The following is a 60,005-nucleotide window of genomic DNA, read 5'->3' as shown; positions in this document are numbered from 1 at the left end:
AGGTTCATGTGTTACATTCTTCTGTCCCTCCCTGCTCCACCACCTGAGCAGCTAGCCAGTGATAGGCCCAGAGCAGGTGGTACATCAACATTTACTGATTGTTGACCTGGGCAGTAGGCTTCAGAGACGCCTGGTGGAGAGAAGACTGGATTCCAAGCCAGGACACCCAGCCTTGCCTCCCAGCTCCACCCTCCCAAGAGTTGTGGGTATGAGCAAATCACCGAACCTCTTTGCATCTTCACTTCCTCTTCTATATAACGGGGTTACTGCCACTTGGCCTTCCCATCTTAAGGGTTATTACAAGGGAAAGGAATGTTGAAAACTCAAAGCACTTTGCAAGTGTGAGCCATTGTTATTATTTGTCAGAGTTGACAGTCCCTGACAGATGGAGTATTAATCATAATGTGGTTCCTTCTCTACTGTCCAGCTGTTGACAGCTGGCACTGAGTCTGACACAGTGGGATCAGGAGCCTCCGCCTTGTGGAGTTCTCTGCTCTTCATCCATCATGGAATCTACCCAACCATCTGCTTCATCTCCATGTGCTCAACTCATTTTCATTCATTCCCAGAAGGCATGGGAATGATGGATTACAGGAGACAGCCCAGGTTGTCTGACACTGGTCCAGGGTTGTAGGCAGTAAAGGTGATGATCCCCCTCCCCATCCTGTGCACAGGCCAGAGACCCAAAAGCAGGGCTTGCCCGCACCTTCTTCTATTGTCAAACTCAATGGCCCAGGGTACCCGAAATGGGTCACCTAGTGAGGGGCTCCAAGGGGATTGCTCTTGGAGCTGAGATGATATAAATTTTGTTTGGGAGTTGGATGATGAAGTAATTTTAGTGTGAGGAATTTGTAACTGGTAGCCAAGCAAGTCCATTCAAGTGAATCATAAGAAACTTCTCTAAACAGGGTGGGAATTTGAGCCAAAACTCAGAAGAGGAGATTTTATGGGATAAATGTAAAACACACAGCAATGTTGGGAAAACTCATTTGCCCACATACAAGATATAGGATACTAGGATTTTCAGGGGCACATGAAAAACAAAACAACCTAAAATTGTAGATGACTTTGAGGTTGATGTAAGTCAGCAAGAGTTGGGAGAAACGGCTACTTCAAAACGTAGGCTACATTGCCTGGCTGACGTAGCTCAGTGGTTGAGCATTGATCTATGAGCCAGGAGGTCACGGTTCAATTCCTGATCAGGGTAGATGCCTGGGCTTCGGACTCAATCCCCAGTGTGGGGCATGTAGGAGGCAGCCAATCAATGGTTCTTTCTCATCATTGATGTTTCTATCTCTCTCTCCCTCTACCTTCCTCTCTGAAATCAATTTAAAAAATTTTTTTAAAGATTAAGTTACAGCTTAGAGTGTTCCATGGGAATGACTAGGGTGGTGAAGGGTCCAGAAACTAACAGGAAAGAGGGGTGATTAGCCCAGAGCAGAGATCACTCAAGGGGACATGATTTCTGTAGATACATCAAGGGCTGTCATGGGGAGCAGTGTTAGGTTATTTTTTAACTCTCTGAGAGCGGGCAACTTCCATTCAATTAATAGAAGCTCTTATTCCCAGTTGAGCTGTCGGGATCCGAGTGTCCTGGCTGATGGCTCGATGTTCCCCACATTCATTGTTTAATCAGATCCTGGAAAATGTGTGCTGGGCAGAGGTATGCAGAGGTGTCTCCTGCATCAGGTGACTGGTTGGACACAATGACTTCTGATATCTCCTCCAAGTCTAAGAGCGCCTTTACATCAGAAATTTCTCCATCTTGATAAAAAAAAAAAATAGCTTACCACTGATTGCACTGCCTAGAATGTTTTGGCTGGGGGGAAAGAAAGAACATTCCATGCATGCTTTTAATATTAAGAATGAAGAACTGAAAACATTATATTCAATAAATAAGTAATAGCAATAATAAAGCTATTTCGGCTACATACAATGCCAGGAAGAGAGAAAAGAAGAAATAAGGGGGAAAGGTGGAGAGAAATTGAGAAAGAATTATGGAGATAAAATAGAAGACAATAAATGAAAAAAGAGAGGGAGAGGAAAAGAGGAGGGAGAGAAGAGGAAGAGGAAGGGAAAGAATGAAGGAATCAGAGAATATGAAGTGATATAATATTTTTCTTTTTCTTCCTGAAGCATTGGATACATATCATGGCTAGTGTAGACTGTAGATTTTCTCTTTAAATTTAGATTTTACGTTTCTCAAAGATATGCATATATTTTAATAATCTTTAAAAAGAATCATATAGTTCTACAAAGCTTGTTATGAAAGCAACAACTTCCTAATCTCTCGTACCCATATCCTAAGTCCCATAGACACTCATTTTCAATATTTTAACAGTTACTTTTTATATTTATGTCCACATTTCTAAGTAATATGGTTATGTTGCTACTTCTTGATTTTTTTTCTTTTGTTTTATGCATTAGCCATTCCAACTATGGAGAAAAGAATTAACTTTATCTCCCACTTCATACACATTCCTCCCCAAATCCTCCTCCTACAGCTATATCATGCTTTTGCTTTGATCATTTTTCAGTTTGATTTATCATGACTATATAAATACTCTTCACAGCCAAGCATTCAGTATGTTTTCTTCTACAACATTTTGTTTTCCCTGGAGTTATTACTGGTCTTGTTTTTGTTGTTGTTGTTGTTTGTGTGGTTTTTTTCTTTATCGCTAATTCTTTTCCAATATTCCCACCCCCGGCACCATTTGCATCCATCCCCTCTTGATATAGTCAAATACAACACATATTTTATCAATTTCTATTTCTGTAGACATCTCCCCCAGATTTTCTGATTTGCTTCATACTGGGTCAGTTGCTCTCTACATCTATTTCACGCAAATGATGTGGAGATTTTTCTTCTTCACCGTAATCCTGTCTTGGGCAGGAGCCTCTGCTTTCTGACTATCCTGCCTTTCTCTTTCTCAGCTCACTTCCCTGTTTGGATGAAGCACGTTGATGGTGGAACGCATTCAGAAAGACCTTACAAGTCTCGAAATGTCTTTACTTTTACCTTCATCCTTAACTGATCGTTTGAGATGTTTCCCCTCCAAACTTTGAAGGCATTCTACCAGTGCCCCCTAGTTTCAATGTGATGAGGTCCCAAACCATTCTTATTTCTGACCTTTATATGGGACTGTCTTCTTGTCTTCTCTAGAAGTGTTTGAGTTTTTTTCTGTACCCACTGTTTCAAATTTTACAAAGATGAGTGTTGGTGTGAGTCAGTTTTTACGCATGATCCTAGGCCAGCGGTTCTCAACCTGTGGGTCGCCAACCTGTGGGTCGCGACCCCTTTGGGGGTCGAACGACCCTTTCATGGGGTTCTCCTAAGACCATCGGAAAACACATTTATAATTACATATTGTTTTTGTGATTAATCACTATGCTTTAATTATGTTCAATTTGTAACAATGAAAATACATCCTGCATAGCAGATATTTACATTACGATTCATAACAGTAGCAAAATTACAGTTATGAAGTAGCAACGAAAATAATTTTATGGTTGGGGGTCACCACAACATGAGAAACTGTATTAAAGGGTGGCGGCATTAGGAAGGTTGAGAACCACTGTTTTAGGCACTCAGAAGAATCTTCAATCTGGAATCTCAGGTTCTACAATTCTGGGAAACTTCCTTACATTATTTCCTTCTCTTTCTCCCCTCTCTTTTCTTTTCTCCAAACTCTTGTTATTCAGATGTTGGACTTCCCAGACAAATTCTCTAACTTTTCTAGCTTTTCTTTCCCAGCTTCTATCTTCTCAATTTTTTTTGTCCTACTTTTGGAGACATTTCCTTGAATTTATCTTTCATACACTATTCTTAATTTTTAAAAAATGTCTGCTACTTTTTTTTAATTTCCAGGACTTTCTTATTCTGTGAAAAAATTTTCAGGATAGCACTTTCTTGTCTCATGGATGCAATATCTTCACATACCTTCCTAAAGTTACTAATAATATTTTTTAAAATATATTTTTATTGATTTCAGAGAAGAAGGGAGAGGGAGAGAGAGAGAGAAACATCAATGATGAGAGAGAATCATTGATCGGCTGCCTTCTGCACAACCCCAACTGGGGATTGAACCTGCAACCCGGGTATGGGCCCTTGACCAGAATTGAACCTGGGACCCTTCAGTCTGCAGGCTGATACTCTAGCCACTGAGCCAAACTGGCTAGGGCTACTAACAATATATTAAAGATATTTTCTTCTCCCTGTAATTGTGTCTTTTTCCTCTAAGTTTCTGATAGTCTGTTTGTTTTGGTCTTTGTTTTTTACGGTAGAGAATTGTCTCTATAGTCTTGGTTATCTCTTCATGTTTAAGAGTGGAGGACTTGCCCTAACCAGTTTGGCTCAGTGGATAGAGTGTCACCCTGCTGACTCAAGGGTCCCAGGTTCGAGTCTGGTCAAGGGCATGTACCTCGGTTGCGGGCACATCCCCAGTAGGGAGTGTGCAGGAGGCAGCTGATCGATGTTTCTCTTTCATCAATGTTTCTAATTCTCTATCCTTCTCCCTTCCTCTCTGTAAAAAAATCAATAAAATATATTTTTAAAAAAGAGTGGAGGACTAAAAAGCAATCTCAAAGCTCTGGGACATGGATGAGTCGTCAGCTCAGCTTCACTGGGTGGGGTTATCTGGATGGGTTGTTTTATTAGGGAACTCTGATGTTTGTCTCTAAGATTTTTTTTCTCATTGTTGTATCATCTTCAGCCTTCTGTGTGGAGAGTCGAAGACAGACTGCCAGTGTTCTGGGAGCTGAAGGGGGAAAGGGTGTCGGAAAGCGCTGTAGGTTGTCTCCTTCTCTGGACTGAGTACGTTCAGCCACGTCCCCAGCACACACTGACTCTCTGCCATAAACATGCCACCGTGCACCACACTGTGCAGACCGTGTCCACTGGGAATTTCGCACATGTAAGAAACAGGCTCATGAATCTCATTGTCTTTCTCTGGAAACTCTCCGAGGCCCTTGGATGAGTAGAGGGAAGCTGCTGAGGGCCCAGACTGAAGGCAAATGGCCAGATCGCAGCCGGAGGTAGAGACTGAGCCAGGAAAACTACTCATGAGCAACACCAGCCGTTCCGTCTTGGAGTCTCCAGGTCCCCATGTGTCACGTCAAAGATGAAGCCAGCGTGCCAGTAGGTACCATATCTATGTGGGCATAGTCACGTCCCTTGCTGCCCACTGCCACAGCAGATGGACAGGGAAAGCTCTTCCCCCTCATCTCCCTCCACCCCCTCCTCGGGGCCTGAAGTCCCAGCAGGTGCATCTTGGACCAGAGACTCTTCAAGATTCTGATGCTCTCTAGAGGAATAGACGTAGATAGAAAGGTGTGCCTGGTACCCCCAGGGCTGCTCCATTGTACAAATCCAGACTGTGGGTTTGATCGAAGGGTCCCTCCTTTAGAAGCCGTCACTCCAGGGAGCAAGGTCTGTTTTCTTGCCTTCTCCTTCGAGGGGTCCCCTCTCCAGCCTCCTCCCCTGAGATTGGGCACACACTGAGCCTGTTCCACAGCCCCACTGGTCTTCAGGCCGGGTGGCATATCTCCAGAGGCCACAGGCACTTTGCCGAGGGGTGAAAGCCCAAGCATCCAGGTGCCGACATGCCAAGCCCACACCCTCGGCCTCTCTGAGGCCTGGCAGCTTCCCGGGCTCCTCTGGTGTTGACATTCCAGGATTCAGTTTAGCACATTCAAGCATGCAGTCTCGTATGACTAGCACAGCTTGGCCCACATTCAAACCCCGCGCAGTCACTCCCAAGCGTTCCCTTCCAGGCACCAGGCCCTCTTGTGCCTCATCTTTTCTGATGGAAGGAGGAAGGGTACTTCTGTGGGAGTTGGGGACCTGCCATTGGTGGGCTGTTGGAATGAGATTGATCCCTCAAGCATACAGCAATTCTCTTAAAATTGCCAATGAGCTCTACATGGGAAGGAACTTTTGCAGGAATTCAACGTAGATAGAGGAATAGACGTAGATAGAAAGGTGTGCCTGGTACCCCCAGGGCTGCTCCATTGTACAAATCCAGGGGGTGCCATTCGCATGGTATTTGCTGGGAGTTGCACCCTGGAAGCTGCATTGCCCTGACACTGGCTGGTTCCTTCCTATGTTGTCATCGAGCCTCTGTGTCATTTGGGACACAGTGCTCTACCCCTCCGACAAACTTCAGGTTAGTCTCGTAGAATGTGAGAGCTGGAAGGGACCTTTGAGTACAGTGACAGCATTATTAACCTCATTTTGGAGATGAGAAGGCTGTGGCCTGAAGAGCTGAAGTCACGGGGCAGGCATCCCAGGCCGAAGGGGCAGGACCTGTAGCCAGAGTCTTGATTTATCTTTACCTCTGCTCCCCAGAGAAGGGTCCACGGATGCAAGGGCAGCATCTCCAGGCCCGACCCCAGCCCTGCTGAATCAGAACCTGCCTTTCAGCGAGACTTCCTGGTGACTGCCACATGCACACGAAACTTCCCAGCACTGGCCTTCGCCACATCCAAAAAGAAACAATGGAGGCCTCTAAAGGTGCCCTTGTTTTCAGAATAACCGAGACTCCCTCCACTCCAAAGGAAAAGGTTTGATGATGCTAGAAGGGCGGGAGGGGCAGTGCGGAGACATGTGCATTTTCAGAATCTAGTCACTGGAGAAGCTCGCCTCTCCAGGTAGATGGACTTGGGGGAGACATCTATTATCAAAATAATAAGCACCGAATAGTCTAGTAAAAGAGTCTCAGGTGTAAAGAAACACATGCCCAAACACAACCCTTCATTGTCATCAATTACTGCTCCCCACAGTTGGAGTGCCCATCTGGGCGTGAGCAGGAATGTTGAACTTGCCCTCGATTCTTTCTCTGACACAGGTAGATCCGTAGTTCCCACAATTCTACCAGGTTTTCTTCTCTTTTAAATATACGTTTATTGATTTCAGAGAGGAAAGGAGAGAGGGAGATAGAAACATCAATGATGAGAGAGAATCATTGACTGGCTGCCTCCTGCACGCCCCACACTGGGATCAAACCTGCAACCCAGGCATGTGCCCTGACCAGGAATCGAATCATGACCTCCTGTTTCATAAGTTGATGCTCAACCGCTGAACCATGCCGGTGAGGTCTACCAGGTTTTCAAAAACTTCTTTCTCCTACAGCTTTTGATTTGAGAGAGGTGGGGGAAGGAGAGAGGGAGAGAGAATATGAGAATCCATTGCCTTGGACTTTGTCTCCCAGGCAGTAGTCATCAGCTTTCCTCCGACCAGCTATCCACAGCTTTTTTTGTCTTCTAGCTCAGGGCAAAAGCTGCCTTGTCCTCCACATGATGCCAAAAGACAAACATCCTGGTCACATAATTGGCCCCCTTTCCACCAGCGATATCCCATATGTTTCTTCCAAGGAGGAAATAACTGAAAGGACTTTTCTATAAACTATGCAGCAAGATTTGAAAATATTTGGAGCGGTTTTTATCTTGGAGGGTATCTAGAACACGGTCTTATCCAGATTTCATGGATCATCATCAATTTTCTCTTTGTCCCTAATCAGATTAAACTGTGCGGTTGGGAAGAGGGGCGGGAGGCAATTGGATTATGACATAACTTAGACTGAAGACAAACTGGTGCAAATTCATACTGTTCTGGGTAACTCCTCTGGAGTGGGGAGAAACGTGAAAGCAACGCCGAACCGCAGGTCAGCGGGTTGCACCGACTGCGCGTGGGATGATGCTTCCAGAGAAAGTGAGCGGTCTCTTCTCAGTCGTCCCTGTGACGTGGAGATGCTGGTGTCGCTGTATTTTGATAATGACGCCTCATTTATCCGGCGGCGGCAGGGAATGCAGTGCTTCGCAGACTACACATTCCCTTTTGTCATTAACGCACTCAAGTGTGTGTGTTTTTAATCTTTATTGTTAGAAGTATTACATATGTCCGCTTTCTCCCCCCATTGACCTCTTCTAGCCCATCTCTACCCTTGGCCTTCACCACCCTATTCTCTGTGTCCATGGGTTATGCATATATGCATACGAGTTCTTTGGTTAATTTCTTCCCACCCAACTACCCAACTCCCCCTTCCCTCTGAGACACACAGGTTTTTATTTTTGCAAGTTGGGCGGTGTGCCAGCTAAAATGATCATTTCTCTGCTTTCTTAAGTAGAGCGAATTGGCTAAAATGTAATCATTTTAATGGATTAGAGCCACCATTTATGGCGATTGTCAGTAACTGTGGAGGGATTCACCTGAACCCAGTCTCTGATGGAGTTCCCTGCCTAACTCTAGCCAGTCCTCACTTCCCTGGAAGATGGCTCTGTTGTGAGTAGAAGCCGTGTTGGAGTCCATGGGAACACTGCACGAGGCTCTTGCTCACGGACGTTAACCTCCTGCAAAGCCTCCCGTGTGCCCCTTGATCTGCGCTGGGCGTTCGAGCATCTCCTTCCCTTCTGGCATCAGTCCGCCCTGCTCTCCTGAATCCATGTTAGTGTCAGCCTGTGCCTCTCACCAGGGCTCAGACTCTACCCCAGCTCCTTCCCCATTTGTTCTGCTCTGCAGCACTGGGGCTGCCCTCCCCACAGACAGCTCTGGGTTACATTCTCCAGGCAGTTTAGGAACAGCCCCCCTGCCAGCGCCAGCTCTTAGGAACCTTCTCTGCTTTGGCTGGAGTTAGCACCACGGCTCCTGATAGTAACAGGGTAATTTCATTTGAGCAAAACAAAGACTTGGAGGAGAGAGCCATAAACCCAACAGGATGGTCGTCCTCAGCCCTCATTTGGCCTCAGGGTTATGTAGAAGTGCGTTGCTTACTTTCCAACTATTTGGAGATTTTCCAGATTTCTTTCTGTTATTGATTTCTAATTTAATTTCATGGTGGTCAGAGAATAGACGCTGTACGATTTCAGCACTCGTACGATGATGAAGACTTGTTTTGTGGCTCAGGATATGGTCTGCCTCGGTAAATGTTCCAAGTACACTAGAGATGGATTTGTACGCTGATGCTCTGCTGAGCGTTCTATCAATATTAGTTTATAAAGTTGGTTGGCATGGTGTTCCAGTCTTCTATGCCCTTTCTGAGTTCCTCTACTTGTCCTATCAATTATCGAGAAGGGGTGTTGAAGTTTCCAAGTATAAATATGGAATTGGCTATTTCTCCTTTCGGTTCTATCAGCTTTTGCTTTGTGAATTTTGTGAAACTTTTTTTTATTAGTAGCATAACTAGGATTGTTGTGTCCTCTTGATGAATGAACTGCTCTATCCATGCAATGACTCTCTTTATCTCTGGAAATATTCCTTGCTCTGAACTTTGTCTGATATTAATACAGCAACTCTGGCTTTCTTTAGGTTCGAGTTGACAAGTATATGTTTTCCATGCTTTCACTTTAAATCTACTGTGACTTTATATTTAAGGCAAATTTCTTTACAAACTCATAGATACAGATAACAAAGTTATGGTCACCAGATGGGAGGAGGTCTAGCGGGGAGGGACGAAAAAGGGAAAGGATAAAAAAAATAAAAATTGGCTGTTACAAAAAAAACAGTCATAGAGATGTAAAGGACAAGCATTTGTATGATTGCGTTGTGAGTTCCACTTGACATTTCTTTCCCCACAACATTATTTTCACTGGAAATAACTATTGGCAGGCAAACTATGGTCAATCACACTGGGTTATCTGGTGGATATTTTCTCAATAGTTAACACAATGATCTGTACCTTCAGAAAAAAACAATTGACAGTATTTGTTGCCAATCATAAGATAAGATTCCGGGGGGGCGGGGGGGGGGCATGGAATTTTGTAGAACTTGTATCCTCTATCATGAAGTTGGCAGATTCCCAAAACTTCAAGACCTTCCTGATGACATTGGTAGAGATTTTAACAAATGTGGGTTTTTTTTTGTTATTACAAAGATAACTTGTCAACATTTTGGAAGACCTGCTTGACTCAATGAGAAATATTTTCAAAATGACCAATGCCTGATGCCACCAAATCAGGTAAAAGATACACTGAAAGTATGAGATAGAAGCATATTTTAATATGACAGAGTATTTAAAAAACTCACCAATCATGGACATGGACAGCACTGTAGGGGTGGAAGGGGATGGGTGAGGTGGTAGAGGGCATAGAGTCATGGTCACGGAAAAAATTAAATTAAAATTTAAAAATAGTTCACCAATATGGTTTCAGAATCCACATGACAACTAACCTTTAAGAAACAACCGCCTGTCAAAATGGTCATATTAAAGACTACCCAGTAACTATCTGAAAAGGCTATGAAAATACTCTTCTGTATTCCCACTCTATATCAGTATGAGACTGTATTTTCTTTATATACAGCAACCGAAAAGATATATTGTGGCCAACTGAATGCAGAAAGAGACAAGAGAGTCCAGCTGTCTTCCATTAAGTCAGAGAATAAAGAGATTGGCAAACGTGTCAAATAATGGCACTCTTCTCAATAATTTTATTTTGAAAGTTTTTTTTCCCCATAAAACATGTTATTTATATGAACATAGAATAGGCTTATTATTGTAACTTTCAAATAGATCAGTAAATAATTATTTACAACTTTGATCACTTTTAATTTTGACTATAGTTGCAATAGGTAAAACTCACATAAATTATAATAATTTTTAAGAGCATAGGAGCCTGAGATCAAAATGTTTGAGAAGCCCCGACTCTAATGAACACTCCTGGGAGGTGACAAAGCCGGGTCTCTTGTCGGGCTGACTCTCAAACCCATGTTGCTTCCACGGCACAGTGTTACTTCCTTACCAAAAGTCTCATCAGTATTAAAATGGCCAATAAAATGGAGTCCCCAACACTTTATTTTGCAATGGTTTCACACATAATATTTACATTTTTTCAGTGTCCAGATATTTTTTTCTTGGGTGAAACACAAGTTTCTTGTCCCTAAAGCTTTAGAACCCCACGAAGGCGTCAAGATGACTCTTTGGCTCTGGAATCAAAATGGAATGAGGTTGCTCAGTCATCCGCTTCTGCCACCAGTAACCATCCGTTGAGTGTTATAGTGTATTTAAAGCCCAAACAGTCGGGAGATGGCTTTTTATTAGATTTTACAAAACAGAAGTAATTCTCATTATTTGGCTCCAGGGTTGTTTCTCGTCCACTTGGTGCCAAGAATTAAATTTATGTTCTGGGGGGGCCAGCTTTGCTGGGGGACATTCTCAGGAGGAAGTCTTGCATGCCTCTCCGGAGCACTGCGTTCTCGGCAACCTCCCGCAGGCTCCTGTGCAGCTTTTCCATCTCCTTGTACTCACTTTTGACGTCTGCGGAGGAGCAGAAAGCACACAGCGGGAGTTAGCGTCCTTTTCAGAAACGTCCCCGGCAAACAGATCCCGTGAGAATCATATTATGACCTGAGTCACTGGTCCCAGAATGTAAGGGTCTGGGTTAAAGCTTGAAGATCAGATCGTCCAATAGGTTTGTTTTTTACAGATAACCTGACCAAACCCAGCATTTCTGCTCCTACTGTCAGGCTCATCTCAGCATAGAGGCCGCCGTCAAATAAAGATCCTACCCGGAAAACAGGCCTGGGCTGGCCCTGGGTCTAGGGCAGTGGTGGCGAACCTATGACACGCGTGTCAGAGGTGACACGCAAACTCATTTTTTTAGGTTGATTTTTCTCTGTTAAATGGCATTTAAATATATAAAATAAATATCAAAAATATAAATCTTTGTTTTACTATGGTTGCAAAGATCAAAAAATGTCTATATGTGACACGGCACCAGAGTTAAGTTAGGGCTTTTCAAAATGCTGACACGCCGAGCTAAAAAGGTCCGCCATCACTGGTCTAGGTCCTCACAAGAGCTTAGCGGCAGGAGGTAACCTGCCCACCACATACTAAACTCCCCGAAGCCCTGCCAGGCACTCCTCTCCCCCCGGCCTCGCCTGCAGCGGTCCCCATGCTAAGTGGATTGGCTCTCCTGTACTGTGAACTTGTCTAGGCTGTGGTGCCCGTGTCTGTGGTCAAGCATTATCTGGGTGTTTCTGTGAGTGCGTTTTTGGATGAAATGTGCTTTGAAACTGGTAGGCCTTGAGGAAAGCAGATTGCCTGCCTCATCTGATCACGGGAAGGCCCGACTGGAACAAAAGGCCGGCCTCTCTGAGCCAGAGGGTATCCCCTGCTTTATTGCTCTCCACGGCACTGTCACCTGTCCCCAGGCCTCCTATCTTGTTTATAGTTTGGCTTATCGCCTGCCTTCTCCTCCCCGCCCCCCTCCTCTCCCCCTCTGCCCCCGGGCTGTAAGCTCTGTCAGCAGAGATTTTTGTCTGTACTGCTCACGGCTACATTCTCGACACTAGGACACTGCCCCGCACCGCACCGCGGTGGAGATGGTAGTTGCTGTGGAGTGAAGCACACTGCCCAGTCTAACCAACCAGGCAGCATTCCGAGCAGGGCGTTCAGAGCTCTTCCGCAGCTGCCACAGCGCTCCCTGCATGGGGTATATTTGCTGCTGATGGTCAAGGAAAGGACATGGTCTTAAATTATGGCAGGAGCAATTTATGTCAAACTCGAGGAACATTTCAGTGTGTGAGGCCTGGGCAGCTGAAGAACTTTGGTGAGTAGGAGTTCTTTAAAGAAGACACAGTTGGCCCCAGCTGGGTGGCTGAGTTGGTTGGAGCATCGTCCTGTACACCAAAAGGTTGTGGGTTCGGCTCCTGGCCAGGGCCTATGCCTAGGTTGCAGGTTCGATCCCTGGTCGGGGTGTGTACAGGAGGCAACTGATCGATGTTTCTCACATCATTTTCTCTCTCTTTTTCTTCTCTCTCTCTCTCTCTCTCTCTCTCTCATCAATAAGAAAAACATATCCTTGGGTAAGGATTTTTTTAAAAGGCACAGTTGGATGACTGTAACCTTAGAACAGGTTTTTGTGAAGGCCTGGACAGAGGGTCATGAGAGAGTTCAGTAAACTACATGGTGAGGGTGCGGTGTCTCCTTCCTAAGAGAGCGTTCGGAGCGAGCAGGACAGATGTTTAGCAGTAGCGGTTGTGGCTTTTACTTTGGAAATAGCTCTGGCCACTCTCCCCCTGACACGCTCAGTGACACAGTAACAGCACCTGATGTCTTGTCTTTCCAGCAGGCACCCGTGCACATGGTTTCAAGTGTGAAAGGCACAACGTAGACAGATGGCAAAGTCAATCTCCCACCCTCCCTGCCCCCCAGTTCCTTTCCTTAGAGGTAACCAGTGTGCCCAGTTTCTTGTGTATCCCGTGGAGACTTCTATGCATGTACACATGTGTTAACTTTTTCTCTCTCACAAATGGCAACACACTACACACATTTTTCTTACTTTGCTTTTCCACGTTACAATATATTTTGGAGATCGTTTCATGCTGCTAATATATATCAGGCTACTTAATTCTTATAACAATTGCACAGCACTCCGCTGGTTGTGTACCAGGTGACCATAACCCAGCGGTTCTCAACCTGTGGGTCGCGACCCCTTTGGGGGTTGAACGACCCTTTCACAGGGGTCGCCTAAGACCATCAGAAAACACATATATAATTACATATTGTTTTTGTGATTAATCACTATGCTTTAATTATGTTCAATTTGTAACAATGAAATTGGGGGTCACCACAACATGAGGAAGTGTATTAAAGGGTCGCGGCATTAGGAAGGTTGAGAACCACTGCCATAACCAGTGCTCTGCTGATAGAGACTTCCCATGTTTGATATCATAAGTTATGGATTTGAATGTGCCACTTTCCAGCTATGGATCCTTGGGCACATTGTCTCATCTGAGTCTCTGTTTCTGCATCTGCAAAATGGAGCAATAACATCTGTCTCTGAGGGCTAATGTGAGGATTCGATGAGATGTTGAGCACAAAGCCCCAGGACCGTGCTTGGTCTCAGTGGGGTTCCAGCAAAGGGTGGGGCAGTCATAGTTGTCTTCATCATCTCTTTCCCGTCCCCTGGAATTTCTTCCTAAATTTATTTAAATCCAGGAAAGAGCCACCACACATGCAGGGAGGAGGGGGGGTGTCTGCAAGATCATCACCCTTTATGCAAAGATTTTATGTATTTACCTGCAAGCTCCTTGTAGAGACCATCCCCCTGGGATGAAGCAAGGGTCAGCATGGTGGCGATACTGCCCTTCACCTTCTCCGTGATTCCATGCTGCACAAAACAGGATGGTTCTTCTGTTAGGATGGCACAGCCCACGGGAAAGGGAATCTTAGGAAAGGGGCCCCACCCAACTCCCCAATCCGAGTGTGCAGACTGGGGCTGCCCAAGTCAAAGTCAGGTCCAAGGCGGGCCACCTCAGAGCGCACAGAATGGCTCGGGAGTCATCAGGGCAACATCTCTGTGGGGTCCCAGTCCCTCTGTCATCTAAAACCATGTTCTCTCTTCCAACCAGCTCTTGCCTCCCTTTGAAAAATACCTGATTCTCTCCTCTAGTCTGACAAAGCCTAGTTTTGAACCTGGATCTTCTGATTCCAAGTCTTATGCTTTTCTCTTCAACATACCGGGCCTAAAACCCCAAGCTCCAGCCTCTGCTCCAGCTCTGAGCCTTAGCTAGTAACTTGGGTGTCAGCTCCCTTGTCCGTAAGGTCAGGGAATGGGGACGCTCTGTAGTCTTGGCCTATTTCAACTTCCTACACTTAACCTCATTTAAGACACTTTTTTAAAAAAAATGTATTTTATTGATTTTTTACAGAGAGGAAGGGAGAGGGATAGAGAGTTAGAAACATCGATGAGAGAGAACCATCGATCAGCTGCCTCCTGCACACTCCCTTCTGGGTATGTGCCCGCAACCCAGGTACATGCCCTTGACCAGAATTGAACCTGGGACCCTTGAGTTCGCAGGCTGATGCTCTATCCATGAGCCAAACCGGTTAGGGCTAAGATACATTTTTATATGGTCAATGTACTAATTTTTTTTTTTAGTGGAATTGTTTTCTTGGGCACCTGAAGGGCCGATTTCTATACACCCAATGAGGACCGGATGTTGTAGAGTCTGACCAATTTCTGCATACGCTTGCAGACTGTGATACTATGTTAAATGACAGAAAGTAAATTGCTACTGGTAAACCAGAAACCCCTTAGCCTCTTCCAAGAGAAAGTTCGTGTTTTGCAGTGTGGGTAAGTGTACTTTCCAGAACTGCAGTGGGGTGGGGCCAGAAGCAGGTTGGAGATGTTCTAGGAAGTCGGTTGGTCCAGAGATGGACCCAAAGAGCAAGTAGCCAGGCTTCTCAGGAGGTGAGGAGAGGGCCAGCGAAGCCTGGAGTGTGTAAAGGCAGGAGACTGTGGAAACGCACATGGCCAGGGGCCAACAGTGGCTTGGATTGAAACAAAGATTTTATATGACTTGCGGAGGGGGTGGCAGGCTGAGATCTAGAACTGAGACAAGACGGTCCAAGTGGGCTTGACAGCAGCACTTAGGTTTGAGGAAACTGCTAGGAACTGACTTCCAAGATAGACAGAAGCAAACCTAAATCTATGCTGGGCACTGTTAAGTGGCTGATTGACACTTATTTATTGATGTTTTATGTAGATAAGACACTTCCCTCATTACAAAAAAAAATCTGTGTTGAGATTAAGCTATTGTTGGAGATGCCGGAGTCTGGTTCCCTGCTCCCAAATCCTACTTCTGAAACTTCCTAGCTATGTGGCCCGTGTTACACCTCCCTGCCTCAGTTTTCTTATCCACAAAATGGGAACAATAACAGTGCAGTCATCCCTCAGTGTCACAGGGGATTGGTTCCAGGACCCCATCACAGACACCAAAATCTGAGGGTGCTCGAGTCCCTCCTATGAAATGGTGTAGTGTTTGCATGTAGGCGACAGCAGGGCACATCCGCACATCACTCATTCACCCGGATTGGGTGTAATGCTTGGTGAATTCAAGTTTTGCTTTTTGGAACTTTTTTCCGACTATTTTCAATCCGTGTGGAACGTGACACCTGCGGATATGGAGGCCCGACTGTACCCACCTCACAGACTTACTGGGGATGAAGCGAGCTAATGCATAGGAAAGACTTCGGATCCCATCTAGATACTGCAGTTCTCCTGATCACTTACTAAAGGGGAAAGATGCAGGAGAAGGCTGGAGGGGCCGCATTTCCGAAGTCACAGCTCCAGAGAGGAGACTGACTCCATCACACGCTGGCAGTGAAGGGAGAATGCCCAGCGCCAGCTGGCCTCCTCTCCTGGCACCGTGGGCTTTGGTTGGACCCACTTTGCGGAAGACGTCTGACTCTACTTCGGCCCAAATGACCACCACTTCTCCCACCTCCTGTGCTGGCTTCCTCCCCACCCGCCCCCCACTCGCCATGCTCCCCACCCCCCCTGCTTCCAGAGCCTCGAGACTGGAATGCAGGCGCTGTGGGTTGGAATAAATACCTTCAGCTGCTGGAACTGGTGCTGCATCCTTTCTTGAGCCCTTTCAAACATGCCCTCAGCCACCTGCCGGTCCACCCCTCTTCTGATGACATCTTTCATCCTCTCACACGCTTTTTTGCCAGTGATCTGGGCTGCCTCTGGCAAAAATGATAGTCACAGTTACACCACAGCAAGGGCTTGTGCAGAAACCATTAGCATCAACAATAAAGACAAGCAAAGAAACCATATATATATATACAGGTACATAGACACACACACACACACACACACACACACACACACACATATAGATGCAACACATATATTTATGTAGGTAGTACCATTTTCTACACAGTGGAAATAGTTTAATAGAAAAATTAACACTCTCAATATTTAGATAGCTATCGTTCAGAAAATCGAATGAGTGAATTAAGCAGAAGCTGACAAAATTCCAACCCCTGGCCTCCCCAAGAAAATAAGGGGCCACCAAAATGAGAAGAAGATATCAAGTAAGTTTACAAATACTTAAAAAAAATAAGAATGAGAACTGGGTGGTGGATTTTATATTTTAACTGGAGGCCCAGTGCACGAAATTTATGCACTGGTGTCCTTCAGCCCAGCCTGTGTCCTCTCGCAGTCCGGGAGCCCTCGGGGGATGTCTGATGGCTTAGTGCTGTCTCAGAGGTGGGAGAGGCTCCTGCCACCACCGCTGTGCTTGCCAGCCTGTGAGCCTGGCTTCTGGCTGAGCAAGGCTCCCCCTGTGGGAGCACACTGCATTGAGCGTTGCCCCCTGGTGGTCAGTGCACCTCATAGTGACCGGTCGTTCTGCCATTCGGTCGATTTGCATATTAGCCTTTTATTATATAGGATTAGCTGCGACGTAGCACAGAGAGGAGAAGCCAAGGTGTGTAGGCAAAGGAAGGACAGAGGGAACTGGCAACAGATAAATATGGTTCAAGAACTACTTCTCCCCACACCTTGCAATTGTTTGAATTGTTTGGTCTTAGTTTGTAGACCAGTGATTCCCAAAGTGGGCGCTACCGCCCCCTGGTGGGCGCTGCAGCGATCCAGGGGCGCGGTGATGGCCACAGGTGCATTTGTTTTAACTTTTTTTGTATTACCTTTCTATTCTGAGTTCAATAAATAGTTTCATAATTTCAAACTTCAATGTTTCTAATTTACACCTTTCTTTACTATATTTTACGAAAAAGGTAGAAACATTAATACATATATCTTTCTGTTTAATTGCTATTAAAATTAAAAAAAAATTAATTTCCAGGGGGCGCTGAGTAATATTTTTTCTGGAAAGGGGGTGGTAGGCCAAATAAGTTTGGGAACCACTGTTGTAGACCAAGGGTGTTAGGGGGACGTAGGAATTAGGGGACTTTGAGGGGAGCTGAAGAAAAGGATGCTGTGCAGACAGAGGGAGGGAGCAGAACTGCCGCCCTCCGGAGCCCCACCTTCGTAGCAGGGCTTCAGGTCGTTCTGAACAGAGCTGGTGAGCGACTCATAGATCCTCCTCTTCTTCCGGAGGATGTGGCCCTCCAGGCCGCCCAGGATGGTGCTTATCTGAGAACCCAGATGAACAAAAGGCCATTTGTGACAATTCCTCCAACAGAAATAGGTCAGGCATTCCTGCCCATAGTCACCATGTCCCTCTGCCTTGTGGTACAGGGGCTCCCCACAGGTGGATGGTGTCCTCCCCACAGCTAGCCTGCGAGCCTCTCACAGGCAGAAACTGTGTCTTCAGCATCTTTTCATCCCAAAGTGCTTCCCACGGTGCCTGGCACCTACAGATGTCCCGTTAAATATTTGCTGAGTTGGGCTCTGGCACATGTGAGATGCTGAAACCGGACCTTTTGTGGGGGGACAGTGGGGGAGGAACAGGCTCTTTCTGTAGCGTTGCAATGGGATTTGGGCTGGGATGTGCTATGGACTGAATACGGTGTGCATGGCACCTCCTGCCACTGAGCTCTTGTGCCCCCTCTTCAATTCATATGTTGAAATCCTACCCGCCAATGTGATGGCAGTAGGTGGTGGCCCTTTGGGAGGAAATGAGGTCATGAGGAGGGGGCTCTCCTGGTTGGGGTTGCTCCCCTATAGAGGAGGCCCTAGAGCGCCCCCTCGCCCCTCTGCCATGTGGGGGTACGGAGAGAAGACAGCCGTCTCTGCACCAGGAAGCAAGTCCAACCAGATACCAAGTCTGCTTGCGCCTAGACCTGGACTTCCAGCGCCCAGAGCCGTGAGAAACGCATCTCTGTTGTTTGCAAGCCACCCAGTTTATAGTGTTTTGCGAGAGCAGTCCAGATGGACTCAGGCAGCCTTGGAGAATATGGGCCACAGGCAAAAGCCTTGAGTGCTCAAAACTAGAAAACGATCTTGCAAAAATATGATACTTTACGCTTCACTGCTTTGGATGATACTTCAAAATATTGGCAAAAATGATAGGAAGGTTACTGAAAGCATCACAACTGGATTCCAATGTTTGTACATCTAAGGGGCCTTTGAAGATTCTCCCTGGAAACGGATCTACTGTACAACCTCGGCGTTTGCCCTCGGCTGCAGTGGGAGGAAGCTGGCCTGGCGTCCTCCACCTTCACGGCTGAGTCAGGACCGCTGCTCTCCCCCCACCCATCTCTGTTGTGTAGTTCACAGCTCCTATATGAGTTCCCCGGACCCCGGACACTGCAGGGGAACAAGTCCGGAGAGACAGGCAGCGTCCCAGAACCTGTTGGGAAGAAACCCACCACCCAACCTCATTCCCCTCTTCACAATCTACGGATCTTACCTCCTGGATCAGGAAACTTTTTTTGTAGCTATCATGTTTCCAGCCATTTCTTATCCCAATTTCCGTCATTTTCTCCTGGAGAGAGTGCTTAAACGCATCTATGTGAGGCATCAAAGCTGAACCGGTGGGCGTCCCAGTCCTACAGAAGAAAGCAACGTAATTATGTCAGAGGCGTCAGTGACTATTGTGAGGCTAAAACAAAGAGGAAACCAGCTGGTATCCTTTTATTCATTTTAAGAGAAGGAGGACAAGAAAGGACTTGTATAACATTCCTATCACATGTTGCGCCTTGTGCTGCACCAGGCCCTTGACAACAAAACCTGAGAAATCAGTGCAATGATGCCCATTTTACAGATAAGAAAACTGAGGTTCAGGGGAGATTGCTAATGGGGTCAAGGCCACACAGCTAGTAAGTGGCGGAGCCAGGCTTTGGACACTGATCTGTTTAATCTCAACACTCAGGCTTTGCATTGCCCAGCTGTTTCCACTCGAAAGGATGGGACTTGAACTATACCTGAGGAGACAGGTAAGATTTAGGAAAATGAAAAGAAGGAGGGCTTATTCACCATATGCACAAGATAGTGAAGGAAGCTTCGGCACATCCCAGGAATAAGAAGCAGCAGATGTAGAAGAGAGGGCTCCTAGCTCTTAACTTATGAGCTAGGCGAATCTCGGCTTGTTCACCAGTAAAAAGACAGAAACCACCCAGCCAGTGTTGCTCAGTGATTAAGAGTCGACCTATGAACCAGGAGGTCACGGTTCAATTGCTGGTCAGGGCACATGCCTGGGTTGCAGGCTCAGTCCCCAGTGTGGGGCGAGCAGGAGGTAGCCAATCAATGATTCCCTCTCATCAATGTTGCTCTCTCTCCTTCCCGAACCCTTCCTCTCTCTGAAATCGATAAAAATATATTAAAGAGAAAAAGACAGAGGGTTATTGGGAGGATGAGATGATATAACACACCCAAAATACTTAGCATGGTCCCTGGTACATTTCTGTTGCTCCCTCTAAGCTGGCTAAAGCAGAGGACCAATACTGGGCCACAGCTTGGGGAGAGATCAGAAAGACCAGTTGGAGGCAGGCGGAATGTCTTGAATGCCATTCTAAGGAATTTGGTGGGATGGGGTGGGGTGGATATACGAGAAATAGTATGGCCCCAAAAGAGTTCAAAGGAAGGTGGGGGTGGTGAAGTGGGGCACTGAGTAAGAATCAAGCGAAGGTGGAATGGTGCGAGCAGGTGGTGAACCTGGTGAAATGCTAGAGGCAAAGGAGGGAGGCTGGGGACAGGTTGGAAGTTTAGGAAATGATGTTTCTGTGGATGGAGAGAAGGATTGGCGGTCAAGGAAGAATGGAAGGAGGGGACTCGCGGAGGCACATCCGCCTCCCACGCCACATTGGGGAGCATGCAGGATGGGAGCAAACGGCGTCCTCCGTGAGTCACTTCTCTTTTTTGCGTTCAGGGAAATTTATGGAGGCCGTGTGTTTGCTTAACTCCACGCTCTCCAACCAAAATACCCTATCCTGGGCTTGGATCCATAAGAAAGTTTATTCCCTGCTGCATGTGTGAGATATTTGAAAAAATCGTGGGAATCATAACATTAGTCTGAAGGCAACATCTCCATCTGCGCTCCAGGTCACCATGGGAAATTTTTTAAGTAAAGCAAACCAGGCAGGCTTTTGTGTTTGGCCAAAGAGTACACTTTCCTCCTCGAGTTGCAAGCGACTCTTTACACTTCCAAATCCGAAGTACAAATTCTTAAAGACGAGACTCTGGCCCCACATTCTTCAGATGTTTGTTCACAAAGGAATACGAGGAAAAGATCTTTTACCTAAAAATGCCTCCAAAAACAGGATCAATCTGGTCATACATGGGCTGAGTGATGGCTTCATTCAGATCTATTCTTGCCAGAGTCCTGGAGGCATAGATGCCGTTTTTCAGGCAAACCGCCTTCAGAGTTTGGTGAAAACCTTGGTTTCCTCTACTCCTCTAGGTAAACAAACAACAGGTTAGTAGTGTTAGTAGGCATTAACCAGACAAACACAGGATCGGGATTGCATTGCCTTTGGCCAAAGGCTATTACCAAGAATCACAGTAGCAGCAACAGAATCTTTTAACTCATGACTAAGCTAGACAGAGAGGGTAGCAGTCGTGTCTTACGTCAGTGGGGTGCCCTGTCCTGGGTTTGCAAAGCGCCCTGTAGTCACTTTGCTCACAGCTCTTCTCATACAGGGTTGCATTTGTCTGTTTATTCATTAGGCTCCTCTACTGGACCATCAGCCCGTTGAGATCAGGCTCAGTGTGTCTCATCCAATACCCTGATGTCCTTGCCATCTGGCAAGGGCATAAGGAGTGCTTGGTAAATATTTGTTAAATGAGCAGTTATTAAATGAAAATGTGCTACGACCCTACTGGGAGTATCTGTTTCAGATTTTTGCAAGTATAGTCCAAGTTTTTTTATACTTTTTGTTAAATATTTAATGAAATGCAATTTGATTTATGTTTCGTTGCAATATTTTTTCCCAGAGAAATAAGTTCACAAATCAGAGGGGAAAATATCATGAAGCTAGAGTTATAAGAGACATTGATAAATTTTAGCCAGATGGTGATCCTTAATAAAGAGAATAAAAACACATTTACACTGCCCTGGGCGGGTAGCTCAGCTGGTTGGAGGGTCATCCCATATACCAAAAGGTTGTGGGTTTGATTCCTGGTCAGGGCACATACCTCGGTTTTGGGTTCAATCCCCAGTCAGGGCATGCATGGGAGCAACCGATCCCTGTTTCTTTCTCACATTGATGTTTCTCTCTCTCTCTCTCTCTCTCTCACTATCTCTCTCTATCTCTATCTCTCTCTATCTCTCTCTTCCTCTCTTTCTAAAAATCAATAAAAGCCTATCTTGGATGAGGATCTTAGATAATAATACATTTGCACTAACCAAAATTTCAGTAGTGGGCTTTGGGATCATTATTCAATGATATATGTTTTAAGGGAATATCTTTCAAGTAAATGGCTGTGTAGCATGATACAACTGGCATCATTCTAACCATCTATCTGTCTATGTATCTATCTATCTATCTTATTAGTCTTCCCTTTTCACTTATACTATAATATGAGCATTTCCTTAATTCATTGTACATACTTAGAAAAAAATCATTTTAATAACCACATAATACATCCTATGGACATATCATAGTTCATTTTACTATTCTCTTGTTATTAGACATTTGGGTTATTATACTATGTTACATAATGACATGATGTTAACATATAAATGTTTGCCCAAACTTCTGATCACAAAGGCAAGTTCTATCAAATAGGAACACCTAGGGTATGTTGATAGTCACAGAGAAAGAAGCTGATGAGAGAGGGGACAATTCATGGGAGGAGGACCTGGTGACGCCTGACGATGGCGAACACGCTCCTTCCTTCCACAAGCAAATGGTCTCTTACCTACCTCCTGCTGTGAAACCAATGACCCCAAACTTGGTGGCTTAAAACAACAATAAACATCTCTCCTCTCTCACAGATTCTGTGGGTTGGGAATTCGGATTGGTGTTGGCTGGCTGGTGTTTCACAGTTCGCTTGGTGGCCAGGCTGTGCGGCCAAGGTTAAAATGCAGATAAGTGCCACCAGAGAAGAGACCAGTGCAGGATTCAAGGTCACGGAGGTCAGATAACATGCACACCAGGCTCAAGTGGTGCAGTGTTTACCTACAGCAAGAGGAGGGGACGTGTGCACAAGATCCAGCCAGCCTCTGGCAGTGCCTGGGTCCCCCAAGGCCAGCGGATCCACTCCCCAGCCGATGCAGGTGCTATAGTTGCACGCAGCCCACTTTGTGCTGCAGCAGAAGATCCCACCCCCTCCCACGGTTCAGAAATACAGAAAACGGGGGCTTGCCCAAGGGCCTCTGATGCCTGTCCTACGCAGAACAAAGGAGTACACACTGAACACGAAATGGAAAGATATCCCCACACAAGCAGAGAAGCCCAGCACAGGCTGGGAGGGTCTTTATCTCCTGGTAGGAAGCGTTCCAGGCCCAAGGCCCATTCTTATGTGGCCAAGTGAGTGTCCAAAGGCTGCATGTACTAGTGGGCCTTTCCCAACGCCGGCCAGACTGTCTCAGGGCTTCTCTGTGAGGTTCCGTCAGGTGTCGGCTGGGATTATGGTCACCTGTTTGGGGCTAGAGAATCTGCTTCCACGGACGCTCACTACAGGGTGGGGAAGGTGGTGCTGGCTGTGGGTGGGGACCTCGGCCCCTTTCCACATGGGCCTCTCCACACAGCTGCTTGGCTTCAGCACAGGGAGGCTGGCTCCTCTCCGAGCGAGTGATCCAAGACACCAGCGTGGAAGCCTCAGCGGCCCTTGATGACGGAGCCTCAGAAGTCACACACTGTCCCTTCGGCAGCACCCTGCTGCCCACAGAGGCGAGCTCTGTCTGAGTCAGTGAGGGGGAGACTCCCCAGGGCATGAATACCGGGGCGAGGTTCCCGAGGGCCATCTCGGAGGCTGCCTATCACAGTCACCAATGAGCACTCTCCATGGTCAAATCCATTGCCTTTTTATCACCCTGATTTCCCTCAGGAGCATCTAACACTCTCCTAACAACCGACGTGTGATCTTTCCTGCTTAATTTTCTTATTAGAAAATAAGAACTTGCGGTTTACATTACAAATAAGTACAAAAAAATAAGAAAATAAGCATTACACGATTTCCCCTTCTCCTACTACTTCTCAGACTCATCGTTCTCTGCCCCCTCTCCTGGCTCCGTTTTATTCTGCTCCCTAAGTGTGGCCTTTGTTTGAGGTTATATCTTATTACTGTCCTTCTCCCTATTCTTCAATACCTTTCACTCCTATAGGTCTGAGTATCAATTTTCTGCAGGTGACTACCGAGTCCTGACCTCGGGGATCAGGCAGACGTCACCACACACCACAGGTTTTCCCCGGAAAGGGTCACTCACCACCAGACATGCCCCGAGGATCCGTCGGTAGGAAGTCCTGGCATTTCTGACCCCTTCTTGCAGAGGCCGGGCAATGTGGGCAAAGCACTGGTCGATGGCCTTCTCCAGCAGCTGTATTTTCTCTTCCACAAATCTCCGCAGGCCACTCAGGTGCAAGTGTTCGTTCTAGGGACAGGGTCATAAGGAGCATGAGGCCACCCCCACCCTCAAAGGCACTTTCTCCTCAAACGTTGCTTCCTTTAAGCATGATTTAGCCTGAGCAAATCACCCACAGTTGACTGCTCCTTATCATCCAGTGAATGAACATCCTTAAGCTTTGAGGGACTGGAGAATAGAACATCTATATGCCTCCTGCAACTTACTTTAGGTGTACAATCCATCAGGCTATGTGGGGGAGCAACTATCCAAATAAAAACCCAATTGTTGCCCTAACCAGTTTGGCTCAGTGGATAGAGCGTCGGCCTGTGGACTGAAAGGTCCCAGGTTCGATTCCAGTCAAGGGCATGTACCTTGGTTGTGGGCACATCCCCAGTAGGGGGTGTGCAGGAGGCAGCTGGTTGATGTTTCTCTCTCATCAATGTTTCTAACTATCCCTCTCCCTTCCTCTCTGTAAAAAAAATCAATAAAATATATTTAAAAAAATTAAAATCCAATTGTTACTAAAACAAACTTTTCCAATGACATCTGAATCAACACACATTGAATGAGCTTTGACTTTGCACAAAGCAGTTTTGGAGGCTGGTGTTTCTCAAACTTTAATGTGCAAACAAATCCCCAGGAGAATTTGTTCAAGTCTGAGGGCCTGGGCTTCTCTATTTCTAAAACCCCCAGGGGAGGCGGATCTTCTGGGCCCTGGACCACACTTTGAATAACAAAGCTACAGGACCCAAAATAAGGCTCCGTCCCTTCTTCAAAGGAGAATACAGTGTAGTCAGGGAGGAAAATATCTATTCAAGTAATAAAAGGGAGGACCACCAGGGATAGCCTTGGACTTTAGGTTCAAACTGGGAACCGTAGTGTCTGTTCCCTGTGTGAGAACCTTGGGGGATGTGCAGCAGGCAGAAGCCACACTCTACTTGGCACTTAAGGCCCTTCAGAGCCAAACATGCCATTACTTTTGTGACCTCATGCCTTTGCACATGCTGTTCCCACCTTCTCATCCTTCCGGACAAAGCTCAACAGTCACTTCCCATGCGATGCCTTCCCTGACTCCCCCAGGCAGAGCTGGGGCTCCCTTCCCCACGTTCCCTGCATTTCGGACATTCCTGCGCCACAGCATCCCTCCTGCTGTGCAATGTCTCTCATCCCACGTCTCCTCCCCTGGACTAGGAACTTGCTGAAGGGAGAGACTACGTTATTCACGTTTGTTTATTCCAAGGCGAGGCACAGAGAGCGCAGTCCAGAAACATTTATGGAGTGAATGAGTAGCACGGAGAACTATGGATAATGTAGGTTTATCGATTCTATCCCAAACTTGATGGAAGACATAGCTCTGGAATTGATGTGTGACCTTAACAGAAAACTTAGCTTCTCTGCATCTCGATGGCACCGTCTTTGAAATAAGTAGATGGGGCTGAATGATCCTGAAAACGGTCTCAAACTCCCGCACCCTGTGAGTCTCAGAGTTGATGAGCCTTAGGGTTTAAGGACACTATTTAGATTTAGGCATGCCTTGGGGATTTTTGTGGTTTCACTGGTAAGAATTCTATAAGCCATACTTTTATTTTTTTTCTCTGGTGTCCTCTCGATTCTTTTGAATTTGTGGCTGGTGATCAAAATGAAATAAGAGCGAAGTCATGAAAAGAAAATCTATGGGCAGGATTCTCAGAAAGTCTCACTGTCACCAAATCCATGTTGGGGGAAAAAATGATAAGAAAGGAAAGGGCTGAAGATAAAAGAACAGTAAAAAAAAGGGGGGGGGGGGGTAGGTGGGGGACTGGCAACTACTTTGAGTAAATGCAGGACTCATTTGACATTGAGATGTCATAATCAACTTCCTATTGACTCTTAAAAAATAATGAGCAGAGCTCTGTTCATTTAAAATCACTAACTACCCAAACTCTAATTCTTTTTTTGCTTTGAGGCACAATCTTAAAAAATGATCAATCACATATATTTTTAGGTCTGATATTTTTAAGAATGCAAAGGAACTGACAAAACTCTTGCCTTCCAACTTCCCATCAAAAATTAAGGCTGAGACCAATATCTGAGGCCAAAGAATTTTGAAGAAAGCTGCTGGCAACTCCCTCTAAAAGGTTATCACGGAAGTGCCAACCCACCCCCTCCTCTGTGTTTTCTGTGGCCTGGAGTCTGGTTGCGAGGATGGGACTGAGCCGCTACAAGGGCCGCGCCTCCGCATCAGCAGAGAAGAGCATGTGGGGCTGGCACCGCGGGTCTGATTGCAAAATGCCTCGTCCGTGTGTTTGTGAAATAAACCAACCGCACACAGCACCACATCTGATTGGTTTTCCATCAGCACTTCCAAAAGCAATCTTATGCTGGGCAGGGAGGCAACTTTCACCCTGAAGAACTTTTTCAGGAAGGTAGAAGGTTAAACCTTTCCCCAGTATTTCAGAGGACAAAAGTCAAATTGGAAAATCTCAGATTCCAGGAGGGTCTCTCCGCCCGCCTCTCCCCCGCCGCCCCCCCCCCCCCCCACACACACACACAGAACTAGACCAAAACAAAGCATAAGAAGTGTGATTTTAAAAAAAAAAAGACAGTGAATCGTGCCCTATAGTTCACTTGTATATAGAATTTTTAAAACGTGGACATTTGACCAAAACTGCCTAGACCAGGGGTCCTCAAACTTTTTAAACAGGGGGCCAGTTCACTGTCCCTCAGACCATTGGAGGGCTAGATTACAGTTTAAAAAAAAAAAAAACTATGAACAAATTCCTATGCACACTGCACATATCTTATTTTGAAGTAAAAAAACAAAACGGGAACAAATACAATATTTGTATTTGCATGTGGCCCGCGGGCCGTAGTTTGAGGACCCCTGGCGTAGACCATCTGCAGTCGGCATTGCTTACTTTCCACATTGAAGTCAGGTCTCCATTATCTGCCTCTCCTTGCCACTCCCAGGGCCATCCCAGGCTCACTGTCGCTCATTCTCAGGACCTTGAACTCTCATCGAGCCCTACGGGTCCACTTTCTCTACCCCTTTCCTGCTCTGCGTATCAGCAAGGCAGACAACTTATATAAATCTGGTGGTGAAAGCAAGTGTGGAAATAAACACCAACCAGAGGGGAACACAGGAAGCCTACTTATCAGAGGTTGCTATGGCCAGGCCGTCAGCCGCCGTCACTTTTGTTTGGCAGAGACTCAAAGGCAGGTGGTGGAAAGGCTTCGGGTGGGCCCTGATTGGAGGCCAAGAGCCTGGGAGGCTGTAGGTGGGCTAACGGGAGCAGGGGTCCTGTGTGACTCAGTAGAGTGTGTACTTGGCCTTCTCTAGTTGGTCCTAATATGGTTGCATGGATAAAGATGAGGGAAGCTGTCGTTATTCATTAAGGTCTGGCCATTTTGGGTCGATTGTTACAGAAGTTATTGTTTAGCTTCTTGGACTGTTACAAGAGATAGTAGTCTGACTTCCTACAAGTCTAACTGACAGCATGCTGGCTTCCTGAGCTGTTCCTTGTCAATAAGAGGTTGGTTTCCTAAACAGGTTGCTGCAGGCTGTGGGTCTGAATTTTTTCTTTATACAGTTGACCCTTGAACAATATGGGAGTTAGGGGAGCTGGCCCCTGTGCAGCCAAAAATCCGCCTTTGACTCTACTAAACTACTAATGGCCTGCTGTTGACCCGAAGCCTTGCCGATAACATAAACAGTCAATTAGTCTTATAATAAATTAAGCAAGGAAAAAGAAAATGTTATTAATAAAATAATAAGGAAAATACATTTACAGCACTACATGTATTTATTGAAAAAAATTACATCTAAGGAGACACGTGTAGTTTAAACCTGTGTTTTTCAAGGGTCAAGTGTATATGACTGTCTCTTTGTAAGTCAGTTCTTCCCAAGGAAGAAATGCAATTGGTGCTTGATTCCAGCAACAGCTGTTTCTCCCAAACTCTCTTATGCCTCTACTTTTGCAGCTTATCCCTCTTATTTTAGGTTAAAAAACAAAACACCCAGCAAAGAGATAAACTTGTTCATTATTATGAGAAACGTAATTCTAATTGGTTATTGGGAAGGCCTGCATTCTAACTGCGAAGGTAAATATCTGAACTCTTTGCTGAAAGTCCCTCTTGCTTTCCTTCCTCTCACGCATTTGCTGCATGAGTTTGAGGGTCTGACAGCACCAAGGCATGACGGGACACCACGGACAGATACAAACTTTGGGGACTGTGTGCATACCCACGCCTCTGCAGGATAACCAAGACCTGTCTGTATTCCACTAGATTTACATCGGTTCTCAACCTGTGGGTCGCGACCCCTTTGGCAGTCAAATGACCCTTTCACAGGGGTCGCCTAAGACCATCCTGCATATCAGATATTTACATTACGATTCATAACAGTAGCAACATTACAGTTATGAAGTAGCAACGAAAATAATTTTATGGTTGGGTGACAACATGAGGAACTGTATTTAAAGGGCCAGAAGGTTGAGAACCACTGCACTAGAAGTAAATAAACCACTCCTGCCATCACTAAACACATTCCATCTTATGCAAGTCTCAGGAAAGGGGAAAGTAGCCACTGACTATTTTTACTTTTTCCTCTTAGTCCTTTTGTTCTAGGGAAAATGTTCTTTCTTTTTTACTCAAATGTTATCATTTTAACCCTCTCATTATCTTTTTCTCCTCTTCAGATTCTCTGAGCTTAGTATCTTCCTTTGATATGAAAAGAAAAATAATATCATGATTTCCTAACTTTGCAAAAGGGAATGTTCTGCCCAGGGCGGGAGGCAGAGATGACAGCCCAAGTGGCGTCCATACCGGCAGGTTTTCCGTGCAGTTGAAACTGTCTGTGAGGAGCAGCAGGCCAAAGGCTTCAGTAACGTACTTGGTCACCATCCTCCTCTTCTTCTCCAAGAGCCTTCTCCTGATATATTCTCTTAACTTGGGGATTTCTGGGATTCAGAGGCAGCACAAACAATTTTATAAGGCCAGAGTTCACAGTAACTAGAATTCATCAGAATGAACAGATCTGGGTGGCAGTCTGAGTTAACTACTGTTGAGGTCCTAGGTGGGGTGGGAGCCCATTAATCAGCCTTTCTGAGGACCTTCTTCCCAGGTCTGAGATCAGCAGTAATGATGGTAAATCGGCAATGACGACTACCGATTTTTTGTAGCAGTATGAAACAAACTATGTAGAAAAGTGTAAGTTGGTTTAAAAATATTGGCACTTCCCTCTGGATGAGTACTTAACCTGAATCATGAAACCAAAGTGCTCACATGTTAGAGTCTCAGCTCTTCAGTCCCCCTGGAATTTTCTATCTATAACACATAACTTTTAATATCAAAGTAGTTTACACCTGCTGTAGAAAGGGCTAAGACCTTCTGATGGCTGGGATTCCAGATTGGAGACTTAGCCCTAACCCTTTGTTAGTCAGGAGATGACAGATGTCACTCTACTGTTTTCTCCATTATTCCTTTAAGTGGACATTTTCCTATACTACTTTTTGTATGTGCCTGGCTGGTTATTTCTTTTATATCCTTGCTCAAGCAGTTCCCCAATTTCTGGGAACATGTCACACCTTCTGCTCCTTAACTCATCCATGTCTAGTGACACGCTGCACATTTTATGCCATTGTAAGCTCAGATCAGTGTCAAGCTCAGATCCTGTCTCCTCACCATTTTCACTGAGAATTCCAGTCACACAGATCTCCAGGTTCTCTGAACTTTTACTGTACTCATAGCACTACTGAACTGAGCCTTGTTTTCACTTTGAGTTTTGCAAAATCTAGGCGTGGTAGCTCCTAGATTTTTAAGTTGTATGAAGAAAGGGGCCATGTCTTCTACTTTTCCCGCCCACAGACGAAGCATACAATAGATACTCAGGCAATTCTTCTAAGACCCATAGGTGAGCGCGTGAAGTATCTCAAGCCAAATACTAACCGGATCACTGACCTTTACCAACTTGGGGTAAGATTTGGAGGAGAGAGGAGGTGGTCTCAAGGCACCACCACAAAGCAGTGAAAACAAACAAACGTATTCGCTAATAGGTACAGAAACTGGCAAACTGGAAGTATGGCGCAAACAGTTCTAGGGTGGGAAATTCAGAATCTTGAGAATTTTAGCGATTGAGTTTTTTGTTTGTTTGTTTTTTAATTACCAGTTTCCTCTTCCGTGAGGAGAGCCTGCCACCAGTACTCCTGGGCGCTGACTGTGTACACCAGATTGGAAGCTTCCAGAACCTTGGAGTCAGCCGGCAATTTTCTCTGAAGTAACAGAGGCAGAGAAGGGACAGAATAACTCATTCATTGCAAAGGAAACAAGGCAGGCCTCATGAGAGCCTTCAGCAGATTTCAGCTCATTCACTTTCGGTTCTATGAGAGCCCCATAAGGAACAGACAACATTCTGTATGTCAGGTGTTCCTATCTGTCTACACCTTAGAAGGTCAGAAGTTGTTTAGAAATTGCTGCATAGAAACTATTGTCTTGGGAGTTAAAATGGTAATTCTAAAAGGAAATGCAGAGAGAAAATAATTTAAAAGTATGTTTAAATGTTCAGAGAGTGGAAAGTGCCAGGATTCTTTTTGGAATAAAGAAGCACAACCCTGGAAAAGGCAGTGATGTGCTGGAGGCAGCTTGTACCAGCTCTGAGAGCCAACTGTACATACACAGCTCTCCCCAACTCTGCCTTCAGTGGCATCATACTGATAGGTTAAAACTAGCAATGGTGGGAGTATTTACACCATAGGAATCGGCAAACATTACAAATCATCTCCCCCCCCACCCCTTTTTAAAAATAGAGCTGATTACTAAATACTTCTCAGCACAATACAAAACTGGAAAAAGGTTCTATAAAAGTGCAAGTTTTTGGCCAAAACCGGTTTGGCTCAGTGGATAGAGCGTCGGCCTGGGAACCGAGGGGTCCCGGGTTCGATTCCGGTCAAGGGCATGTACCTGGGTTGCGGGCACATCTCCAGCGGGGAGTGTGCAGAAGGCAGCTGATCGATGTTTCTCTCTCATCGATGTTTCTAGCTCTCTATCTCTCTCCCTTCCTCTCTGTAAAAAATCAATAAAATATTTAAAAAAAAAAAAAGTGCAAGTTTTTGAGCTGGTGGTTAGTGAGTTATCATACACATTTAAGTACGTGTATGAAATAATGCTTAAGCAAATTTCTTAAACGTCAAGAAATTAAGAATCCGACGAGAAAAATTTTTATGATGAGAGAAACATCACCACAGACAAACATCACCATATACTAGAATTATGTATAAACGTTGTTCCATAATCTTTCATTTATCTCACCCGAAAGAGAAAAACCATAAAGAGTGTGTGTATGGTTATCTGGGGGTGGTAGAAAAGAGTAGAGAGTTGTCAATCTTTTTGAGGCAAAGATAGGAAAGAGCTGAGTAAGTAGTCTCCTGGCAGAGGGGAGAATCCACATCTCTGGCAAGCTGTCAACCCATGTAGTCAAGGTTGCGCTAGAGCTGTGGGCTAGGCTTATAGGAGCCCCCTACACTCAAGTAGTAGTTGTGTGACAGTGAAGGAGAGACACCCAGGAGAAGAGTAGGTTTTCTTTACAGGTGTGCTAAAGCAAAAGCAACATGCTGTTGTAATAACCAGTTCCAGTAGCATGCCTGAGAACGTCAAAACCCAGCTCTCTCTTACTTGCCAAATACCTGTGGATTGACCTCCCTATATCTCTTGAATGTATCTCCTCTATTCCTGTAGTGACTACCTATTTCAGACTCTTAACTAACCCTCACAAATGGTCTGTCTACATGCAATCTTCATACAACCCTCTCCCCACCCTTCCATTCACCATATTGCTGAGAAAACAGTCTTTCTACAATGCATAGTACAGTTGAACCTTGAAGAACATGGGTTGGAACTTTGCGGGTCTACTTATACTTGGATGTTTTTTCAATTGGCCTCAATTCAAACCCACATTTTTAAGGGTCTCCTCACTTTGGGAATCTGTGTATGCAGAGGGCTAACTGTGGTTATACACATATTATTTGACTGCACAGGAGGTCGTTACCCCTAACTCCCACATGTTCAAGGACAACTGTATTTCCAGACCGTTGTCTATAAATGTACTCTCCAGGGTCTGTAATTTTTCTTACAATATTTTTTCTTAGTTTTTATAATAAAAAAAAAATAAGCATGGACATCTATATGAATGAATCCTTTATGGTCAACCTCTGTCTTATATTTTCTATAATTAAAATTAAATTTGCTCCAAATGAAAACATGAAGCACAGGTAATTCACAATAATTCAAACGGAGATAAAGTGGTTGGAGAATGATGGCATCACCTAGCTATCAGTAGGGTAGGTGTTCAGACCTCAAAAGAACTTGTACTGTAATCGTCAGAACCATAGTCGCCCCACAGGCGACCACACCCTGTTTTGCATACACACCAATTTGCCACATTCATGAGCAATAAATATAGTTTTTAATTGTGTATTGAAGTACTTTATGTTTCTATTTCCAGAAACAACACAATTAGGTACTCATAAAGTGCATATTTTTTAATGTCACAAAAATGATTAAAAAGAATAAGAACAGCTTTACTGAATTATTGCCTCGTTAAAACCAGCATTCAAGAATGACTTGTTAGAAGACATTGGCTTAAGTATGAGGTCTGATTATTCTGAATTAGAAACAAAAGCTTTGAAATTTTCAATTCCACGTTGCGCTTCAGACATTTTCTGCATGGATGTAATTGAAGTCGAAATACAGAAAGCAGTTAAATATCGAAATGGACATACGGCCACATGTTTTTACTATTAAACCCAGCACTGAAGATTTCATTTCAGCAAGACCATATCATCTATCACATCATACTAACTCAGATATTGTCGTTTTGTTTCTATTTTATCTGAAAATTGGTTTCAGTTTTATAGTTGTATAAGACTTGATAGTAAGGAGTTTTATGTGTGTACTAGTACTTATTTCAGTGACAGACAATAAAAATAATTTAAGGAAACACTAAGAGTCCCACAGACAATTACACAAGCCTGAAAGATAGAGCTCAGGCCTTTCCCCCCAACACCCATGCATATACCCTTTGCCGAGCTCTTTGAAACTCCTTACATTGAGTTCACCGTACAGAACAGGCTTTTGCAATCATGTTCTTCCCTCCATCTCAAACGCTCTTTCTCCTACTTCTTCCTACTTCTATCTTTACTGAAGATACTGGTTCTTTAAAATTCAGCTCACGAGGCTGAGCATTATCCCTGAACCTCTACCCAACACCACCTCCTCGACTGCCAATGTGACTGAGCATTCTCCTTCTGTATTCCCACACTGCCCCACGCATTGCTCTAGCCAAGCACACCTTCAACTGTATGGTGATCCCTAATTTCACCTGCACGTATTTCTCAGCAGACTGTATGCTCATTCAATGCTTCCAGCAATCATAAGAGGTAGATATTGTTATTTCCCGTTTTCCAAATGAGAACATGGAGATTCAGAGAGGTGTAGTAATTTGCCTAAGGTCACAAAGTTATTAATTAATAGAACTAAGTTAAGTCCAAACTGTCTACTCCAAAACGTTTGTCCTTGCTACTGCCCAAGACCAAGTAGACATTTGTTTCTCAAAACCTGAGTGGTTGAAAAGCAGAAAAATACATAGGGAAATCCATTAACTCACCTTTAGTTTTTCCTTGAGAATTCTATTCCTTTGTAGTTTTATCATTTCATTTCTTTCTAAAACAGCTTCTCGCTGACTTTGAATAGCTTGCTAGATTGTGAAGGGAAATAGAAGCATGGCAAAGAATACACAATTATCAAGAGCGATGACGTGCAAGATGCATGTTTTATTAACAGATCTTCATTTGGCCCAGACAAATGTGCATGTATTTAAATTATATAATATTAATCACCAAAAGTATTATTTAAAAATAACTAGTCCATGCATATGTCCAAGATATTTACATTAAATATGTGCAATTTGGAGGCATATCAATTATATCTTAGTAAAGCTTTAAAAATTAAAAATAAAAATAACTGGTCCATACTTACATTTCCCACTTTCCTTTCCCTGCAATGAAATTAGAAAATTATAACCATTACTTAACTCATTATGTGTCACAGCAGTCTTTTGACTTTTCCCAAAAGCAGCAGATACTATCATGACTCGATGCCTTTGCCTAACCTCTTTCTTCAGCCCAAATGCTCTCTCTTCTGATCCACCACCAGTGTCCATTTGAAAAAAAGTGTCTTTATTTCTCAATGTTTTGTCATCGGTGGAATTTTCTGTGACTCACCCCCTGACCCAATCAAAACACCTCTCTCTCTCGGTTCCCACAGTACTTTGCTTGTCCCTCTCCTCTAAACTTTAACCCTCTTTTAAGACGGTGACCTTGGTGACAAGGCAATATGCATCTCAGAATTGACAGCCCCAACCACTGTGTTCAATAAACATTTAATAAATTGGATTGATTTAGGTTTAGTTTTAGAGTTGGCATTGGCAAGGGATAGCTTTAGATATTATTCTGTGGTAGGGGTTGGGTTGAATGAAATCTGCTGGGGGGGCGGGGAGGGGGAGAGAAGGGGGAAGGAATATGAAACTGAAATTCCAACCTAGACCATGAGAGCAAGAAGCTAGGTGGAGAAGCCTTGACCTATTTCTTCACTGAGGAAGTTTTCTATGCTTAATAAATTCCTGGAGACACCAGACTCAAGTTACAGAGAGTGTGGGTGAAATGGAGGAGGTGGCAGGTAAAGAAGCTTTTGTTAGAGCAGAGAAGCATCAACAAAGTTATTTACCTGGACCGTATGTTCATATACCCAGTACAGCCCAATGTATACTGCTTTATACCTGCTGATCCTTTGTAATAGCTAATAATACCCCTTTCACTTTCAAAGTGTCCCAATGTGGAAGATAAGTTATAGTCTCCCTAGCTGTGTGTGTGTGTGGCGGGGGGGGGGGGGGGGGGGGGGTGGAGGGCAGGATCTACATGGAAATCAACATAAATCAACATCTACTAAACTCTAAATACTTATCTTTCATTGTTGTTGTTGGAATATAATATGTAAGAATGCTTTTATTTTTGGCCAAAGTTCTAAAACTTTGAGAACTTTGTTCCAAATGGGTTTTAAAATCTCAGGAGTAGACAAATCCGAAAACAGAATCTGACACTTCAGTGCTGCACCGTGCCAGAGAATATTCTAGAAAGTGCCTACTAGCTGTGGCAGCATCTCCATATTCCATCTCTGGGGCCCAGGCAGGGCCATCACACCACACTCGCGAGTGGCACCCCGGAGCTATGGAGAGAATAGCCTGTTGGGTGTTGAGCAGCTACTCTGGAAGAGGGGCCACCATGGTTCAGACTCCTGAGCCAATCCACTCAAGGGTCCTGACGTCCCAGCAAGTCCCCTAGACTTCTCTTGCATCCCCAACAGTCACTTCCCTGAGTACACAATGTCCACCACATCCTAAAGTCAAAGCTCTGTCATCCCTGTAGTCAGGACCCATGGAGGAAAGCCCACCTCCCGGCAAGTCCAGCATGGTACCTTAGATATTCCGGCAGGTGGAGTTTGTCGGTCTTGGTGACCACCAGGGCAATGTCCCTGCAGAAACCCCGCTGGCAGGCTTTGATGCTCTCATTCAGAAGGTCTTCGTGGGCTCTCCCTCCAGACACCCTCTCAATGTCACTGATCACCCAGATCACTGAGCATTTATCAATGGTCTGTGAAGCATGACCACAATATGATTAAGAACATAAATGGTGTAACGGTTGTAGAGGACATGATTCCTTAATGTATCATTTATGTCCTCCATGCTCTGCCTCTGTCTCTATCTCTATCCTAACTCTTCCCCCGGCCACCACAGTCTCTATGCTTCAGCCATGCCGAGCTTCCTTCAGTGTCTCAGATGTAATTCTGTCATCTCTCAGGGTTTTGCACTTGCCACAACCTCTTTTTGACCTCCACTTGCCCTTTGAGAATCTGCTAAGGGCCCCCTAAGGACGGGTGGGCCACCCCTCCTCTGCATCCTACAGCACCCGGACTTCCCTGCCACAACACCTCTCAGGCAGAGTTGTTGTACAGGCCTGGCTCTCTGCACCTTCCCCATCCAGATTGTGGGGTACCTGATGGGAAGGGGCTGTACCGTTCAGCTTGGAATCCACCTCACCTCAAGCACAGTGTGTGGCCATAGCGGAGGCTTCCTAGATGTCGGTGGCATTAGTGATTGATGGAATTCAAGAAGTCAGATCTCAATGACCAGATCCTTCACTGGCTTGCTTGGCCTTACTTATCCTCTAGAGGAAATTATTGTTTTTCCAGAACTAGTTCTGGTCATGAATCTACCCCCAAACCTATCATCCTTTTGATATTTGACTGTCCCTGAATATTCAGCGCCCTGCCATCACATGTTAGCTGGGAGCCAGGAACCATATGAGTCAAGTTACAAAAGTCAATGAACATGAAATTACAACTAATGACTAATAGCACAAATATCGCTATCATCAAATAAGCAACTTTCATGTGATGAGTAATTGTGTGTTGCCTTGTGATGTTTCTCTTACTGTATTGCTTCACTTGTCTTCTCTCTCCCTAAAAATGAAAAGCTGGTCCAACTCAGCAATGAAGTTTATTTGTGGTTCTTTAGAACAGCTCTTTGCACATAAAGGTATGACAAGTTTGTGACTTGCTAATTAAGTCATTATTTTTGCTTTATACCAATAGCTCTTAACTGGTGATGATTTTGTACCCCAGAGGACATTTGGCGATGTCTGGATGCCATTTCAATTGTTATGACATGGGGGCACTGGAGGGCGGAGGTCAGGGATGCTGCTAAACATCTTACAATGCCCAGGTCAGCACCTTCAACTGAGAATTTTCTGCCCCAAATGTCAATAGTGCTGAGGCTGAGAAACCTTGATCTAGATTCATGGGGTTCAAACTTGTATTTTAGCAGTGGAGTCCTTTTCAAATGAAATCTTACGAAGAATTCCAATTGGGGCCCTAGCTGGTTTGGCTCAGTGGATAGAGTGTCAGCCTGCGGACTGAAGGGTCCCAGGTTCGATTAGGTCAAGGGCACATGCCTGGGTTGCAGGCTCGATCCCCAGTAGGGGGCGTGCAAGAGGCAGCTGATCAATGATTCTCTGTCATCATTGATGTTTCTATCTCTCTCTCCCTCTCCCTTCCTCCCTGAGATTAATAAAAATATATTTAAAAAAGTATTCCAGTTGGGGATGGAAGGTTTGGAGCCATAACCTGGTCAGAACCCCCCACCTCTGTCCATGAATCTCTTGGTTTCATGGGTTATTGTTTTAAAATCATCAATCTCTATAATAAGACAAACTTGACTGTTTGTAGAGAAGACAATAGGCCTGAGAGGCAAAGGACCAGCACAAGGACACCCATGGGTCTGAATCTCCTCCCTGTGTGGATGAACTCACATCTACGTTAGGGCAAAAAAATGCTCCCTCCCACTTCCCAAATTATAATCAACTTCAGGAAGGCTTCAGGCTATTCAGGCAGTTGTGAAAGATCCTAGAATATCAGTCTGCAAGCTCTTCAAGGGCAGGTCCTTTTTCACCTTTATATTGTGAAAGTTAATAATAAAATAATAAAAACTCATTTAAAATGGAGTCGGTAGGGTAGAAGAGAGAACTCTTACACTCACCACTCAGCACACACTACTGACCTCCACGGGAAATGACTTACCCTGCATCTCTAACAGGAAGTGACACCACCTCTCTGCCTCCTTGCCCAGTAACAGCCCAGCCAATGGGAGAGGGCCATAACTCAATCAATAAAAGGTCACTATACTCTGAACTCTCCATTTACTTCCAATGGACTCTTTATTTACTACAGCTCCTCCCAAGACCATACAAGAGCATTCTTCTCCTTTGTTTCTCTGGACTTCTGTGTTGTTCACCATTAGACTGAATGTCCCGAATTGCAATTCTTTATTGTTCCTGAATCAACCCATTTTGCTGGAAAAATATCTGGCTGGCTGTTTGTTAAAGGTCAATAATTTCCCCCGGGGTCCTGGTAAACTATGGGTACTTAACAAATGTTTATTAACATGAGAAGAGGACTGCAACCAGAAGGTGGCAGTGGTTACATTTCAGGCCCTCCACAATGCCCCTACCTGCCAGGATTTGGTCAAGTTAGCATTGAAGAGGACACCAAAAAGCTTGTCTCTAAGGAGTGACTGGACTTGGGAGTGGGTGGGATGGCACCTCTGCCACCCCATCTCCCTCCCTCCTGGAGGTGAGAATGGGCCTCGGAGAGTTCAGGTGACATGTCTAAGGTCTCAGGACTTCTAGGTGTTAGAACAGGGAGGTCTGGGTGCACAATTGTTTTCATTTAGGGAAGGCAAGCTGGCAACTGGAGAGATGGGGTAGGGGTGTTGGCTCTGTTCTCCCTGGAAAGAAGGAAGTCTTTAGTAACTTCTTGTGAGAGGAGATCGCAAAACCACAAGAATGCAGGGGAGCCAAGGCCAAGCAGAGCACGCTGGGAACCATCCCTTCGCTTCAGCCGGACCTCCTCAGAGCCGGTGTTCTGAGCCAGATCTGCTGGCTCCTCTATTCTGAGTGGCCTTTGATAAGCTGCCCAGTGTATCTGAACTGGCGGCAACCACGGCTCCATCCAGTGAGAGAAGCTGGCTGCCTCCCTAGGCTGTCGCTCCCTGGGCCTGGCCTGGAACTAACCAAGGCTGGCAATTCCTCTCCATGAGCCGAGACCCTGCAGAAACAAGGTTCTCACGGCCAGGCCTGCACTGAAGGGTCGAGAAGAAGGCGACTGCCTTCATCTTAGAGAACTGTGAGGGGACATCCTGAGGGGGTGATAGATAAAGCCTCCGCTGGGAAGGTAGGAACCTGCCCTCTAGTTCAAATTCTGCCACTCGATAGCTGTGTGGTCTCAGGCAAATGACTTCCCCTCTCTGAGCCTCATTTCTTCCCTGTAAAATCAGGGCATAGGCTGCTGAGCTGTCATCCTGACCCTATCATCCTGATCTTGATCGGAAGCCAGTCACAAGGCTCCCTGGCCCACCGTCCCGCAGCTTCCGCACTGATCGTGACTCACTGATATGGGCCCTTCCTCCCAGTCCACATCCAGCTCCGGTCCTGTGTCCACTCTGTTCCCACCCTGTGCTCCTGAGCTCCTGCTGCCTAAAGATGCCCTTTCTCGCTCTATCACACACCCCGGTCCCTCTTGACCTTTGAGCTTTCCCAGGAAGCATGGTATTAAAGCCCACCCCCAGCACTTCCAGGCTTGTCTCTGCACCTTTCTCTACACCCCACACCCCCTTCTCCCTCCAGCCACCCAGGAAGACTCATCCGTCCCCCAACACCCAGCTCCCTCAGCCCACTGGCTCTGGCCAGTGCTCAGTGGTCCCGTTTCCAACCGCCTTCTCTGCCCGGTGGAGGCTGAGCTTCTGTGTCCTCTCTGAATCCTCACCACCTCCAAACTGAAATGGTCACTCTGTGCTCGCATTTTCCAGTAATATGGTTCGTTCACTAGTATGACCGATTTATTCCCTTCTGGACTAGGAGACTCCCACGGACCAGGGCTTTGTCTCTGTCCATCTGGAATCTACTACAAAATTGAATAGATGCTCTGTAGGTGTTTGTTGAAGAAATGAGAGTTCCTATTGGAGGTCATTTCTACTTTTGAGTGTTCACAGCACCTTGTCCCTCTATCACATCACATTCTGCCATGGATTTAGTCGTCTGTATGTTTTGTCTCTCCTGCTAGGCTCTAGGCCCTTTGTGGGAAGGCTCTACTTCTCATTCAATGTTGTCTTATTTTGCTTTCAACCTTTTAGTGTAACGATAATACATGTTCATATAAAATATACAAACAACACAGAGATGTATGTAGTTAAGAGTGGTGGTAAACACAGAAACTGCTGCTAACAATTGGGTGTATATCCTTCCAGAAGGCAGGATCTTACTTTAGCTGTGTGTTTATAAACATCACACACACACACACACACACACACACACACACACACACTTCTTAACATTAAAGGTCATGCTCTGCCTCTTTTCATTCACTGTCATCTTGGCTGGGTTAAGTTCCCCAGTGTTATAATGGGCAACTTACTTCACTGAGAATAGTACCCAGCACAAAGTAAATGCTCAGTAAGTGTGTGCTGTTATTATTTTTATCTATAATCTTTGCATCCTCAGTGCTTAGTATATTGTTATATATGTTTGATGAATGAAAAGCAAATGAACAATGAGATAATTTCTTAAAAATTCAGCCACCAGGTGCAGGTCAAATTACTCCAATGTTTAACTCTGCCTGTAGACACATCCGGGGGTTTCCTGGTCAGCTCATACCCTATTTGTTGGGAATTGAACCCCTATCTAAGATTTTGGTTGAACAGGTGGACTTTCATTTCAACCCCGCCATCAGCCACAGCCGATTGCAATAGGGCTGGATATTTAATCCAAAGAGAGCTAATCTATTCGCTGGGCAGGAATCAATCATATTTTTCCTCTTGGGAATTTGAACTAAAAAACACAAAGATTATAAAGTCAGACAGTCATGGGCACTTGGACTACATAATGTGATTTAGAGACAGGGCTAGGGTGGTCATTTTCCACAATGTGGATCTTAATGGCTAAGTAGAGACATCAGAGAGAAGCAGGCCTCTGCAGAGATGCACAAAGAGAGACAGTCACGACACTAAGCAGAGAATGAAATAAAAATAGCTGCTTCCATCCTGAGAGGTGGCCCTGAGGCCGGGCTGGGTCTCATGAGATCCTCTGATGAATTGCACTTCACGTGGGATTGCTTTCTTGAGTTTCTGTTCCTAACAACCAACCATAGTAGCAGCCTCCTGTTTCCGTGGTGCCTGACTGTCGGCTTCTCTGCTTTCTACCCAACTCTCAGCCTTCCTCTCCCCATCTGCCTGGTTGTCTCTGTTTACTCTTAGGCCACTCTCCTGCTGACCCTTCTCTTATACACATTCGTGGTCCAGCTACCAGGCCCGCCTCATGATTCCTAACTCTCCGGTTTCTCTGGCCACCCATATCCCGCTGTTGCCCTGAGGCTTAGAACATGGAGGGTGGAAGAATTTAACTACAGTGAACTCATACAATCCATTAAGCTGAAAGAAGAGAATTCTTTGTTGCTTTAGAAAGGGTGGAGAAATTGAGGGAAAAGGGAACAAAGTCATACGAAAGGGAGTCACCTTTTTCCACATCTCATCCCTCTTGCTGTTGAAGTCGCCTGTGCCTGGAATGTCCACCAGCACGACCCCTTCTGGAATCAGCTCTGATTTGGGAAGAGTCACTTCCACTTGTTTGATCAAGGGCCAGATTTGTGTCTCCGCTGAGTCTCCATCCCAGTCTCTCCTCTTAGTCCTGATGTAGGGGTCCAGCTTGACAGACAGCTCTCCTGCCTGAGGAAGGAGGAAAAGGTCACACACATCAGACCTTCTCCCAGCATTTCTATCGTGGATGAGTTAGTGATTCAGGTTCATGGAAGGTACACTGAGAAATGGTAAGAAGCAGCAATGGCCTGGCCAGCATGGCTCAGTGGTTGAACGTCGATCTATGAACTAATAGGTTACGGTTCAATTCCCAGTCAGGACATATGCCCAGGTTGTGGGCTCTATTCCCAGTGTGGGGCATGCAGGAGGCAGCCAATTGATGATTCTCTCTCATCATTGATGTTTCTATCTATCTCTCCCTCTCCCTTCCTCTCTAAAATCAAGAAAAATATATTGGAGGGGGTAGGGGGGTCGGGAGAGCAGCAATGGGCACCAGGAAGCCTGTGATCTAGTCAATAAGGGCCTACAGTCTGGGAGTCAGAATGGACTTGGAGACCAAGGAGTTCAAGCTCCTCAACTTAGAGATGAAGAAACTAGAGTCAGTTAGGATGGGACTTCAGTAAAGTTGGAGCTTCGCCAGATAAACATTTTATCTCCCAAATGCCATTTCAATTCTAAAATTTGTGTAATTAATATGCAATTTTTCTAAAATTTGGAGGGAGAGGATTCTTCCGGCATGGCTAATATGAACATTTTAACTACCAGAGAGTCCCGATTACAGCAAATAGATAGTGATATGGTGACCATAATTTCCAAACTGAAAATTGGTCTGAAAATGATCTTTAAAAAGGTTTTTAAAAGTTATCTTTCAAGTTCAAAAAATACGTTGATATGTGGGCATATCTAGGATGTTTTAATGGTGGTGGGTGGGATGGCAAATTGTTCTCAGCCTATTGTTTCTTCCTAGACATACCTTGGGACAATGACACATTCATGCCAGCAAATATGTATAGCAGCATATTTCTACTGGGCTACTTCAGGGGACAGAAGATTTGGGATGTATGGTGGTCGTTGTTAATAAATATTTATAGAATGTTCCTGTAAGAAAGATAAGGAAGTAAATTCTTAAGAGAGTGGAGATTAAATCAGGGGGTTATTGTAATCTGGGTATATAGTTGATAGATTTCATCCATTTTAATTAAATAAGAAATTATGAAAGAGGAGATGATAAAAGTTATTTAAGATATTTTATTTTAAAAAAATAAGGTAGAGACAACAAGGGCTACATAAAAGAAAAAGCATGGGCTTGCAAAGTCCCTTCTGATTGGCCAGCATGGCTCAGTGGTTGAGCATTGACCTATAAACCAGGTAATGGTTTGATATCTGGTCCCCAGGTTGCAGGCTTGATCCCCAGTGAGGGGTGTGCAGGAGGCAGCCGATCAATGATTCTCTCTCATCATTGATGTTTCTCTCTCTCTCCCTCTCTCTTCCTCTCTGAAATAAATTTAAAAATACATATTTATAGTCCCTTCCTAGAAGAAGAAGGTTCAAGCCAATAAACTGGCTCTGGGTAAACCATTCTGGAAGACAAATTCAGATTCCCTTAGGCCAGTCTAGAGTCCCTGACCCAAATTCTGAATCTGTGCCCTCTCACTCACTGAGTTGGTCATTCTGTTCCCCTTGTTTTAGTGGGTAAATTTGTAATACTGGGAAGGAGTATTTCCAAATATAGAGTAGTTAAGAAATAAATGTTATATTGATACCTTGGTGTAAATTGTGTATGCAGATAAAGTAACCACTGTTATAATCATTGTGTTTCTTTGGACATGCTCAGTCTATGTTTTAGATATTAAGATTGTAATTATTTTTAGCATTATGCTAAGTGAAATAAGCCAGTCAATGAAGGAAAAATACCACATGATCTCACTCATTCATGGATAATAGAGACCATTATAAACTTTTGAACAATAATAGATACAGAGGCAGAGCTGCCTCACACAGATTGTCAAACTGCAGCGGGAAGGCCGGGGAGGGTTGGGGGGCAGGAGGGAGGGGGTTAAGAGATCAACTGAAGGGCTTGTATGCATGCATATGAGCATAACCAATGGACATAAGACACTGGGGGGTAGGGGAAGCCGGGGTATTGTCAAGGGCGGGGGGGAAAAAAAAGGACACATATGTAATACCCTTTGTAATGCTTTAAGCAATAAAAAAAAAAAAAAGATTGTAATTATTTTTAATAGTAACATCCACTTAAATATAAGAAATGTCTATTACATCTAGATAAACAGAAGCTAAGTGCCTTAAGAGATTTCATTCATTTGTTTCCTAAGTGTGCCTTTTAAATTTTTTAAATTTAAATTTTTGAAAGAATTGAATATATTAAATTTAAACTATAATAGAAAAAGTCTAAAGAAATTTGACTTATTATGCAAGTAGCATTAACTATTTGAGGAGGGTTGGCTATGTTAAACTTAGGAGATAATTGAACACTAAATTTTAGAGCAAGTATAGAATAATAATATTTTAAGGATGAATTTTAACATGCAAGAAAAACTAGGTTTAGCCAGGCCAGCGTGGCTCAGTGATTGAGCATTGTCCTATGAACCAGGAGGTCACTGTTCAATTCCCTGTCAGAACATATGCCTGGGTTGCAGGCTTGTGAGCCCCAGTGTGGAGTGTGTAGGAGGCGGCTAACCAATGATTCTCTCTCATCATTGATATTTCTCTCTCTTTCTCCCCCCCCCTTCCTCTCTGAAATCAATAAGAACACATTTTAAAAAAGAAAAGAAAACTAGGTTCTTGAATGTACAACATTAATAAGTTGAATATTTGTTCCACAAGTATTTAGTTTAACTTAAAATAGAATTTTCATTTAATAAAATTAATATTGATTATAAATATAGTATTATCTACTAAGTGTGTGTCTAGTATCCATCCTAAAGGAATCCTGATTGTTTCTCTGTGGAGGTAGTGAATTGAGAGTGGTCTTAGCTAGTCAGGACAAGTTGGTTTCTTGCTTTCTCTAGACAGACTCCCTTTCAGCTAGGGAAGGCCATGTGAATCAGCTCTGAACAAGTAAATGTACACAGAGATTTGTTGGGGTGTTTCTGGGAAAGCTTTTACCTTCCAGTGAAAGGGAAGGTGTGGTTGGTGCCACTTTTTTATCCATGTCTTCCTTCCCTGAAGCTAGCTGTGAAGTCTAGCGCTTCAGTAGCAATCTTACGACCAGGAGATAACAAGTATGGTGGAGGCCAAGGGAACCAGAGAGATATTGATCTTGACATCGTGCAGCCACTGAACCAATCCACAAAGCCAACTGCCTCCAGACTTCTTGTGTGAGAAAATGAGTAAGTCCCTATTTGTTTAAGCCATTATAGTTGGATTTGTTGTTTTTTAATCATTTGCTGCCAAAAACATCTTTGATTAATCCTCAAGTCAGTGTAAATACTCCTTCAGTGCACAAAAGCTCCCTCGTTTAGACACTAAAAATTCCCATTTGACAGCCATAAACAATGAAAAATAATTTGGTCATGGATACTTCTGACACTTGCTTAGATGAGACATGAAAGCCAGCAATTAAATTATTCTTAAAATTTTTTAAATTTTGAAGTATAAATAAACTTTAAAAAGAGGGCTAGTGCAAAAATACAGTGTCCTGAATATTCCGGGCACTGCAAAAGTCAGATGTTGAATAAAGCTTTGACCAAAAAAAACAACAAAACACAAAAAATCTTATTTCTAATATAAAACTTGCAATACCTTGAGCAAATCCCCCAAATGGATTCAGTTGTTATACTTAAGACTCATGATAAATAAAGAAAAAATATCTTGAAGCTACTACCTCTTCTGCCTTGAGGGTGATGATTCTAGAGGTGGGAATCTTTCCTTTGGGCTTTGCTCTTAGTAATTCCTCATAGGTCTTCCTTTCCGCCCCATTTCCATAAAGCATTTGTAGCTTCCAGACGGCTTCCTCCACTGCATCATCCCCCTCCCACACATCCGCCTCTTCTCGGCCCAGCTCTTCTGTCCTGTGCAGGAGTTTAGTCAAGTTCTTCAGCTCCTCCTTCCACTCCTGCCAAGGCAGAGTAGGGCCAAGCCCCTCGTGACACAGACATGAAAAACACTGACAAGGAGAGGAGGGCATTGTCCCTGTGGAGAGACATACTCAGGAAACCTAAAACCGTCCAATCCAGGCAGGGATTGTCTAACCCAACCCAACCCCCTTGTTTTGTGGATGAGGAAACAGGGACCCACAGAGGGAAATGGCTTCCCCCAAATTCCCATCATGAATGGTGACAAAACCCCATCTTGCTCTATTGAACTTTCACATTCCATACTATGTTCTCTTCATTCAACAAAGGCATGAGTTATATGTATAAGGAACATAATGTTAATCTCTAAGAGAGAGGGAGAAGGAAAGAAAGAAAAAGAAAGGAGGAAAGAAGGGAGAGAGGAAGGGAGGGAGGGAAGGAGGGAAGGAAGAACGGAGGGGGAAAAAGAGGAAGAAAGGGAGGAAAACTGGAAGGGAAGGAGGAAGGCATGAAGGCAAGAAGGCAGGAAGGATGGAGACACTTACCTGGTCAGAGAGAAGGTAGATTTTGGCCTCATACTGCTCACAGCAGCCTGAGCTCACTTGTACAATGCATGACGTACATATACTTTCTCCAGACACTGGTAGAAACATTGCTTGCTGGATGATGGCATTGATCAAGGAGCTCTTCCCAGCCCCAGTGCTTCCAAATAAGCCAATGTAGATTGGGTCCAATGATGGTTTTTCAATCAAAGCAAGAAGCCTGTTTCTAGATCAAGTTTTAAGTGCACATTGCCATGGTCATCAAAGCACAGTGGGAAGAACATCAGAATAGAACACAAAGGAACTGAGTTCTAATCCTGAGCAAGTCACGCCATCTTTCTGAGTCTCTGCTCTCTATGTGGTCAAAGAGGAATATTAATCCCTGTTTACTACATGGAATTGTCATGGGGATCAAATGAAGTTATGCAAATGTACTTGGTAATTCTACTCAAAAAGAATGATACTTCTACATAAACTCTATAATGTTTTTATATAGATGGGAAGCATCCTTGTTTGTGTTCTATGGAAATTACATAGTCTTGACCCCAGAAATAGAGTTTATGCAGAGGAAAAGTATTCTTAGGAGCAACACAGAGTTTTACTGAGTAGAAGATGCAGCCTTGGCACCACTCAAGTCCCTCAAGTCAGCTCAGCACAGCAGTTGAGGGCACAGGCTCAGTCACACAGTCTGGGTTGGACTCCGGGACCTTTGAGTGACTTACCAATAGTGTGACTTTGGTCAGTGTCTTGGCCTCTCTAAGCCTCTATTTCAGTAAAATGGGATGATAAGAATAGAGTCCACTTTATAGGGTATTGGGACACTTACATGAAATTTGATCTATGTAAAGTATCTATCAGATCACCTAGCAACAGTGAAGGCTCAATGAGCAGGAACTATCAGTGGTATAAACAATGGCCTATAGCTATGGAAAATCTTCAGCTTTCTTACTTAGTTCCTACTTCAAATTTTCCTTTTGTTGTTGGAGAAAAGCACCTACAATCACCTAAGGAAAGACATTGAAGTAAGATTTGAGGGCTGTCGGCATCAGACTCACATGAGATACTTGAGTCCATTCGGAATGCTGTCATCCAGGAAGACACACTGAATAAGTTTCTGGTAAGTGTTGCTCAAAACCCTTCTGGTCCGTGACTCCAGCTTTTCATCTGGAATCAATAGAGATGCATTACCTGGGGTGTACCTGGCTGGGGTCAAGTCCTAGGTCTCCACAGGTGGAGTCTGCTCAACATTATAGAAAGAGAGAGGAAAAAAGAAATGAAATGGAAAACCAAGTAAACAAGATCGCAAGTTATCTGACACTAGAGAGAACAGCCCATGGGAGACAGCAATCGTTGATCCTGACAGCCTCTCCAGGAGCCAGCCTGCTCTGAAACTCCTTGTAACAGAAGTCAGCATAGGCTTTGCTGTGGGTGCTAGTGCTTGTAGATTCTTCTCTCCTGTGATCATTAGAAGAAAAATGGTCACCTGAAACTCATATAACATCGTATGTCAACTATACTTCAAAAGAAAAAGAAAAAGGGAAAACAAGCAAGGGCATCGTATAAATACCCACAAAACCCCACACCAACACTTTTCAGTCTTTAATGAGGAAGAAATTATTTTCATAATAACCCTCTTCTCCAGAGACTGCTAGAGATAACTTGTCAAATTACATCTCTGCAGAGACTATGCGGGTCCTTTTCCTGGTCCAGGTCATTTGAAGATGTTTCATTCTGCTCCTGAATTTAACCTTCCCTTCCTTTGAGCATCGGAACACATTTGGAAAAGAGCAGAGCTGCATTTTAAAACAACAACAACAAACCACTATTTCATAGTTTCGTAACACTCACATTCCTTAAGAGCACTTTGTTCTACGGAGGGAAATGCTCGGAACCGCTGGTCTCTATCGGATCGTCTTCTTTTTTTCATCGGTTCCTTAAACAAGTCACCATCAACTAGAGCAAAACACAGGTGATATAACATGGCAGGCCTTGGGCCATGGTATATTTGCTTGACCTCTATCAATACACAAACCCAAAGAGCCCAAGAGGCCCCCTGCCAGCTCCGCATGCCTGGGAGCTCGGTTCAGAAGCAGGCCCTGTGGGGCCATTCCAGTCTGCTTCCCACTTCCCAGGACTTTTCATCGAGTTCCAAAACGCAGGGCCCAGCATATCTCCTCCCGAGGAGATGTTGAAATGAAATGAAGAGTTCCTGTTTGGAAACACTGAGAAGCCAACATGGCTCAGTATTCTTCACCAAGTGCCAACGGTATAGAGAGAAGCCCAAGGCGGGGCTAAGTGCGGAGTGAAGAAAGGCCTCTGGGAGGTCTCTGCAAACTGGGAAGGAAATTGATGGGGAGCAGAACACAGAGGAAAGAACGGCCCGCATGGACCAGGGCAGATCATTTCTCCATCAGCCTCAGTCTCTTCATCTGCAAAATGAGAAGGGCTGACAAGAAAATACGTGTCACACAAGTTTTGGAGGGTGCTCTACCACTGGGTGCCCTTCAGAGATGAAATCTGGGGACTTCTCCCCCTTCCTCACTGAAAGTCATCAACAGCTGCTTCCTTGTATAGACAAGAACAGAAATCGCCGAGAAGCAGATCTTTGTAGTTCTGGGGAGACTTTATCATGTTAGTGGTTTCCCTTAGATATCAAGTAAATGACTGGCAGGGTCCACACTCGTCGGGAAAAGGATTGGTTTTATAAAAAAACAATTGATAAGACACTGTGTTTTGGATTGGTTTTAGCAAACATCCCCCAGCAGTTAGAATGGGGCAACAGTTGGGTCTTTGGGGTCAAGGCTGTTGGAAATGGCCCTCACCCAGTCCTCCTGGGGCCGGCTTGTGCTTTAGGAAATGGCTGTGAGGTGAAGAGGAAGAAGAGTTGATTCCCCAAGAGTCATAACACTTATAAGGGCGTGAGGCCCCCAGACTGAGCATGACGTTGGAGACCATCTTTCCTGAAGAACCACAAAGGAGGAGCTTCACTTGGGGACCAGGATGGCAGCCCAAGTGCAACGCCCAGCCCCCACCACAGGGCTCCAGACGCAGGCCTCCAGAAACCCTTCCCCTGGTTTAGCCTTGTGTCTCTCAGCACAAATTCTGTCCTGTCCAGGAGCCAGCTCACACCCCACGGAGTGCTGCGGTGCAGAGGAATGGTGTCTGCCTGAACCTCTGCCACCCCGGGCTCATGCTGTGATGGGGAGTTGAAAGAGCGTGTACTGCAGCCCTTTCTCTCTCAGACATTCTTACTTCATGATTGAGCTCAACTCAGAGAATTCATCCTGGTTCAACTTAAGGACTGCAAGAGAACTAACTACCAAGTGGCTGGAGCTGGAAAGGAAGAGGCAGAGAAGAAAAGAATATGCCACTCGGGCCCATAGGCCCAGTCAGGGGGTACAAAAGATGCCTCCGAATTTCAGGGAGTTGCTACAACTACAACCTGTCTGTGAAAAGAAAGTTAAGGGCTGTCGGACCTTGATCTGGGCTTGGTAGCGCAGGAACTCTTCTGTGTAAGCAACATGGGCACAGTATTTTAGCCACATGTTTAAAACAAGGGGCTGGCAGGCCCGTGTCCGTGGCCTTTATTTCAACTTTAAAAAAAGCACTGGCAATTAATCTGACAAAACACTGGAAGCTTATTTCTCAACGGAAGCAGAGGTTAAGAAGTCAGATAAAACAGCGGGGTTTTAAACTTTTTCTTCAATTTCTAACATGAAAAACCACCTGGAAAGGAGAAAGTATTCTACCTTGGATCTATACCATTTCAGGGAAGTGTTTTTATATTAAATTGTAGCTGAAATGAAGTGGCCTGAACTGGCACATCTCTTATTATTCCCTGTAATTGTCAAGCACTCCCTGGCCTTTTCCAGCATTTCACACTGACCCATCTGAGGAGAGAACAGTAGGTGGGAGGAGGGGAGACAGTCCCAAGAAGGAAACCTGAGTCCGCTGCTGCTGCTGCTGCTGCTGCTGCTGCTGCTGCTGCTGCTTTTTGCTGCCACAAGGTGTCACTTTTGAAAACTGATCCCAAATAGCCTGACCCCAGGATACACTCCTTCATTGTTGATCCAGACCATTGCCAGGGACTGCATGGCTCTTCCAAGCAAAACAGCTTAGAACTTCTTCAGCGCTAAGTTCAACCAAAGGTGCCCCCGATTGCAATTCTTTTGGGTTTTGTGCCCGCCCATGCCTCCTATGCTAGCCACTGACCCGCTGACCTGAAACACAGTTTCACCTTGACCCTTGGCCTCTTCCATTCTCAAAACACAAAGGCTGTGATACACACCGCTTTCTGCTCATAGGGGTTACTTCCCTGCATCTTCCTAGGGAAGGCTCTTCCCTGGCTCCAGGGGCCCTGCACCCAGACTTGTAGGGAGGGGTCCCCCTCACTGGCTCCAATGCGATTCACCCTACATCTCCCCTTCGAAGGAAAGCAGGTGAAATGATTCTGGGGGCCTTACCTGGCCCATTGTAAGAGAGGTTGTTACCCTGAGAAAATCCAATATGGTTTTCTGGACCCTTCTCTAAAAGGGGAGGGAGGTCTACATTTAATGGCTGGTCAGACAGTTCACTATATTATGAACAGGGTAATTTAGTTGTTGGTGAAATAATTTATCTTCATTCGCAATTAAAAGGTATCACGAGAAAGTAACTTCTGAATAAAGAACAGGGAACAATGACTATAGTTAAACAGTCTCAACCCATTTGCCCTTGATTATATAATGGTACTTAGTTCTGTTTACTCCATCAGGGTATATAGCAGGGATGTTACCTGGATGTGGCTCCTGACCCACGAAATCTGCCATGTCTGCCATTTCCTGTTATGTAAACGCCTGTTTTTATCCACTTGGAAGAACCACCCTAAAAATACATAAAAAGGGGAGGGGAGGTGTAGAACAGCAGAAATTGTAAATACAAAAAGCAAAAAAAAAAACAACAACCCCCAAAACAAAAAAAAACCACGCACATATAAATCTTCTTATGTTTTGTTTCCCCAACTAGATTCCAAGGCCCAAGGGGCAATGACCATTCTAACTTCTCTTTGAATCCCTCACAAAGCCTATTACACTACATATTATTTAAACATGTCAAAATGAATGCTTGCCCATTGGGTTTTCAATACTAGTTGTATCTCTAGAACTTTAAACTGATACGGCCTTTCTATTCATCTTGAAGGCAACTCATTCTGAAATGAGAATAATCTCTAGTGACTAGACCGTGAATGTGAAGTTAAGTAGCTTTGCTGCTTGGGGTGACATCAGTGCTCCAATCAGGTAGGCTCTGAACCCTCGTGCCGGTGAACTTTAGTCCCAGCAGGTCTCAGCAAGAATCTGAGAGATGGGTGGAACTTTGAACGTTCCTAAGGCTCCCTGGAGTTGCTTTGGGAGCTACAGAGTGAGGAAGGAGAGGTGTAGTAACTAGGTTCTCTGGACCTTCCTCACCACCCCAACCCCACTTCAACCAAGAAGTCACCCCTCCTGGGGGCTCTGTGCAGCACCACAGCAGGTGCATCTGCAGGGGAGGGAGAAGGAGAGGAACATCCAAAAGGAGAAGTGTCCGGTCCAACTGTCTCCAGTCCCCCAGCAGACAAGGTTTGGGTACAGAAGGAGAACTGGACCCATAGAGGCTCAGAACAGAGGGCACTGCCCAGACCGGGTGGGGATATGCTATCCTGGACCGTCTTTGCCTCCACACATGGAAGAGAATTTGGGAATGCAAGTGGGGACACTAAAAGTGCTTACTCTCCCATGTGATGTTGCTATTTGGATCACTCAGCCGTGTCATTCAAAGCAGAGAGTCACCAGCCCTTCTGAAGTATACAAAATCCGACCTGATCGGTTAACCCTCATTAGACCCATTGGCCGTTAGTTAGGGAGACTGTGCCTCATTTACCTATTAACCCCCAAATGAAAATCACAACTCGTCAGTTGAAATAGCCTCTTGCTTAGTTTGGCTCATGGATATTAACTAAACAGATGGTCTCTGTCCTTGGTGGGTTGAATGTGATGTGAACTGAGCCTTAGATCCTTATCTCTCCATTCCTTACCTTGCACCTCCCACTCAAACCACCCCATATAGCTCTTCAAGGGAGGGTATCCTATTGAACTTCCATGCATTTTAGCATATGTTGTTTCTTCTGTGTGGGGTACCCTTCCCCTCTTCTTCTTGGTGAATTCCTACTCTTTCTTCAAGACCATGTTTTAGCATTTCCTCTGTGAAACTGTGTCCTGATTCCCAGTCATTCCCTGTTGTGTCAGCACTACTCTGAGTACACCTCTGTTCTAATGCTTACCATGCTTCACTTATGTCTCTTGCTCCTTCCTGAGCCATGAGCTAGTCAAGGTCATGGCTGCGTTTGTTTCAATGTTGCATTTCTATTGTGAAGGCAATCACTGACAATAAGTGCTGAATGAATGAATGAAACGATTGGGATGCTTTTGAAGAGAGTCTACACCAAAGAATGTTTAAAAACCAAATTAATTTTTTATATGTTTAGAGTCCTGACTTAAAGGGTAAAGCAGAGAAGGAAAAAATAGGCAGATATACAAATGAAGCAGCATTAATAGTGAGGACTGCTCCATAGGAACTAGGGATGCTTAATTTAAGGAAAGGAAGACACAGGCAAAGGCAAAAGATGTGGAGAGGATTCACAGAGGTCTTCAAATACATGACCTTAAAGCTGCATATAAAAGAGTGACAGCACATGTTCCTTATGGTCCCAAGAGGGGATCACTAGATCTACCAGGTGGCAGGTACAAGAAAGCATGTTTTGGCTTAACATTCTGTAGTAGTAAGAGTTGTCCAAAATGGAATGATCTTTCTAAGAAAGTGATGAATTTTCCACCACTGGAGGAATGTGAACTGATACTGGTCTGAGCACCTAATAATGGCATTGGACTAGATGAATATTAAGGCTACCCCAAATCCAAGAACCTATGTTCTTACTTGAAATGTTCACCAGTAAAGCTGGTAGTGGAAGCGCCCTGTGAAATCACTCAAATTCATGAGAGACACAGGCAATTCCTGGTTTGAAATGCTGAGTTGGAAATGCTAAACCACATGAAAACGTAGGTGAGTTAGGAGAGAAAAGGGTAGATGAGCTATAATGTGCAGAGGAATATGATCATGCCCATCAATAACTTCTGATACAGAACTAGGAAATACCTCTAGGAAAGAGATCTGATGTTTTCTGAAGATAGCAGCTCAATAAGCCATAGTCACACAAAATGTTAGGATCATATCATAGTGGAGACAGGATACTAAACAAAATGTATGGTCCCACTGGTGAAGACATCTACGGTAGAAATCTGGGACAACTTGTGTTCTGATAGTCAAATTCCAGGAAGAATTAGAGGAGTTGGATGAAGCCCAAAAGAATGAACAAGATGGTGTCACCACCATTCAAACACTGGGATTAAGGAAAGCCCTTCAATCTGAGAGGGGAGTGGATTTTGAGTAGAAGCACGAGTGTTCAACAAATTCTGGAATGTGGGCAGTGGTTTTGCCTTCCTTCAGAATCACAGGAACTTATTTTCATCTGCCTTTATTTACCAAATCAACAGTGCACAATGGCCAGCAAAGGCTGTTAGCATGTAACTATCCGAGGTTGGATTGGGTTTAGCTACATGAGGTGGAGACACCACACCATAGTCCTCCTACGTTAGCAGCAACTATGGTCCCACATGAGTAATTTGTGACCCCTAACTGAAATGTGAAGATATTGGAAATTATTTGAGTTGTGGTTGTGGTGAATTGAGCTTTAAATTCCTTCTGTCAATGTTCAAAAACTGGCAGGAAGGGACCATTTGATTGGCAAACTAAGACACTGGAAAATGGAAAGGGATCATTTACAGAAAGGTTGAGGAGGAAGAATAAAAGAAAGTGCCCTTAAAAAGAATAACTTGTAAACAAATATATTAATTAATAGGAGGGGGAGAGTATGGCATAGACACTCAATATATAGTCATTGGGTTGAACTAAATGATGCGGTGGGAAGGGCATTAAGCTGGAAATCAGTGTAGAAATTCCAGTTCTGGCTTTGCCATCAATCACAGGACTTCTGACTAATCATTCTATCACTCTAGGCCTTAGCATTCCCATCTATAAGTGAAAGATGAACTAGTCCTTACAGCGTGAATGTTCTCTGATTTGATTGGGTGCCAAAAGTTCTTATTTTGAAAGGTCACCTGTTGTTGCAACCAAGACTGTGCCAATGATTAAGCTCTTGTGTAATCAAAAATAGCACAACTGAGATTACCGAATTTAGGTTTAAAAAGTAAATAACCCATAGGTGCACAGTCCTTCAAATCATGTTGGAGTTCACTTTCCCCCAAAGAGAGCCAGTTCATGATGGTGAAATTTTGTGAAAATTTGGTTTCTGTGGAGAAGCAATTGAAAACAGCCCAAATGTATTGCTTATACAGGCTCGGTTTTCATTTGTGGTTTATTTCCCTTGTATTTCAACCGTGTGGTTAGCACTTGAGTTCTGCTTTTAGTACTTATTTAAATGTATGTGCACCGAGCCTAAGAATAGGGTTTTGTAAATGAGACTGTCTGTGTATTTAGCTAGGTATGGGAAGGTTGCACAGAACCAGTTTCCTGTTAAATAATTAGGACTTTTGACAGTTAATCTTGCTTCTCCTATTCTCTCTTTTGTTTGTGTTTGCTTATTTTTTCTTAAAATAACATAACAGAGGTGACACACGTGCAATAGTTATTCCTATCCAAGAACAGCTTCATGTAGTGGAATTAATTAAAGCACGCTCGGGAGCCCCTTCTTATGGACACCGAGACCGAAGAGGGCAAAGGCCTTGTCCAAGGTCACATAGTGACTCCAAGTTCAGTGTTCTTTTCATTCCACCAAGCAGCCTCTAATAGGCATTATTTAAACAAAGCCTCTGGAGCTTGAGTAGGACAGTGGAGGGAACAGTGCCCACAGATGAGGGCTCCTTCAAATGCATGACAAAAGCATTTGGGGAATGAAGGCTGTTGAGTAGGAGGGAGCTTAGCAACTTGATAGAATTGTACTCAGAAACTCAAACTGCAGCTACTGCCTGAAAATTCTTCAGTGCCCTCAGAAGTAAAGTAAGAGAGAGAGAGAGAGAGAGACAGAGACTAAAAGAGAGAAAGAGAAGAGGGGAGGAGGAGATGAAAAGAAGGTGGAGGAAGAGGAGGAAGAAGGGAGGGGAGGAGAGGGAGCAAGGGAGAGACACTGAGTAGTACACTTTTAACTGTGTTTGTTCTGTGTCTGATGCAGAATTAAATGTGTTTATTAAGAATTACCAATGAACTTCCTGTTCTATGTCACTAGCTCTTCACCTTTCATCAGAATTTCATCTCACCCTATCTTGCCTCACATCATTAACTTCTTCCAACAGTATTCTTGTTTTCCTTTCATTTCTACCCCCACCCCTACCACAAGGCAGCACTAATGGGAAAAAAACAAACAGACCTGAAATGTTTAAATTAGCTGAGTTCTCCAAGGGGCATTTTTATCAACTTTGGTTTATTCCCTACTTTTAATAAATGTGAGAAGTGCTAGGTACATAATAAGCACTGAATAAATATTTGTTGAATGAATGTTTATCTTTTAAATATGTCTTAAGTGATAAGATTAATAATGGCAGAAGTTATATTCATTCATTCATTCACTCATTCAACAAATAATTATTGAGTGTCCACTGTGTACCAGGCACTGTTCTAGATGCTGGAAATACATCACCGGGAAAAAAGTGGGCAAGTTGTCTGAACGTATAGAACTTACATTCCAGTGAATGGAGCAGTGAAAATTAGTCATAATTGGGAGCCAGGATGCCTGGATGCGGGGATCCTGCTCCAGTACGTCAATGTAACACTGAACAAGTCCTCTAACCTCTCTGAGCCTCAGTTTATCCTCACATAGAATGACAATATAAAAATACCTTATCCAGAATTCATTGTGAGGATTAAATATGACCTTTCATGCGAAGTTGCTCCATAAACACTTACTATTTGTATAAGCATCTGTACAAACGGTGTTTATTTTTGGAGTATTAGGTGAAGACAATGAGACTGGAAATCAGTACTAGTATTTACCTGGGCCAAGTCTATTCAGTATTTAGCAGATGCCACCTTAACTGATAAACTGATTCCCCTTCTTGTCCCCATGGACCAATCACCTTGAGGGTTCTAGCCCATCTTCCTTGAAGAGCCTTCGGTAAAGTCTCATCCGCTCCCACAGAAAGGTGACTTAGGGGTGAAATAAGACGGTTTTCTCGCTATCTCGGAGCCTGCAGCGGCCCGCTGGGAACAGGCCTCTATAACCACAAACACGGCTGGGAGGCTGTGGTCCAAGGCCATTTTTTGCCAGATAAGCGAGGTCGCTGAGCCAGAGGGATCACACAGCTCTTCTTAAAATGGAAGGTGTTTATGCTCAAGAGGAAACTAAATTCTATCTCGGCAAGAGATAAGCTATTGCATACAAAGCAAAGAACAGCACAGTGACTCCTGGTGGCCAACCGAGCAAAACTAGAGTGGTCTGGGGAAAGGTAACTGGTGCCTGTGGAAACAGTGGCATGGTTCGCTCTAAATGCCATGCAACCTTCCTGCTAAGGCCACTGGAAACAGAATCTGTGTGATGCGGCACCCCTCCAGGATTTAAACTTATTTATTTGAAAACAAATAAATAAAATGAAAAATAAAGAATGAAATAAGGAGATGGAGGAAATTCTTAATAAGATGATGGAATGTTGATGACATGTGGGATTTATTTCCTCTTTTTAAGGTTTAAGTAGCTTTGGCGTGGACCACATTTCCTAACCGTCTTATTGGACATTGCATTGCTTTTTAAAAACCAGGTATGTCCCAAAGGAGCAATTTAAACACATTAGCTTAGAAATAAAAGTGAAACAAGGACCTTCAAAACCCCCAGGGAAAAGAGTTATGTTTTCAACGGTAGCACGTCAGCTGAAGTGTGCAACTTAGAGCGCAGCCACCAGAGGCAGAGACAGTACAGGAGGCATTGGGGTGACGTGATTTTCTCCGTAACGTCTACTGACTAGATAAGTAAAATAAGCAGATATTTCCATAACGGACTTTATCAGAATTTGAATTCTCTCGTAATTGCTCCCCCAAGCTTGCCAAAGTTAATGAAGCATACGATGACATTAACACTACCCCATGATGCCTGCAATATATGTTTTCTTTGGAGAGCAATGATGAATGACTTTGCCTAAGATCAGACTGTTAAGTAAAATTCAAACTAAACCCTGATCCTCCAGATTTCTAGTTCATTGGCCTTTACACAACCTTAAACTCACTTAAACAAACAAGAGAGAAGAATTCACTTTCCCTCCAGAAAGAATTTACTTTAAGAAAATCAAGAGAGGGAGGAGAAACAAATCTCCCATATAAAAAACATTCCAAATACCTTCTGTAGATGCTTCACTCCCAGGGAGAGGGAGCACAGGCCTCCAGGCCTTAAGTGTGGGCTTGCAGCATGACTTCCTTCCAAAGAGGGCAGTGTGGGAGGGAGGGGGAAAGAGTGACTTTACAGTGGAGAAACCCGACAACCACTGCCTCAGCCAGGTGATCAAGGTCAACATCAACGGTCATAAATCATGTTCCTAGTATGTACCTTTGACGTGATGTGATGACAAGGACACTTTAATTCTACCTCCCCCGAACCCATAACTCTAGTTTAATAATAATGATGATAAATAAATAAATAAATAAATAAGTACAGACAGACAGACAGCTCAATAGAGGTGAGTCCTACAGAATATCTGACCTGTTCTCCTCAACACCTGATCGGCGCTCTTCAAAACTGTCAAGGTCATCAAAAACAGAGAGAATCGGAGAAACGGCCACAGCCAAGAGGAGCCTTAAAGAGACATGGCACCTAAATGTGAAATTCTGACTGGGATTCTAGAAGAGAAAAAAGGACATTAGATAAAAACGATGAAAATCTGAATAAAGTATAGCCTTTAGCGAATAATAATGTTATAAATATTGGTTCACTCATTGTAACAAATATATAACAAATACTAACGTCAGGTAAGAGAGGAAATTGGGTGTGGGTTATACAAGGGCTCTCTGTACTATCTTCTCAATTTTTCCATAAATCTAAAGTATGTTTTGTTTTGTTTTTTAAATCGGACATAAGTTACAGCATAAATTACATAGAAGAAACAACTTACCAGATGTCACTTTTTCTGCTTGGGCTCCAGGAGTTCAAGGTGGAGATGCCAGTTCCTTGGCTTGGTACCGACATGTGGGACCAGCTGGGGCGCAGCCCTCTGTGGCCACAGTCGCACTTATACGAGCAGAAGTGAAACTGATTTGCCATCAGAGCACTATTTCCGAACAACCTCCTTCCTCCGACATTGATTCGTGCTATTTCCCCCTTTCATTTAAATGTAATGGTATGTGAATTGGGGATCTTACTTTTTTCTCTCCCCTATTCCTTTTAGCAGGTGGGTATTAGTTATTTTCCTTTTTAAATATACTGCAGTGTCCACCTGCAAAATCCTTTCTGTGAGGGTGAAAGTTATCTAGATGGACATGACTTACTCGAGCGTATCAGAAAATGCCCATTCCCAAAAGAGAAATAGCACTGGTTTGTACTCCTCCAAATACAAGACACCTGACACCTGGGAGAGATGGGTGATATGAGGTGGTGAAGATAAACTGATTCTTGATACAAAGTCTTAAAATTCACCAAGAACCAACACCATTGGATTGATTGTAGAAATTAGTTTTAAATACCTCCTTCTGGAATCTAAATGTTACATTTATATTTAAAATGATGTCCAGAAGAGAAGAAAGTAGAACCTACTCTACTTTTCTGTATCTGGCCACCCAAACGATCACATTAGATACAGAGAAAAGGCGATGTTTGTTTGCTTGTTTGTTTTTTATTGATTTCAGAAAGGAAGAGAAAGGGAGAGAGATAGAAACATCAATGATGAGAGAGGGTCATCGGTCAGCCACCTCCTGCACACCCCACACTGGGGATCGAGCCCGCACCCAGGTATGTACCCTGACCGGGAATTGAACCGTAACTCCCTGGTTGGTTCATAGGTCGACGCTCAACCACTGAGCCATGCTGGCTGGGCAAGGCTGTGTTTTTGTGTGTGTTTTTTTAAACTTCAACTTCAGGTAGTGTTTGACCTTCAAAGGCAGACTCAATCATTACTAGGATAACCCTCAGTAGCTGTAGGTATGTTTTTAGTCCAAAGTGAGAATTCAGAAGACAAAGAGGTCAAAAGGAATGAAAGATAAATATTTGGACTGTGGTCTTAAAAATTGCTTTGAGCTTTTGGCAAGACGGTGTGCCTCATGCATAAGAAAATCATATAAGTGCCAATATAAAGTTCAAAGCAAAGAAAAATCAACGTGAATACCATCATTAGTGTTGATCTTATCTCTGCGCAAAAATCACACCTTACGCATATATTCATATCACATGTACTTAGCTCGCCCTCTACTGGCTGTTTCTTGCTTCTACAGTTACCAGAGGTACCTCATAACCAAAATTAATTTTGATCATTTTTAAAGCTCCCCAGATTCTTTCTGATGTTCCTTGATACCTGCTCTTAGACACCTGGTTGCGAGGTCTGTTACAAGCCTGGGGAACTACCAGGCTGAATTTTCCTTGCACTCTGGAAACAATGATGTAATTGAAAGAGAACATCCACGTCAATGATGAGAGAGAATCACACCATCACACCCAACCACTTATCAAATCTGCACTCGTGTGCTCTACCTTCCGGTCTGTTAATAGATTTAACTATCCATGTGCTAATTCTTTCTCTCGTGCACCAGATTTCAGACCCTCTCTCCAACTGCAGGGCTAGGGAGAGTGCTTTCCTCTTTTCCCTTAATTTGTCAAATTTTCACTCTGCATTCAATTACTCCCATAGGCATACAAACTTGCTATTAGCACCCCATTTTAACAAATACACGCAATTTTAAAATTTATTTTAGAGAAAGAAAGAGCAAGGAGAGAAAGAAACATTGATTCG

At 44.3% G+C, this 60,005-nt stretch overlaps 1 protein-coding gene and 1 pseudogene across 1 annotated transcript; one reads left to right on the top strand and one right to left on the bottom strand.

Moving 5' to 3' along the window:
- Positions 1-10,328: 10,328 nt before the first annotated feature.
- NUGGC (nuclear GTPase, germinal center associated) lies at positions 10,329-58,255 on the bottom strand. The gene is made up of 20 exons (XM_070413848.1): positions 58,179-58,255; positions 57,770-57,906; positions 50,774-50,862; positions 47,848-47,952; positions 47,055-47,163; positions 46,003-46,225; positions 45,268-45,498; positions 41,343-41,552; positions 35,696-35,871; positions 34,202-34,220; positions 33,831-33,920; positions 30,336-30,441; positions 28,997-29,130; positions 24,056-24,220; positions 20,924-21,081; positions 19,097-19,235; positions 17,769-17,877; positions 16,330-16,466; positions 14,013-14,103; positions 10,329-11,246 (listed from the first exon to the last, which is right to left on the bottom strand). The coding sequence occupies exons 3-20, from the start codon at positions 50,814-50,816 to the stop codon at positions 11,107-11,109; spliced, it is 2,385 nt and encodes a 794-aa protein (XP_070269949.1). The 5' UTR covers positions 50,817-50,862; positions 57,770-57,906; positions 58,179-58,255; the 3' UTR covers positions 10,329-11,106.
- LOC139011413 (large ribosomal subunit protein eL33 pseudogene) lies at positions 55,813-56,641 on the top strand (annotated as a pseudogene).
- Positions 58,256-60,005: the final 1,750 nt, after the last annotated feature.

The sequence above is a fragment of the Myotis yumanensis genome, unplaced genomic scaffold, assembly GCF_028538775.1.
Source record: "Myotis yumanensis isolate MYYU_CA2020_CCGP unplaced genomic scaffold, mMyoYum1.0.hap1 SCAF_5, whole genome shotgun sequence".
NCBI lineage: Eukaryota > Metazoa > Chordata > Mammalia > Chiroptera > Vespertilionidae > Myotis > Myotis yumanensis.
This window is presented reverse-complemented; position numbering and strand designations above follow the sequence as displayed.

What these genes read in the sequence shown, in the direction of transcription:
- NUGGC (XM_070413848.1), bottom strand. Translation starts at nt 50,816, where the DNA reads ATGGCAGACATGGCAGATTTCGTGGGTCAGGAGCCACATCCAG. An exon ending in TCTACCTTCTCTCTGACCAG is followed by an intron (nt 45,499 to 46,002) that starts GTAAGTGTCTCC and finishes CTGCCTTGGCAG; the next exon opens with GAGTGGAAGGAGGAGCTGAA. An exon ending in ACTGCACGGAAAACCTGCCG is followed by an intron (nt 24,221 to 28,996) that starts GTATGGACGCCA and finishes CCCTGTCCCTAG; the next exon opens with AACGAACACTTGCACCTGAG.